General features: G+C 39.9%; 1 protein-coding gene, 1 non-coding gene and 1 pseudogene across 3 annotated transcripts; all 3 read right to left on the bottom strand.

Annotated features, from left to right (window-relative positions):
* Positions 1-21,764: 21,764 nt before the first annotated feature.
* Positions 21,765-21,853, bottom strand: LOC143628197 (small nucleolar RNA SNOR75). Its single transcript, XR_013152711.1, has one exon. It is a non-coding gene; the product is annotated as a small nucleolar RNA SNOR75 (small nucleolar RNA).
* Positions 21,854-29,630: 7,777 nt separating this feature from the next.
* Positions 29,631-33,902, bottom strand: LOC143628181 (cold-regulated 413 plasma membrane protein 2-like). The gene is made up of 5 exons (XM_077097829.1): positions 33,724-33,902; positions 33,100-33,207; positions 32,964-33,034; positions 32,429-32,660; positions 29,631-29,652 (listed from the first exon to the last, which is right to left on the bottom strand). Exons 1-5 carry the CDS (start codon positions 33,900-33,902, stop codon positions 29,631-29,633), a joined length of 612 nt encoding a protein of 203 aa, XP_076953944.1.
* Positions 33,903-56,431: 22,529 nt separating this feature from the next.
* Positions 56,432-58,781, bottom strand: LOC143628163 (BTB/POZ domain-containing protein At5g66560-like; annotated as a pseudogene). Its single transcript, XR_013152710.1, has 4 exons — positions 58,717-58,781; positions 58,615-58,675; positions 57,309-58,543; positions 56,432-57,051 (listed from the first exon to the last, which is right to left on the bottom strand). The product of XR_013152710.1 is annotated as a BTB/POZ domain-containing protein At5g66560-like (transcript).
* Between the last annotated feature and the right edge of the window lie 13,308 nt (positions 58,782-72,089).

The raw sequence follows: 72,089 nt of genomic DNA on the forward strand, positions 1-72,089 counted from the left end.
GGTCACCTAATAGTGTCACGTGTGTTTGAGCAATCTGTACGTCACACTCAGGCGTTTCCGCTTTAATCGGGATGTTACATCTTTATACGAGGGAAGAGGATCACTTGAGAATCTCATGTTGCATGTACCAGGAACTCAATAAACATTCATTCACTCATTTTATTCATGACCATTATCTTGAGAGCATTATCTTGTATCCTCTTAATCACACAACTCCAACAACACAAGATGACAAGATTGTTTAGGGATCAAGGACCAAACTAAACCGGTTATATATCAGAAGACTGACACCGGATACATGTAAAAATAGGTAAAACAAATATTAAGAGGATTTTAGACCCTTTGGTTCTGGCATGCTATGGTTAGTCTCATGAGCTAGGCCGAGAGCCCGAGTAACATATTGAACTGAGTGTTGGAATTAGGTTTTATAATTGTGGGAGATTTCTTATTAAGAGAGATCAATTCTAAGAATAAAACATCCCAAGATTAAAGTACTCGATGGCATGTATCATTTGAACTTAAGTTTAAGTGGTTTGGTTTCTTTTATGGCTAATCCGGTTTCGTACTAAAACAGAATTTGATTAAATTTTATCCCAATGCTACTAGACATTTTAGATCCTACAATTATTAAAATATAAAGCATCAATCAAAAACACACAATTCCATCACAAACAAAGACACGTATTATTAGTCTGCTAAAAAGATGTGGCATCTTATAATAAAATGGAACTCAATTTTAATAATTTCAACTATGACTCGGTAACCTATTATAATTCATACGGTTTGAACAATGATGATCCTAACTATTGCCTTTGTTACCAAAAGCAATATCATGTATTTGACACTCTGTTTACATATGGCTTATTGTACATTTTTCCATTTTGTGCATAATTATCATTAAAAGAGAAATCAAATGAAAATTAAGTATAAATCTATAATAATTATGCTATCGGGATTGTTATTAACTAAAAAAAAGTTAAGTTTAGAATTATTACTGATCATTATGTAAGTAAGGATTATAATTAATAAATAGTTATAGTTAGCATTAATAAAATCCAATTTTTCTAATAAAATAATAAATATAGTTATCAACTTTTGAATGAATATTTAGTGTAAGTGCCATATGGTTATTTACGTGTTGACATTAAATTATTCGATTAAAACTCTTGTCAAGTCTCTTATAAGAATGTAAGTTGAGCAGAGGCCGGGAATACTCAACAATCGAGCATAGACGACCCATATCCTACATAGTGCCCACGGGCGTGTTAAAGTAATGAATGGCAATGCGAGACGCAACTGACCAGAAATTTTTGTTGACACGTGTAGGGCGTATTAGCACCAACTTTAGCTATAAAATCTCGTCATAACTCTCACATTGGTATAGAAGATACTCTCCAAACGTTCAGGCGTCAACCAAGTATGTTTGGATCCAATTTTGGGTAGTAATCTTGCAAAATAATCATAAAAAGGGATTTTTGTTCACGACAATGGTGGTGATCAATAGCCATGTGAGTCATCTAGCATCAAATTATTTCTCATCTATAATAACATTTTTCCCCAAACAAAACAATGTATGCTGCAAATGGTGGAGGGTGTGAGGCGATGGGTACCCACGGGCCAAGGGGTACTACTCTCGCGGGAAACACCGCCGCTACCCCTTAAAAGTTCGCCGATGTGTATAGTTGAGGTATTATTTCCCGTTTGATAGGGGTTGGTTCTAGTCAACAATCAGAACAAAAACCGATGGTATAGTTTATATCTACCAACGATCAGATAGCAAACGTGTTTACAAAACCGTTGTCTTCACAACGATTCATCTTTTTACGATCCTAGGTTAAGGTTGCTTCCCGGCCGACCTTACTTTGTAGGGGAATTTTAGACAATAAAGGTATTACAGTATATTATAGAGGTTAGAGTGTAATCACGATTAGTATATACCATATAATCACATGTTATTGTTTGAAGAGGTAGGTCCCAGCAGAGCCCAGTTGGACCCGCAAGACTCACCTTAAACAGGGACGTCTGCGCAGAGACCAACTGGATCCGCAGGACCAACCATGCTCAGAGACGTGACGTCCTTACGCGCAGTATGCAAGCTGGTCCCGCAGGAAATGCCTCCCATGGTGAAGGACTCCGCCTGTTCCCGCAGCCTCGGATACAAGCCATGAGGGAAGGCCACCCGCGCAGCATGGCTACACGCACTAGGTACTTAGCTCTCGATCAGTGTCACCTGAAGGAATGAGCAAAGCCGGGAGCAATCCCGCACAGAGGCGGGAGGGGGAATACTCCCGCCCAAATAAGCCAGTCTGTATACTGAAGGACCTTTTACTGTACCTGACGAGGTATGGGCGAAAGATCTGATCAGGGATACGACAGCTCACTGATACAGTATGGCGAGCGGCATGCTCCTGTACTGTATCACTATTATGCCGCTGCCTACTCACCAACTACTGTCATACCACGTGCGTAGCCGGCAGTTGGTGGAAAGGGAATAGTATACAGCAGGCCTGGTCACTATCAGCCGCTGCCTACCCACCAACTACCAGCAGGGCACGTGCGTAGGCTACTGTTGATGAACAGGAACACTGTTGCAGCCGGCCATACCTCATAGAACTTTTCTAATCAAACTTGGCTTTAGGCGAAGTTAACCCTTCGGGCGAACTTAGCTTCAGGCGAAGTTAAACCTTAGGCGAACTTGGCTTCAGGCGAAGTTAAACCTTAGGCGAACTTGGCTTCAGGCGAAGTTAAACCTTAGGCGAACTTGGCTTTTAGGCGAAGTTAAACCTTAGGCGAACTTGGCTTTTAGGCGAAGTTAAACCTCAGGCGAACTTGGCTTTTAGGCGAAGTTAAACCTCAGGCGAACTTGGCTTTTAGGCGAAGTTACCATTTAGGCGAACTTAGCTTTTCAGCGAAGTTGCCATCAGGCGAACTTGGCTTCAGGCGAACTTATCATCAGGCGAACTTGGCTTGCAGGCGAAGTTCATCAGGCGAACTTAGCTTGCAGGCGAAGTTCATCGCTTGAAGGCGAAGTTGCCCAGATGAAGGCGAAGTTGTCGCGCTGCAGATCTGTTTGCCCATAACTCCTTCGTTTCTTAGCCAAATAACTCGATTTTGGTACCCACGGAATCGTATGATCGGCGCCTACAAATCCCAACCATCAAATCGGCCTAAAATCGACGTTTTAGGGGTCCGATTTGGGCAGTTGGGTTTCGGGTCCGGTTAACCCATCCAATCCTAACCATTTTCAGTAATATTAGCTTTGTTGGATTAGTTCTTACCTTATCAACTCAGATCTATTCAACAGAATCTCGGGTCTCGGCTTCGAGTCTCGGTCGGTTATGTGTGTGTTTTTGAGGAGTGTAAAAGAGAAAGATGGAAATAAATGATATTTTGGGCTTGGGATGGGTATTTATCTCTCTCAAGCCCACGGACCCAAGGCCCATTCTCATTTAACCCATCTTACGCAATCTAAGTCCAAGACCCACATACATTTCCCAACACTAGCCCGACCCACACCAACTCCTATTCTATTATTTATTTCCTGATAACCCGAGTAATCTTTCCCTCTATTGTTAAGTAATATAATTAATATTATCTCGAAATTTCGGGATGTTACAAGTCTTCCCTCCTTAAAGAGGTTTCGTCCCCGAAACCTAACTTATTCCCTATAAAAGGAAAGCTTCTTATATCTACACGCTTTATTGAATCACCTTCGTTCTCTGAGTTACCCTTCCTACTTCTGACTTTGCAGTCATCGAATGGTGGTCATGTGTTTTAGCTATTTAAGGTAGCCTGTCCATGAAGCCCTCGATGTACCAAGTCTCGTTTTGATCTTCAAGATGCTATGTCTTATATCATACTATTGCTAAAACCTAAGTCAACACTCTATCACAACACAATAATTTATCAAGACTAACATGCATTTAGACAATTCGTATCATAATTAATAAACGCCAGTCTAAACTTCAACATAAAATAACACGCATAGTCATTAATAAGTCAAACATAACATAAAATAAAGTCATGGCTAGTAGCTAGCCTTCTTGAATGATCTTTTCCAAGCATGCGGAGGAATCTGTTAAACCTCAGGCACTCTTTCCTCCTTCCTGTTCTCCCTTTGGCGTCTTGCAATCCCTTGCTAGGTGCCCACGTCCTCCACAGTTGTGACACCTATGGTAATCATTACATTCCCAAGAGGAATGTCCTGCTCTTCCACACCTGTAACAAACACCTAATCCCTTTCTGCACTCTCCCGCCCCTGATTCCTTGCAATCCCTAGCCATGTGGTCAGCTTCCCCGCATTTGAAGCACTTTGGACGATCAGGGCATTCTCGAGAATAATGCCCACTCTTTCCACACCGATAGCACCTGTCTGTCCCAGTCTTGCATTCTCCCTGGTGCACTCGCCCACATGTCTCACATGTATCCTTGTTCCCACCCTTGGCCTTCCTCTCATCAGTTGTTGTCACCATCACGCCAGACCGCTTAGTAGAGGTAGCCCATTTCTTTTCCTTCTCTCCCCCCACCGTTCTTGTTTCCCCACAATCCCTAGCAAAGTGACCCGACTTACCACACTTATAACATTTCTGGTCCTCGGTGCAATCACGAGTTATGTGTCCCTTCTTCCCACATCGGTAGCACTGATTTGGACCAGCCTTGCATTCACCTAGGTGCATCTTCCCGCACACTTTGCACGTTTCCCTTCCCGCGACCCTTGGTATCTTTTTCCCAGCATACTCCACGACATCTACAGATCTTTTGGTTCCTTTCGCTCCTCCCTTTTCATCATCACCACTCTCACTGCCCTTTCCTGCCTTCAAAGTGGCCCTTGCATGGTTTTCAGCAGACCTGTCAGTACGAAATTTCTTCTCTGTAGCAGCTACAGCGTAGGAAATGGCAAATCGAACAGCAGGATCCAGCTGATATCCTTCATCGCTGCTTGGTCCTTGCAAAGTTTCACTTTTCTCCTTTCTCGAGGTAGTAACTAGTTCTTCAGAAGGTTTTCGGACAACGCGTAATCCAAGAGGACGTCCAGTGTGACCTCCCTTTCCAACAAACCTTCTTGCTCCAGCCATTAGTATTCTTAAATGGAAAACACAAACATCATCACTCAAGGAACTATTTAGTACAAGGATAGCAAGGCTAACAGGTAATAACAGTGGCCAGCTGGGACTAGCTGATCACGTTGCTTTCCGTGTCCTATACACTTCCCTTTATGAGTCTATTTGTGCTGGTTCTACTTAAACAGTTAGTCAAATCAATCAATCAATTACTTCTATCCTTATCGTTCACGTATCTTTTTCCTTCTCATTAACATATATCATTTAATCATACACCTTACCTTTACTGATTTTGCTTGAGCGACACATGGCATTCTTGAACTGGCATCTTCTTTCTTTTCTTACTTAAATCCCATTTTCTGTTCGAGTCTAAGCATGTAGGATGCTTAAATCTCTCGAACTTATGCTCTGATACCAACTTGTAAGGCCCCGTTACCGGTAACCCTACTGCCGTGTCGGATTTACTCATAAACACAGTTCTTCAAATCAGAGTTTATTAAAACTTTTCGCGGAATATAAAACGTCAATCATTTGTTACAAAACATTAAATCTTTTCCTTGATACCATAACACCAAAACTTTATATTTAAAACATCTTTACTTCTTTCTTCAAATGCCAGCCGTTCAATCCATGCCATGTGCCATCCTCATGCTAACTCTATAATCAGCTCACCTGCGTGCATACTAAAAGTCAGCTACGCTGAGTGAGTTCTAGTTAATCACATAATCATACAATACATTCTTGCATTTCATACTTTTATTCTTTCATACATCTATACATTCATATATTCATACGTTTTAAAGAGCCTTTCGCCCTATAACCTCACAGATATTATAAGGGTCTGGTCCCTAACATCACAGATATTATAAGGGTCTGGTCCCTAACATCACAGATATTATAAGGGTCTGGTCCCTAACATCACAGATATTATAAGGGTCTGGTCCCTAACATCACAGATATTATAAGGGTCTGGTCCCTAACATCACAGATATTATAAGGGTCTGGTCCCTAACGTCACAGATATTATAAGGGTCTGGTCCCTAATTTTCGAATATTAGAAGGGTTCGATTCCCTCTTCGTCACCATACAACCATACATCATACCTCGAGTATTAGTAGGGCTCGGTACCCTTTTCGTAACCATACATTATCATTTCTTTCTTCTATTATCTCTATCATGTTCATACACATAAACATACATATCATACTTACCTTACACATAGTGTTACAACCTGACAGTACGTGCAATATCCGAAGATCGTTCACGTACCATCAAGCAATCATTCCTATATATCATATCATTCACATAAGGCATACACTTATCTCTTAGGATAAGCGTATTAACAAACATATCGAGTATGCACACAGCCCCGAAAACATAACACATAAATGGGGCTAGAAACTCACCTGGATCCTGTTACGCTCGCCGTTGATCGTAATTCCTTTCTTTAACTGGGCTCGGCTAACTGTACAAGTTACACGTATCAATACTCGCCTGACCTAATCTGGTGGCCTAGTATTAGCTTACTATAACTTATCGCTTTATAATTTATTTTCTAATCAAACTTGGCTTTAGGCGAAGTTAACCCTTCGGGCGAACTTAGCTTCAGGCGAAGTTAAACCTTAGGCGAACTTGGCTTCAGGCGAAGTTAAACCTTAGGCGAACTTGGCTTCAGGCGAAGTTAAACCTTAGGCGAACTTGGCTTTTAGGCGAAGTTAAACCTTAGGCGAACTTGGCTTTTAGGCGAAGTTAAACCTCAGGCGAACTTGGCTTTTAGGCGAAGTTAAACCTCAGGCGAACTTGGCTTTTAGGCGAAGTTACCATTTAGGCGAACTTAGCTTTTCAGCGAAGTTGCCATCAGGCGAACTTGGCTTCAGGCGAACTTATCATCAGGCGAACTTGGCTTGCAGGCGAAGTTCATCAGGCGAACTTAGCTTGCAGGCGAAGTTCATCGCTTGAAGGCGAAGTTGCCCAGATGAAGGCGAAGTTGTCGCGCTGCAGATCTGTTTGCCCATAACTCCTTCGTTTCTTAGCCAAATAACTCGATTTTGGTACCCACGGAATCGTATGATCGGCGCCTACAAATCCCAACCATCAAATCGGCCTAAAATCGACGTTTTAGGGGTCCGATTTGGGCAGTTGGGTTTCGGGTCCGGTTAACCCATCCAATCCTAACCATTTTCAGTAATATTAGCTTTGTTGGATTAGTTCTTACCTTATCAACTCAGATCTATTCAACAGAATCTCGGGTCTCGGCTTCGAGTCTCGGTCGGTTATGTGTGTGTTTTTGAGGAGTGTAAAAGAGAAAGATGGAAATAAATGATATTTTGGGCTTGGGATGGGTATTTATCTCTCTCAAGCCCACGGACCCAAGGCCCATTCTCATTTAACCCATCTTACGCAATCTAAGTCCAAGACCCACATACATTTCCCAACACTAGCCCGACCCACACCAACTCCTATTCTATTATTTATTTCCTGATAACCCGAGTAATCTTTCCCTCTATTGTTAAGTAATATAATTAATATTATCTCGAAATTTCGGGATGTTACAAGTCTTCCCTCCTTAAAGAGGTTTCGTCCCCGAAACCTAACTTATTCCCTATAAAAGGAAAGCTTCTTATATCTACACGCTTTATTGAATCACCTTCGTTCTCTGAGTTACCCTTCCTACTTCTGACTTTGCAGTCATCGAATGGTGGTCATGTGTTTTAGCTATTTAAGGTAGCCTGTCCATGAAGCCCTCGATGTACCAAGTCTCGTTTTGATCTTCAAGATGCTATGTCTTATATCATACTATTGCTAAAACCTAAGTCAACACTCTATCACAACACAATAATTTATCAAGACTAACATGCATTTAGACAATTCGTATCATAATTAATAAACGCCAGTCTAAACTTCAACATAAAATAACACGCATAGTCATTAATAAGTCAAACATAACATAAAATAAAGTCATGGCTAGTAGCTAGCCTTCTTGAATGATCTTTTCCAAGCATGCGGAGGAATCTGTTAAACCTCAGGCACTCTTTCCTCCTTCCTGTTCTCCCTTTGGCGTCTTGCAATCCCTTGCTAGGTGCCCACGTCCTCCACAGTTGTGACACCTATGGTAATCATTACATTCCCAAGAGGAATGTCCTGCTCTTCCACACCTGTAACAAACACCTAATCCCTTTCTGCACTCTCCCGCCCCTGATTCCTTGCAATCCCTAGCCATGTGGTCAGCTTCCCCGCATTTGAAGCACTTTGGACGATCAGGGCATTCTCGAGAATAATGCCCACTCTTTCCACACCGATAGCACCTGTCTGTCCCAGTCTTGCATTCTCCCTGGTGCACTCGCCCACATGTCTCACATGTATCCTTGTTCCCACCCTTGGCCTTCCTCTCATCAGTTGTTGTCACCATCACGCCAGACCGCTTAGTAGAGGTAGCCCATTTCTTTTCCTTCTCTCCCCCCACCGTTCTTGTTTCCCCACAATCCCTAGCAAAGTGACCCGACTTACCACACTTATAACATTTCTGGTCCTCGGTGCAATCACGAGTTATGTGTCCCTTCTTCCCACATCGGTAGCACTGATTTGGACCAGCCTTGCATTCACCTAGGTGCATCTTCCCGCACACTTTGCACGTTTCCCTTCCCGCGACCCTTGGTATCTTTTTCCCAGCATACTCCACGACATCTACAGATCTTTTGGTTCCTTTCGCTCCTCCCTTTTCATCATCACCACTCTCACTGCCCTTTCCTGCCTTCAAAGTGGCCCTTGCATGGTTTTCAGCAGACCTGTCAGTACGAAATTTCTTCTCTGTAGCAGCTACAGCGTAGGAAATGGCAAATCGAACAGCAGGATCCAGCTGATATCCTTCATCGCTGCTTGGTCCTTGCAAAGTTTCACTTTTCTCCTTTCTCGAGGTAGTAACTAGTTCTTCAGAAGGTTTTCGGACAACGCGTAATCCAAGAGGACGTCCAGTGTGACCTCCCTTTCCAACAAACCTTCTTGCTCCAGCCATTAGTATTCTTAAATGGAAAACACAAACATCATCACTCAAGGAACTATTTAGTACAAGGATAGCAAGGCTAACAGGTAATAACAGTGGCCAGCTGGGACTAGCTGATCACGTTGCTTTCCGTGTCCTATACACTTCCCTTTATGAGTCTATTTGTGCTGGTTCTACTTAAACAGTTAGTCAAATCAATCAATCAATTACTTCTATCCTTATCGTTCACGTATCTTTTTCCTTCTCATTAACATATATCATTTAATCATACACCTTACCTTTACTGATTTTGCTTGAGCGACACATGGCATTCTTGAACTGGCATCTTCTTTCTTTTCTTACTTAAATCCCATTTTCTGTTCGAGTCTAAGCATGTAGGATGCTTAAATCTCTCGAACTTATGCTCTGATACCAACTTGTAAGGCCCCGTTACCGGTAACCCTACTGCCGTGTCGGATTTACTCATAAACACAGTTCTTCAAATCAGAGTTTATTAAAACTTTTCGCGGAATATAAAACGTCAATCATTTGTTACAAAACATTAAATCTTTTCCTTGATACCATAACACCAAAACTTTATATTTAAAACATCTTTACTTCTTTCTTCAAATGCCAGCCGTTCAATCCATGCCATGTGCCATCCTCATGCTAACTCTATAATCAGCTCACCTGCGTGCATACTAAAAGTCAGCTACGCTGAGTGAGTTCTAGTTAATCACATAATCATACAATACATTCTTGCATTTCATACTTTTATTCTTTCATACATCTATACATTCATATATTCATACGTTTTAAAGAGCCTTTCGCCCTATAACCTCACAGATATTATAAGGGTCTGGTCCCTAACATCACAGATATTATAAGGGTCTGGTCCCTAACATCACAGATATTATAAGGGTCTGGTCCCTAACATCACAGATATTATAAGGGTCTGGTCCCTAACATCACAGATATTATAAGGGTCTGGTCCCTAACATCACAGATATTATAAGGGTCTGGTCCCTAACGTCACAGATATTATAAGGGTCTGGTCCCTAATTTTCGAATATTAGAAGGGTTCGATTCCCTCTTCGTCACCATACAACCATACATCATACCTCGAGTATTAGTAGGGCTCGGTACCCTTTTCGTAACCATACATTATCATTTCTTTCTTCTATTATCTCTATCATGTTCATACACATAAACATACATATCATACTTACCTTACACATAGTGTTACAACCTGACAGTACGTGCAATATCCGAAGATCGTTCACGTACCATCAAGCAATCATTCCTATATATCATATCATTCACATAAGGCATACACTTATCTCTTAGGATAAGCGTATTAACAAACATATCGAGTATGCACACAGCCCCGAAAACATAACACATAAATGGGGCTAGAAACTCACCTGGATCCTGTTACGCTCGCCGTTGATCGTAATTCCTTTCTTTAACTGGGCTCGGCTAACTGTACAAGTTACACGTATCAATACTCGCCTGACCTAATCTGGTGGCCTAGTATTAGCTTACTATAACTTATCGCTTTATAATTTATTTTCTAATCAAACTTGGCTTTAGGCGAAGTTAACCCTTCGGGCGAACTTAGCTTCAGGCGAAGTTAAACCTTAGGCGAACTTGGCTTCAGGCGAAGTTAAACCTTAGGCGAACTTGGCTTCAGGCGAAGTTAAACCTTAGGCGAACTTGGCTTTTAGGCGAAGTTAAACCTTAGGCGAACTTGGCTTTTAGGCGAAGTTAAACCTCAGGCGAACTTGGCTTTTAGGCGAAGTTAAACCTCAGGCGAACTTGGCTTTTAGGCGAAGTTACCATTTAGGCGAACTTAGCTTTTCAGCGAAGTTGCCATCAGGCGAACTTGGCTTCAGGCGAACTTATCATCAGGCGAACTTGGCTTGCAGGCGAAGTTCATCAGGCGAACTTAGCTTGCAGGCGAAGTTCATCGCTTGAAGGCGAAGTTGCCCAGATGAAGGCGAAGTTGTCGCGCTGCAGATCTGTTTGCCCATAACTCCTTCGTTTCTTAGCCAAATAACTCGATTTTGGTACCCACGGAATCGTATGATCGGCGCCTACAAATCCCAACCATCAAATCGGCCTAAAATCGACGTTTTAGGGGTCCGATTTGGGCAGTTGGGTTTCGGGTCCGGTTAACCCATCCAATCCTAACCATTTTCAGTAATATTAGCTTTGTTGGATTAGTTCTTACCTTATCAACTCAGATCTATTCAACAGAATCTCGGGTCTCGGCTTCGAGTCTCGGTCGGTTATGTGTGTGTTTTTGAGGAGTGTAAAAGAGAAAGATGGAAATAAATGATATTTTGGGCTTGGGATGGGTATTTATCTCTCTCAAGCCCACGGACCCAAGGCCCATTCTCATTTAACCCATCTTACGCAATCTAAGTCCAAGACCCACATACATTTCCCAACACTAGCCCGACCCACACCAACTCCTATTCTATTATTTATTTCCTGATAACCCGAGTAATCTTTCCCTCTATTGTTAAGTAATATAATTAATATTATCTCGAAATTTCGGGATGTTACAAATACCCCAAATGGTATGATCATCTAAACACAACATATCTTACTACATTATCATCATATCATACCTGATATCTGCTCTAGCAATCTCTTAATATACTTTTATATTTAAAGAGCAATCTAGTCTGATTCTCACGCCGGAGGGTGGTCACAAGGAGGAACCCCCCCCCCCCTTCTCAGTGACGAGCTCACGGTGTCTGTTTTGCAGGTTATCAGAAGAACCATCTTCCAAGGGTCTAACCCCTCGTGGGAAACAGCTATCCAACCCCCAGGTTACCAGTAATCTGTCCGGGGTCCGGTTAGTGTTTCTTCATTGGCGCCATCCGTGCATAAAGCTAGAACTTTATTTTTCTCCAGTTTTTTCAAACTTCTACAAAGATGGTTAGAGAAATTCCGGTAACCATAACCCCTGCTACAAGGGGGAATACCGGCAACACAGTTTTTACAAACACTACCCCGGCTACCGAAGCCGGGGCAAGTGAAGTAAATTTTACGAACACTACCCCACTTACCAAAGCTGGGGCAAGTGCAGTAAATGATCGCCTACTGGGATCCACCGATACCCAGTTTGAGAAACGAAGACTCCCCCGCCAGACTCTCGATGAAGTTAAGGCATGGGCGGAGGCACGACAAAAGGAATTCCAGGCTGAGTTGGACGAACGCTTGCGTTCCGTGCAACAGGCCGACGAATTCGAATACAGGGAGGATGACTCGGAGGAATCCGACTCCGACGCGAACCCTCGCCATAGGGCAAAAGGGAAGCATAAGGAAACGGAATCCCAACCGAAAAGGCATTTTGGACAAACCTTCAAACCAAAAAGCACAGGTGGAAGTCCACGAGACTTCTCTAAAACGTTCAGACCAAACGTTGCAAATGCAGGAACGTCCAAATTTGCAAGGGACATTGCTGAAGCAATCGCCCCAAAGAGTGCCAAACAAATGCCCAACATAGGCACATATGACGGTATATCTGATCCAGACGATCATTTGAACAGGTTCATAGCAGGGGCAACCGTCAGCAATTGGACGGAACCCACGTGGTGTTACATGTTCCAAATGACGCTGGTTGGGGCTGCTAGAGCATGGTTCGATCGTCTACCGGTCAACCACATCTACGACTGGGCAGACTTCCAACAGAAGTTTAGCCAACACTTCAGCCAGCAACGGAAGTATACCGAGGAGCAATGGACAATCCTCAAATGCATACGAGAGGAAGACGAATCTCTGCCAAACTTCATCACTCGCTTCAACTCAAAGAAGCTAAGTTTGGGCAATATCAGCGAAGATCTTGTTCGCGCTGCCTTCATCCAGGGCGCACATGACCCAGAGCTCATCCGCACCCTAACGGGTAAAGATGGCATGCCATCCACATGGGATGGCATCATGACAGCAGCAAAACGCTATGCGGAAACAGAGAAGCAACTGGGTAGAGATCTCCCACAGAGCACAAACCTCTACACCCAGAGGACGAGAGAAGACAACGTCCTCACCGCCCGACAAAATAAAAAACGAAAGCTAGGCATTTGGCAGTCAAGGGTAAACTTTGACACCTCATCCGGCTTGCAACACCGGTTGGGCGGAAGGGATAATGTACAGTCGCACCGGAACTCCAGATGGACGCCACTCACCAAAAGCGTCACTGAGATATTCGCCACTGAAGAGCTCCCATGGCCAAAACCTCCAATAATCCGACATCGTCACGATGCAGATCGGAGCAAATACTGTGACTTTCACAAGACAAAGGGCCACAACACTGAAGAATGCATAGATGTAAAAGATATGGTCGAAGCATTTGTCAGAGATGGGACGCTCGCGCACCTCGTGGCGTAATAAAGGCTGAGCAGGCGGGTGCGTATAGAACCCCAGCTGGGGAAAACACGAATCAATTCCAGCTTCAAAATCGAGACTACATGCTGCGTAAAGAACGAGATCCCGGACCAGGTGCGTATCGGCTCGATGGCACTCCCATCCCAACAAGGAAGGGAGCTCATTTACACAGTTTGCATGTAAATCAATTCCAATTTGTAAAGAAAAGGCCAAGAGCCACTTCTAATGGAAATGATTCTCTTTAAGAATATCGAAGCTGATGATTTTACATTTATACTTTTCTGGACACTAATATGCCGGTTTTCACCGCATAATTACGTGAAGTCATTGCATGGGAAGGCGGTCCTACCCGCACGAACCCAATAACGTGACAAACCTTCACGCAGGTCAGTTGAAGGGGAAAAAGTTCAGCACCCAAAAATGAAAGTGCCGGTCTATCCGCATGAATCATTAAGGAAACTGAATAATAACCTATCAACAACCGCGCGTCGAACGGTTAAAACTATCCAACACTGGTGACGGCATTCGCATTACGTGAAGTCGTTGCGTGGGAAGGCGGTCTTACCCGCACGAACCCAATAACGTGGCAAACCTTCACGCAGGTCAGATAAGGGTAAAGTTTTGCCATCCTACTAAGTGCAAGTGACGGTTCTACCCGCACAATCACGAAAGAGGAAGCAAAACTTCACACCTATTATCAACCACGTTCAAAGGTTAACTTATCAAAAGGTAAGAAAAACCTACACGCAGGTCAGATAAAAGTTAAAGTTTAGCCATCTTACCAAGTGCAAGTGACGGTTCTACCCGCACAATCACGAAGGAGGAAGCGAAACTTTAACCCACTATCAACCACGTTCAAAGGTTCTTATTCTAAACACTTGGAAAATTGCTAATTTAAACTAAGTATGCAAGTCATAAGTTTATAAAGCAAGGAACCCAAAGAAGGAAATAACAATCTTATACGCAAAAAGATTAATATTTCAAGAATATATTACAAGAATGGCCGGGTAACTACCCGCCTAAAAGAGAAAAAAAAAAAAAAACTATACAAGTCTTAGCAATGGGAAGGGATCTTCAGGATCAAGCTTCAGGGCCGCTTCCACTTGGACCCGCTCCGTCAGAAGAACGGGGTGGTTCGAGGAACGCTTTGAGGACAGCTAACCCATCATCAGCAGCAGCTACTTCGTCCACCTTCTCCACCACTGGATGCGGGAAGGCGGCGTATTGGTTCAATGCTTGGTCATAAATGGCTTCGGTATCCACATTGAACAAAGGGAAGTTGGAAGGCGGGACGCCTTTCTCAACAAACCCTAGACCAAGCAAGAACCCGGCCTTTTCCCCATCCTCATGAGAAGCGTTGAGGGCTGCGGTCATAGCATCATCGTAAGAGGTCTCTGAAAAGACCCGACGCACAACCTACAAAGGAAACACAAGTATTAGAACCTTTTCTTACAGAAGAAAAGCGGGAAGATAAATCTAAACATACCTGAGGCAACGCTTCTCGAAGAAGCCATTGGAGGGCAGCTTGAGCTTCGTTATGGGCGCGTTCGGCTTCGCTCTTGTTAAGGTTGGCAAGTAAAACTTCCTTTGCGGCAGCCTCTTCGACGCCCTTAAGCTTCCGCTGGGTCTGGTCAAGCACCCCCCTCTGGTCCAGGATTTCCTGGAGTTTCTTGGCATCTTCCATTGCCAAGGCATCATGAGCGCGTTGGAGAGCCTCTAATTTGGCCTTGAGCTCCTCATTCTCCACACGCAAAGGCTCAGCAACGGCTTCAGCCTTGGCAGCCCTCTCGGTTGCGTTTCGCGCAGTCTCCCTGGCCAGCCGAAGCTGTTCATTCACAGCTTGGGCAGCCTTGGAGCGGGCCTCGAGTCGCGCCTGAACTTCAACCTCGAGGGCCTTGAAGGCCTTCTCCTTGTCGGCGGCAGCTGCCGCCAGCTGTTGGTTCTCCTCCCGAAGAGCACGCGCCTCAGATATGTCCTTGGCGTGAGCTGCTTTCAACTTGTCGTTTTCACGACAAAGCAGCTCGACGCGCGGCTGCATCCGGGCCTGGAGAACCCGAAGCTCATTAGTTAGCCTACCCTCCTGGTAGCTAACCATGGCTTCCCCCAACGCACCCGGAGGAGCAGCGTGGCGAGCCCAGTCCACGCACTCCACAGGTGTGCGAAGGGTTGTTCCTCGGCGTATGTTCCATCGAGGAACATACACTTCATTGGAATCTGACACTGCAAAAGAAACAAAGACAGTAAGGAAAAGATGATAAAAAACAAGGGAAAAACAAAGGAACCCTACGCACCTGTAGGGTCAATGACAGGCCGATATCCGCCAAACCCATCACCTGAACCTAAAGGAAATCCATCCAACAGGTCAGGCAGATGGGAAGGTGGCCAAGATCGGCGGGAAGCCCTGCGCGTACCTGATGGTCCGGCTGTCGGTGCCGGTGGCGCAGGCATGGTGGCAGCCGCCGTGGTCGCCGTTGTGGTCTCCGCCGCGGTCGCCGCCTCCTTAAAAGCAGCAGTAACCGCCGGTTCCGTGAAGGATGCTGTAAAAATCGCACTCACGGCCGGCGGTGACGTCATCTCGACCGGAACAGTTGGCTCGAAGGAACGAGCAACTGGACCAGCGGATGCAGGCGCAGGCACCTGGGTCGATGCCTCAGGAAGGCCGACCGAGCCTACCATCATTGGCGGGGAGGTACTCCCCTGCGTCTCACCCCGGAATGCGTCAACATCCGCGCCTGCACGATGAAGAAATTGTTAAGATAAAATTATGAAGTGAAATCTACAAAGACATTATGATTGTACTTACGGGTTTTCTTGACCCTGAACGTACGGACGGGCGGGGAGGAACCCGATGGAGCCGGCCTCTTGGTATCGGTCACCGTCGTCTTCGTTGGTTCTCCGGAGGTAACGGTCGTAGCCTCCGGAGCAGTGGTCTTCTCACCACCGGGCTTCCCCGCCACCTCTTCACTATCTGACTCTGAGTCAGATAGAACCACCGGATCAGCCGTTGAGGCCTTCCCCTTCCCCTTCACACCGGCAACAGCTTTCTTCTTCCGTACAAGGGGAGGACCATCTGCGGATTCCTCAGAAGAAGACAGGATGTAAGGATTTCCAACAGCAGGTACAGCATTGAGGGGTTCAGGATAGAATATCTCCTTACCTGGCCGCCGGTGGCTCAGGATCTCTTGGCCCGGCGGATAGACCTCCACAAACCTATCCGCCGTTTGCTCCAGGATGGGCAGCTCATTGTCGTCCAGAGCACGAGTGCCCACCCGCACGGGACTGTCAGCTTCCCGCGGGAACAGGAGCGACTCCAAATTATTCCCCTCTGAGAAAAGAAACAGTTAGAAAATAAACTAATATCAGCAAGAAAGACAAGACGTACCATAAGGAATAGAGTTCAAACCGTATTCGAGAAGGATAGGAAACCGGGACGCATCCTTCCATACCCGGCTCATCCCCAGCAGCACCATCCCGGACTCCGCAAACCGGTAAACCGGAGATTGGACCCGGGATATCTTCGCGAACCATTCCGCCTCCTGGTAACTGGAAGCATGAAGGCTCGGAAGCGCTTGACCCTTCTTGAACTTCATAGCAATGGGGATGGCGCGGGCAGAGATGTAGAAGAACTCCCGCTTCCACGATCGGAGACTGCGCTCGGTCACGCAGATCTTCAAACCCTTAATACGGGTTGTCAGGGTGTACCACCCCTGGACGCACCTCCAAGTATAGAAGGTCATCAGGCGGTCCACGTAGGGCTCAATACCCAGAATCCGGCACACCCACTCGAAGTGCCGGACCTTGGCAATCGCCATCGGATGCACCTCGGTCAGGTGCACACCGTGCCTCTCCAGGACACGATACATAAACTTTGTCAATGGAAACCTAAGGTTCCCATAAACAAAGAATGCAGCATATACCCCGATCTTGCCACTGGGGGCATCGTACACAGTCTGGTGGGATTCAGGAAACTCAGGCTCGAGAGACTCGAGCATGAACTTCCTATGTACTGGTACTGATCGAGAGGTAGAGCACACTGGCACTCGCCAGCAGTACTCCTATCGTCGGCTACAGCTTCAGCATCATGAGAAGACATTTTTGCAGAAAGAAGTGATTTCGGGAAAATGCTTGCCTGAAAAAGGGGAGTATTTGCCGGAAATCACTAAGAAGAAGAAGAAGAGAGGTGAAAGTGTGGATTACAAAGAGGCCTCTCCCCCTTTATATACTAATCGCAATTAATGCGGTGAATTTAATGCGGAGGAGAGAGAAATCGAAGGTGCAATGAAACTATGACACGTGGCAAAAAGCAGGCTGGCAACAGCTGTTGACAGGACGCGTGCCAGTAATTTCGCGGCCACGCGCCCGAAAAATCGTGCCCACGCGCCAGGAAAAGCGTCTGGAATGACCATGTTCTTTCACGTCACCATAACTTCCTGCACGTCCTGACACAGTCAGAAGAAACCGTCGCACGACGTTTCAGAGGTTTGGACTGTTCTTATCTTTCCACCAACTCTTCGAATTTCAAAATTCAAAATTTAAAAATATTAAAAAGTAAGCGGGAGAATACCCCTTACCCCTTGGCAAACAAGTAACCGTTAGACGGATGCGGGTACAGTGTAAAGGCAAAACCCTTCACATGCCTAGCACCCGCAGGGAATTGAAGCCAAGTAAACCTTGGCGAACAAGTAACCGTTAGACGGATGCGGGTACAGTGTAAAGGCAAAACCCTTCACATACCTAGCACCCGCAGGGAATTGAAGCCAAGTAAACCTTGGCGAACAACCGTTAGACGGATGCGGGTACAGTGTAAAGGCAAAACCCTTCACATACCTAGCACCCGCAGGGAATTGAAGCCAAGTAAACCTTGGCGAACAAGTAACCGTTAGACGGATGCGGGTACAGTGTAAAGGCAAAACCCTTCACATACCTAGCGCCCGCAGGGAATTGAAGCCAAATATTCCTCGGCAACCAAGTAACTATAAGACAGGTGCGGGTACAGTGTAAAGGCAAAACCCTTCACATACCTAGCACCTGCAGGGAATTGACGCTAGGAATACCTTGGAAGTAAAGTAACCGTAAGACGAGCGCTGGTACAGTGTTAAGGCAAAACCCTTCACATACCTAGCGCTCCGCTGGGAATTGAAACCAGGAAGGATCTTCTGGGCAATGCTTGCGGAAACGGAAATAACATCCCCGCATAGCGGGAACGTTGAGAACTACGTTGTTTGAAGCTCCAGGATGGAATTGGTGGTTTTAACATAATTGATCACTATGTTCAAAACTACCAAAACCTCATGGAGAATCCACACAACTGGGACTCAATGCTCCTGACTTGCGAGGAGGTTACAGACCTACCCGCATCATACCCAAAGACCAAGCAGGAAACTCGGGCATTTCTGCAAGTGACAAGGACTTCCCATGGAAAACCTTACAAAACCCTTTTCAAAACCCTTTGCTTAAGTCCAAAAGTTCACCTCACTTTATTAAACACGCATGAGAAGAACATTGGACTGGGGGGACTTGAAGAGGTAGGTCCCAGCAGAGCCCAGTTGGACCCGCAAGACTCACCTTAAACAGGGACGTCTGCGCAGAGACCAACTGGATCCGCAGGACCAACCATGCTCAGAGACGTGACGTCCTTACGCGCAGTATGCAAGCTGGTCCCGCAGGAAATGCCTCCCATGGTGAAGGACTCCGCCTGTTCCCGCAGCCTCGGATACAAGCCATGAGGGAAGGCCACCCGCGCAGCATGGCTACACGCACTAGGTACTTAGCTCTCGATCAGTGTCACCTGAAGGAATGAGCAAAGCCGGGAGCAATCCCGCACAGAGGCGGGAGGGGGAATACTCCCGCCCAAATAAGCCAGTCTGTATACTGAAGGACCTTTTACTGTACCTGACGAGGTATGGGCGAAAGATCTGATCAGGGATACGACAGCTCACTGATACAGTATGGCGAGCGGCATGCTCCTGTACTGTATCACTATTATGCCGCTGCCTACTCACCAACTACTGTCATACCACGTGCGTAGCCGGCAGTTGGTGGAAAGGGAATAGTATACAGCAGGCCTGGTCACTATCAGCCGCTGCCTACCCACCAACTACCAGCAGGGCACGTGCGTAGGCTACTGTTGATGAACAGGAACACTGTTGCAGCCGGCCATACCTCCTTGGAAACCTACCTTCGGCTATAAATACCCCAAATGGTATGATCATCTAAACACAACATATCTTACTACATTATCATCATATCATACCTGATATCTGCTCTAGCAATCTCTTAATATACTTTTATATTTAAAGAGCAATCTAGTCTGATTCTCACGCCGGAGGGTGGTCACAAGGAGGAACCCCCCCCTTCTCAGTGACGAGCTCACGGTGTCTGTTTTGCAGGTTATCAGAAGAACCATCTTCCAAGGGTCTAACCCCTCGTGGGAAACAGCTATCCAACCCCCAGGTTACCAGTAATCTGTCCGGGGTCCGGTTAGTGTTTCTTCATTGTTACAAAAATAGAATATAAACAGTTTACCAACAAACAATTTACCAAGTTCATCTCCATTTGACAAAATATTATGCCAATTAGGGAATATATGGTTAATCCATCATTTTTGCTTATCATAATAGTAGATTACTATCGTATTAATTTTTATTTTTTAACTGTATATGATCATTTGAGAAAGAGTGGGCGTAACGATCTTCATGTGATGCAAAACGATACGAAGGAAATATAAGGGTGGGTTAAAACACGTCAATGCATGGGAGGTTATGAGAAAGCATAAGGGGGTGTTTGGCCTAGCTTTTTTTATAAGGCTTATAGTTTTTTTGGCTTTTTTTTGTATAAAGTAAGCTTAACTTGGTGTTTGGTTTAGCTTTTTAAACTTATAAACTAATTTGAAAATGATTTTTAAGCTTATTTGTGTAAGGGTGTATTTAGCTTACTCATTTGCCTTCAAATAACAATGGATTAATAATTATTATTGAAGCAATTACTCTAACAAACTAAAAAATGATGGATTTAACTTAATATCAACTTATAGAATATTATCAAATACTAGAAAATAAGCTATAAGCTATTTTAAATTATAAGCATAAGCCAAAAAATAAATGCTAGGCCAAACACCCCCATTTGTTGGTGAATCTTCAAAAGGTCACTCGAACAAAAGAAGACGGCCATCGGAAGCTAGAAATTACAACCCAAGCTCCAAACCCGACAAAGAATTTAATGCTCATTTGTCATATCTCAATGATAATCACCGCTCTGAAAAACATAAAAAAAATACAAGGCTTCAAGCAAATACAGTTTCGTTTACACACTTCAAGCAAAAAATACAGGGTGCCTTGTGATTTTTAGTTTATGTAAATTTTAATTTTAATGGATGTTTTTACTTATTTGGATTAATTGATAAATATTAAAATTCTTTAGCATAGATAGTTAGGGTAAAAATAATGATGTAAAATTAATCAGCACTTAGGTATGTTAGGTATCCTTAGGTGACGGTAAGTGTATATAGAATAATATATCACATTTCCTTGGCAACCATATCCGTAAGACTCTAAACTATGACAAACCACAACCACTTTCTAATGACCCTAAACTAACACAAAACTAAACCCACCTGCTTAATCAAATCTATTGTTATTGTTTTCATGTGTTCATACGGGTGGCATATTACCGTATGACTTATGGTCAAACTCACAAAGACCAATCAATTACTTTGTCACATCGGGATTCCATATGATCTTATAATCCCTATTATTTTGGGCGTGTGAATCATGGATGAGGGTGATGTACAAATATCATGTCCCATGTTAAAACTCTTGCAAATGTCTGCTATTAAACAAATACTTCTTAACTAGAACATTTTATAACACAAAAGCTATTTTTATTAACAAAACAGCCCCTTAATTCTGGATCATGAAACACAATTATGCTATTTTCTTAAATATAATAAAAGACTTATTCATGTTTAATCTTTTAGCCAAAGACAAGCATCGAATTTAAACGATGTTCATTTTCTAAAAAAACGACACCTTAGACGACGCAATTGCCAGCTATAGATAGATAGCTAACAGAATCAAAAGCATTATCTCTATTTATTTCTACAAAGAAAATCAAATTGAAAACATTTTAATCTAAAGTTCTACAGAACAAAAGTAGACCAAAATAAAGGCTATGGGACTCAGAATGAGTAGGAGGATAATTCTTCAATCACTTAGCATTATTAACGCTTCAGAAGACATTGTCAAAATAAATTCTTCATCATCCCATCAAAACCAAAAAAATCAAAAAAAAAACATAATCCAAACGTAAAGAAGAAAAGAAAGATCTAGATATTCTCTCGGACAAATGCCTCGTTTTGTCGTCATGATTTTTACAAGAATGGATAATCAGACTCGTCATCATGAATTAATCGTCATCGAGAAACACTAATCGGTAATATGTATTAAATTTATAAAAAAACAAACATAAACAATAAACTTAATCAGTTAATTCTTTACCTGCATTCAACCAGATGACTGCTGCTGGTGTTTGCGTACATATATATAGCGGCGAAGGTGCCTTTTAGGGCATCGTTGAGCAATGGGCTTTATATTTTATATGGGCCTGTAAATAGGCTTACTTTTGTGGGCATTTTTTTTTATATATAGAAACTACACTGGTTATCCATTTTATAACTTAAAAGTTAAATTAAAACTAGTAAATGATTGCATTGCAATAGAAGCATTGATGAACATTAGTCAACGTTAATGCTTGTAATAAGTACATTGATAAAAGACAGAATTACAAATTTTGTCCTTTAAAAAAAGCCAAATTACGGTTCGTGTCCTTTTCTAAGTTTCTTTGCAGGCGGTGTACTTTAAACTTTTTTTTTCTACACGTTATGTCCTTTACGCTAACTGGGTTAGAAAAACTCAGTTAAATGCCCTCACGTGAGGCGCATGTGAGGGCATTTTTGTCTTTTCGTCTACTGGTAGTTATTTATAATTAAAAAATAAATTAATATATTATAACAAAAATAAATAATAGATATTAAATAAATACTCTCTCTCTCTCTCTTCCCGTCTTCTTTCTCTCTCTCTACTCTCTCCCTCCCTCTCACTACACCAACACCACCACTACCTAACCACCAAACCAACCACCGTTCTCAGCCGTGACCACCACAACTACCATCACCAAACCAACTCCCTTTCTTCTTAAGTCACCGCTGCCACTTACCATATTGCCGGAGATCTTGCCCTCTACTGGCTGCCACACCTCATGCCATGACTCAAATCCACCACCACCGTGACTCCTACTCGATTTCACCGATGAAACCCCCCACGCATCATCGTCAACTTTCATCTTGTGCCCTAAGTCATCGCCGCCCCTACCCCAAATCGATGAGGTAGGGTACAATTAGCACTCCGATTTAAGTGATTTCTGCCCAATCGTCCATTGTATGGCCGGAAGTTGAGCGGAGTTAGTGTGGTGCGGGATGATGACACGGGTGGTAGGAGGTATGGTGAGTAGAGAGACGGTGAAGGTATGGTGATGAGAGAGACATATGATTATTGATTTGTTGGTGGGTTTTTATTTTTGGGGGTGGTGGCCGGTGATTATGATGGGTTGTGGTGGTGGTTCACATATGAAGAACTGAAGAAGATGAACACGATCTGGGTGTGGATTGCATTCTTTTTGGAGGCTTCAAATTAAATGAATCCAATCCAGACTTACTCGTAAGCCTCATCTTTGAGGATTTAGATTTGAAAAACCCTAGATTTTGGGGATTTGGGGGAATTGAGAGATGGGTTTGATGATTGGATGGAGATTGAATCTGGGTTTTGATTTGATTTTGGTGTGGTGGATGATGAAGTTTGCAGGTACATACGAAATGACAAAAATGCCCTCACATGCGTCTCACGTGAGGGTATTTAACTGAGTTTTTCTAACCCAGTTAGCGTAAAGGACAAAACTTGTAGGAAAAAAAAGTTTAAAGTACACCGCCTGCAAGGAAACTTAGAAAAGGACACGAACCGTAATTCGTCTTATTTTAAAGGACAAAATTTGTAATTCTGTCTTGATAAAAAATAAAGTTAATAAAGTTTGTCTACATGTTACAGTGACTCAATTTTATTTTTTTTTCTTACATTGAAACATACGTAGAAAAGGTTGCCAATGTAAAAAAAAAAAACTAAGTTGTCGTGGAGAAAACAAAAATATATTAAATTTGACACATGTTTTGACCATGCATTGCATGAGCTTGGTATTGCATCAATTTTATATTGAAGCGTACTAGAAACATTGTTGTTTGTATTCAAATTTAGAGTATCATTAAGTTGCAAAAACAAAGTTAAAAGTATATAAGACCTATATCGGTTTTGAACGAAACTTATATTGACACGTAAATAAAAATAAGTTTCCGCGATGCTATATTTAGAATTGAAATTTATCTATTAACTATAAATATGCATGAGAAAAATAAAATACGTCAAAATCAAAAGTTAGTTATTGAAATAAAAAAAAGTAAGTGACGTGTCAAGAAGTAAGTATTAAATCAATTCTCTTTAATAAAATCTCAGTCTCCCCTACTTTAGGAACGAAATTCCCTAAAGTAGAGGAGAATGTAACATCTCGAATTTTCCATATTCGTATTCGTTTACGTTTAACCCGATTTGGGAACATTATTCGGATCCTTAATATTAATAAAGTCATGCAATTATAAGTATTTAAGATTTATGTTTTCATTTTGTACCCTTTATGTTTTTAAAGTTGTTCCTTTATTGTTTAAACTCTAAATTAATCAAAAAAAAAATTAGCCTTTTTAGAAAGTTCAAGGACTAAAACTGCCAAACAACAAACATTCCCCTCCCTTGCCTCGGAACGCCGCACAACCAAGGGAGAAAGTGGTCGTCGTGTGGCGTCCGGACCCCTCTATGCAGATGCTTTTGATTTTCTTGTTTCCTCATTCGTTTTGACACTAAATCGCTTATTTTAGACCATATCACGTGTTTTAAGCCCCAAGAAATCTCACATAGACTAAATAATTGTCCATATACATTACCCCTTCCTCAAGAATGAATATTGGCTGCACTTTCAGTTGATTTGATCATTAAAACTTGATTTGGTTTCTTAAAGGAGTAAACTAGCTATATTTGGTTCGTTTTTGCATATATTATATAAACAACACATATTATACCTGCCACAAATTTCCCTAAACCCTAATTACATCATTCCCAGGTGGCACCATCTCTGCCCATCATAATCTTCTTCGTTTTGGCCATTTTACTTGAAGATACAAGCTTCAGTGTTTTACTTTGCTATTGTATTGACCTTTGACTTCATCTTTCGATCAATTTATATACTTTCGGTAAGTTGTTCATTGTAAATCATTCATTAATATTCTCTAGTCAATAACCTTCAATCAATTTTTGAGATTGAAGGGTGTTAACTGGTCAATTCGATTAAAACCCGTTCAAGGGCATAATGGTCAACAAGTTTGACTTATCAGTTTCTTACACTTCTGGTCGAAACCGGCGTTCGGTCCAGAAGATTTTTATTTTCGTAACAAGATTTTAAGGCTACTGACCAAAACCTGAGTTCCGACTCGCTGTTTGGATTCTGGTCAGTACCGACTCGTTTAAACGTTTAATTTAATATAACCGGAGTTCTAGACGTCCGTTTGGAACGATTCCAATGGCAAGGAGTTTGGTTTTATTCATATTTATTTATATCAAAGTTTCAGGTTTATTGATTTACTTGGTTCGACGCATTAACGGACGATCCATTTAATTCTTAATCGTTTATTCATATTCTTGTTCACTCGCTTACGCAATAAGTTGAGTTTATCATTCCCCTTTATTTTACTGATTTTTAAAAGTTTTGGGGACATATGCGTACTAGTACTAATATCTAATACATATTTTCATACCACATATCTACATAAAGCTAGCAAACGAATGATTGTGTGTATTTCGATCAAATGTTATTTGTTACTTGTTTATGTGCTTATGTGTTTATTTTCTATCATTTTTTGGAGAGGTCCATCAGAAGTCTAGCAAGTCAGTATGATCATATGCCGTCTTAGTAACCAAAGCCCGATTCACATGGCGATGGTAAACCGACAAATCACATTTAGTCATTGTAGCCAGAGCCCGTGTTCGTGAGGCATGGTTAATTGACACACTATTTGTTTATGGTTTGATTGTTTATTACCGCATTTTTTTCATTTTGATTATTTATTTATATTATTATCATATCATGCAAAACTAGTGATAATCTCATTCAACCTTGTGTTGACAAACTCTATTTATTTTCTACGAATATGCAAGTTATTGTTTGACTTGAAGCTTAAAGTAATGGATATTGAGAAAGACCTTAGGGATTAATGAAGACGATTTCTATTTAAGTTTTGTTTGGTATTATTTTTATTTGTTTGAATTATTTGTCATGTTTGGATAATTTGTGCACCTTGAATTGAAATAATTAATTTAATAGATATTGTCATATTATATTTTATGATAGTACCTTTGAGTTGTGAATAATCGGCTCACGCCCCGGCATTTCCGTGTGACATTCGTCAATTTCGGGTCTTGTTTGTATTCGTTTTTGTATTTGTTTATTATGTAAACCGACCCGATTTGTAAACCGAAGCTTATGTTATAATCAAAATGATGGATTTATGTTACAATATTGTTTCACACTTGTTGGGTCTTGAAAACATCCTATTTTTATTTTTATTTATTTATTATTTATTTATTTATTTATTTATTTTTTTGTTGTTTTGTGTTTTTGTCTTGATCCATTTTGCATGAAAACTCTTGTGTCTCACACCCATATTTGACCACCAATATTAACCTATATATACACCACCTTTCCTCTACATTTTCCCTTGCTACAACTCCAAAAAAAAAAAAAACTCTCTCAAACATCAAAGATTCAAGGTTATCTTCTTAAGTGTTCTTGAAGAATTTTGGTCTTTCATCTTAATTAGTTTATGTAGTGTTATTAATACTTGTTTATGGTTGTGCAACATATATATAATATACACCCCTTGTTTACCTTTGATAGTTACTTCTCCGATTCCGGTCGGTGAGGTTTCGGACCCCATAAGGCAAGGCTTCATGGAGGACTTCGTGTCCTTGATATATATACATCTATATAACTTGTTCATACATATTAATCTTGCTATTTTAGTTTGTTGGTCATGTTTACAAGTTCCATGGTTATGGGTTTTTAAGAGTCTATGCTTCGGTTTAACCGTAAATAGCTCTAAACCGTAAACCGAACTTTGTTACTAGTTTTGTTTGTTTAAACATACTTAGTGTTAGATCTAAGTTTCTAAAATCATTTTTACAAATTCTATGGTTATGGGTTTGTAGAATCTTACCTCGGTCTTAACCCGAAACACGATCCGAACCGAAAACCGAACTTTTGTTTAAAGACTTTATTGTTAACTTTTGGTATTTTTTTTTTATTTGTACATTATTATACAAGTTATTTAGTGTTTGGACATGTGGAACCATCTATGAACTTGTTGTAAGATGGAAACCGAACCAAACCGATTTTTGCTCGCTTAAGACACACAAGTGTGTTTTTTTTAGCCATCAAGACTTGTATATTTCTTTAAAAATAGTTACAAATTGATTTTTAAATATTTTCTTAAGTACTTGGAAATGTTGGATCCAACTTGATCTCATAACAAAGTTTGGACCGACAAAACCGAACACTCGCTTAACGTGCGTTGTTAGTTCTAAAACAATGAAACTACATACTTGGTTAAGTCTTATTAAATTTTATTGAGTTATCTCATAACATTCAATATTTTGGAAAGTTGACTTTGGGTTTGACCAATTATCAAGACCCGAACCGACAACCCAAACACTCGATAAAAAAAACCCGTTTTAGTATCTTTATTCCAAAGGGATTTGCATTCTTGCATTTTACCCACCTTATTACTTAACATAGGTTGAGTAAATATTAAGGTTAGATACTTTAATCCGGTTTCGAGCAAACTTACATTTTTAAAGGGTTATTATTATAAATTCTTAAATAGTCACATTTTAAACCTTGAACTTTAATTATTTACATTTCTCAACATTTATTTTGTTTAAAGACCTTCAAGACAACCTTTCTAAATTCAAGACTTCTTTTCTTTTTAGGCATTGTGCGTTAAACTCGTCGTTCCGACAAATCTCCAAATTATCATCTTTCAAGTTTACTACTTGAAGGTGAGTACTTCATACCCCATTTTCCATCTTTTATTTTGGGGGTGACATTGCATACTTATTCAACAAAATGCTTTATATTTGAATTTTAAACCACAAACGTAGTTGTATACTTTACCTAAATAATTGCTCGATTTGGTGTTCTATGCTTATATGCCTATGTGTTTATCGCTTTTGGTTGGTGGAACTATAAAATCCTAGACTATTTGGCATCCCCTTATAGCAAGGTGTCGTTAATGTAATGCAATTAACGATAACTATAAAATCCTAGACTATTTGGCATCCCCTTGTAGCTAGGTGTCGCTAATGTGTTTAGCGATATCTATTTATCCAAATTGCCACTTTTATTTATCGTTTCGTATGCAAGTTTTGTGGCTATCTTTATTATATACTAATATGATTAAACTTATGAATTGCTCACCGACCTTTGTGTTGACAAACTTTATTTTATGAAATGTTGCAGGTTTGCATCTTGGTTGATTTATGATTGTGAAGAAAACGACATCAAAGACCTTAGGATATTAGTAAAAATGAACAATATCAATTTGCCATATTTTGTGATATCTTGTTTATGGTTATTTTATGGATAATTGTTATGTGACATTTTCGATGTTGTGAAATGAAATGAGTTTATTAAATACTGTCACTTTAAATTAGTGTCATGTGCTTATGGACAATCGTTACACCTCGGCATGTTCCGCCGCCATTGGTCGGGGTGTGACATTCCGCCTTAAGTTGGGGTGTGACATGAATGTTGTTATGTGTTTAGAGTAATGATTTTACGCTAGTTTGATCATTCTTGTAAGTGCTAAACGTTTGAATGTTGTTTTATGCAAAGCCTATTGTTCTTGGTGAAACCATAGGTCCAAAGTTCTATAATATTGAAAATATAACATGATTATGATGTTAATTTATTGTATTTAGTCGATTTAGAACCCTAGAGATATCATAAGCATGTTAGGGTTTGAGTTTTGATGACAATAGTTTGATGACAGATTCGTACTCGTTTATTGATTGGACTGTAACTCAATGATGTAACACCGTGAAAATACCCCATCTATTTTTGGGCTAAAAGTGCAAATTTTAGAAGTTAAAGGACTAAAAATGCCAAATCTGGAAGTAGGAGGACTGAAAATGAAAAACTTGAGTTTTAATACTCATCGCGCTACGCAATGGTCCCTTAATTAACTCCGTCGCGCTACGCGACAGAGAATTTAGCATTTCAAGAAAAAGGGGGGCGCCGCGCTACGCGACGGTCAACCTAACTGGTCCATCGCGCTACGCGATGACCAGGTTAAATAACCTCGGACACGTGGCCAATCACGTGTCAACACGTGGCAGCTTCTGATATATTGAGGCGTCGCGCTACGCGATGGCCTTGGGAAGAAGCCCATCGCGCTACGCGACGGCCTGCAAAACTCGCCTATAAAAGGGCAGCTACGGGTTCAGCCCCATTCATCCCAATTTCACCTTTATTTCACACACATAACCTAGGGAATTGTGTCAAGGGCGTTCTGAGGTGCTGAGGGCTGTTTTCGCAAAGAAACTAGGTGTAGTTACGTTGTTTAACGAGCTGCTGATCTTGTAAACGAAGTACAAGCCGAATCGCTGCTGATTTCTTAAGTTCTTAAGTTCCGCCTAGCCGATTAAGGTAGGATTAAAGTTAAGTTACTTTACTAGTTACTTTAAATACCTAGTTATAACTTGGTTAAGGGTATAGTCGTTAAACTGTTAATATTTTCCAACTAATGTTTTATAAAGAAAAGACGTTGCTTCCACGTGAAGTAATGTTACCAAAACTACTATTTTGACGGGCATGTAGTAACTGGAAGGGGGGTATCATTAGTAGACTCTTCTTGCCTAAAGAAAGCAATTCGTATACATCCCAATCAACCGCGAGACCTGTTTGCTTACCTGGAGAAGTTTGCCAACGTGATATCCTTTATTAGGCTAAAGCGTGCTATTCCAAACGTCATATATAAATCCAAAGTATTTTCATAAAACGACTATAACCATACTAAGGTTAGGTCAGACCTAAGAGTCTGCTGATCAGACTCCGAGTCTGCTGAACTGAATCAGACCTAAGAGTCTGCTGATCAGACCTCAATTCTGCTGAACTGAAACAGACTTAAAAGTCTGCTGAATATTACCAACTAGGTACTTATGCGAACCTATTATGATATATAGGTTGATAGCATACTGAAGCCAAGGAAGTTGATATTTCCAACCGATAATATAAGGTGAACACGTTAACCTTTTACTGTCTGAACTGATTTTACTCTTGTAATAGACTGGTTATTTATTACAAAGAGTCTGATAAATGTTTGCATGAGATATAATCTCTAAAATCGTTAGAATACAAAATAGATAATAAAAAGCAACTCAGACCGAATACACATGTGTCTGGATCCAAACACAACTGATAATTGGCATACAAAACCAAGTCAGTCATAACCAGTTCTCCATAAGGGTTACATAGCCTAGGGGAAGGTTGTGTCCGAACATGGGCTATGTACTCGGGGAACCTTTGACTTGTGTGTGTAGGGCAGTGGTACAAATCCTGGGAATGGACAGGCATTCCTGCTGAGTTTGTGAAACAGAAAACTATGTTTATATTTAATGACTGTTATAAATGTTTTATCGAGTCAACGTTTCAACAGCATATAGCTGATGTGTTTTTCCCACCCTTGCAAGTAATTAGATGGAAATAGATGGTATACAAGGATTGGAGTCGTAGAGGATCGCTCAAAATGGCTCGTTTTTTAATATTATAAAATCCTTGTATTATTAATATCACTGTTTGTAAAACTGAAACTCGGGTGTTTAATTCCCAAGTAATTTTGATAATGTAAATTAATATTTTAACATTTAAAGACTTACGCTAGAAAATGAACCCGCTACTCTGATATATTTACAAAACAGGTACCAACTGTTGGTCACACTCCTAGGCCCTAGATTGGGGTGTGACAAATGATAACATGATGTTTTTGATCGATTATTTATTCTAGAATACATGGGTATAGTTTCTAGAAAGCTATAGTTTGTAATTTTTGGAAGAGTTTTGAATAGTGTTTATGATTTTACAAGATTGTGTATCAAACCTGATTCGGGGAGTCGTTTTCTGGTATGTCTTCTCGACATCATAACTCTTTGACGACATTCCAAATGGGTTGGTTCCACTTCTGGAACTTAAGTTTAAGAGTTAGTAATATAACTCAGTTGGTCTTGGTTGATTTGAATCTATATTGTTAAAGTTCCATGCCAATACTTTTTGTTGTACAATCTGGTGAACTATTTGTACCTAGTTGTTGTAAATGAATTATTGTGATCATTGTATGCATGATAAAAATATTATACAATTTTTTACGAAGCCTAAGTCATTAACGCTACCGTGTCAATAAAATCATCCTTTGCATGCTAAAATCCGTCTCGTCAATTGTATGATCAGAATTTGAGTTCCATGATAAATGATTGCTTGATTGATCATTGCATGATGTAGGATACATGTTAGAACATATTAATACTATTGACATAAAGGCTATCACTAACGAGTCATCGGGTCAAGTTGTATATTCTGTGTGGATGTTTACGTGAGTTGTAAGGTCATGTGTTGTTGAACGCGCTCTCATAGTTAAACACTTGTACTAGGTATCGGTTAACGAGTCATGTGCGTCCTTTTGCTTTTCGTTGGAAAATCATTTTTACACGCGTCAACAAGAGTTGTTGTCAGGATTCCCGAGTGGCCTATGCACTCGTTTATTTTCTCGTGTACTTCGACCCTTTGGTTAGCTCACTTAATTGAAAAGGTGAGTAATCACACCCCTTTTTCATCTTTTATTTTGGGGGTAACATGCGTACCACTATTTCAGTCGTTTATGTTAAACGAGTCCTCAACCGTAATTCTAATAATACGCGTTATGCGTATTTCATAGTTAATTATTTATATGCTACTTATCTATGTGCATATTTGTTTATTGCTTTGGCAGTTGGGCCACATCATCCTCATTAGTATGATCATATGACCGTCCGAGTAACTTGACTTTGTGTCAAAAGAAAAGGCATACTTTTTATATTTGCCCGAGCAACCATTGACTATGTTCGAGAGTGATGGCCAAAATACACGCTATTTGCTTATTTACATGCAATCTGAGAACCATTTACTGTGTTCGAGAGTCAAGGCCAAAAGACACCTCATTTGTTAAATTAATTATTGTTTTACCACATTGGTAATAGAATTGTCTTTTTATATTATTATATTAATTAAACTTGTGTTTGATCACTCAACTTTTTGTTGATCTAATTTATTTTAACACGTGTTACAGGTTGATAAGCGAAGACTCAGAGAATCTAAAAGACGGCTTAGATTGGCTTTAGGTTTTGTAATAATCAAATCATATTGTGTTTGATTTGTTTTATTTTTATCGAATGTGTACTTGAGTAATTATTAATAAATTAAATAGTTATTGTCACTTAATGTTAGTGTTTTTTGAGTTACTAAACAATCAACGTTACGTCCTGGCATATTTCCCCGTAGGTTGGGCTGTAACAAAAGTATGTATAATGCCACGTATGCATAAAAACCACAAGTACAACTACTTAAGATCAATTCATCCTTGCAAGACATTGAATCACAAAAGATTAAAATGCTCTGTCATAACATCAAACTTTAGGTGCAATGTTAACAACATATAAATTAGTAATATGTAAACAATTTGAATGTGCACACATATGTATCATCAGTTTTAAATGATGTAAAAGAGGTGGTGCAAATTCAAACTAAGTGTGTGATGAACCTCCACACTGGGTAGACAAATAACAGGAGAATACCAATTGTGTTAGATATACCATGGCTCTTCATGAAAGAATTCCTGAACCCACCCGATGCTCGAACATGCTCTTGAAGTAGGTAACAACCAATTAAAAGACAAATCGCAACACCAACCCAACTGTCCCTAAACTCATCAGCAAACAAGTTTGGAGCAACTGCCAAAAGAAGAATCAACGATCCAGGCATCTCGAGCCAATCTGTAGCCAAACACGCAAATTAATATATCATATAGGTACATCAAACACATTAGACGATTAATTAGCAGATATCATATTTGTGTCCATTAATACCAATATAGAGGTACTGCTGATGTCATTTAACTATTATTATTATTATTATTATTATTATTATTATTATTATTATTATTATTATTATTATTATTATTATTAGATACAGACTTGAAAATGCTAGACACAATCAATCTAATGGTTCTTTTCATGTCCAGGGCTAGTAAACACCAGCCAAAAAATATGCATGCGTGTTGCGTAATGTGTTTGTACCTGGGAAATGGTGAGGGAAGAAGAGCCTTATTACGACTGCAACAAATGCGACCCACATCCCGAATTGTCCCCTGCATATTGCACATAAGTACGTGCATCACAACTAAAAACTAAGTTGAGAGCATGGGGTAAGAACCTTAAGAAGTGAAAGAGTGAAGGAGGAAGACTAAAGAATATATAAGGTACTAAAAGCGAGGTGAGCATGTTTGATCTCCAATTCGTCCGGTCCAATATCAACAAATAGCTGCATCATGTATTACAATTGTTTCTAACATTAGATTTTTGGCGTCAAAACTTAAGATAAATAATGTAACTATTTAGTTCGTGTCAAAACGGGTAATGTGATTTACCTTTTCCACTTCTTTTAACATTTTATAAATGAAAGTGTTAAATAAATTATAAAAATATTTTATTACAATGATAATATGCATTTTTAATTTAGTCATTTATGATACACTTTGGGTTACTATCTTATAAATAGTACCTTTTCTAATGCAAGGACTCAAATGTAATGTTTTTAATTCATAAAAGCGATATATTTTACTTATATATAAAATAATAATGATTTATCGCACATAGGACCCGACAGCATTAACCAATGAAACGGAATCATCCATGACCCGATAGTCTAGTGGTACAGTGTTGCCCCTTCAACAACGATGTGGAGGGTTCAAATCCTTGGAAGTGCAAGGCTAGAAAGAATTATGTGAAAAAAATTGTTGAATCTAAAATACCAATTAAACGAAATCGAAAAACGCACATGGCAAAGAAGGATGCAACCCAAGAGAGAAAATAAGTCCCAAATTCTAAGCTACCGAGCTTAGTGTATGCATGATCAAACATCGCTTGTGCCACCACTTTCAACTCACTCATATTCGAATTCCACAATTGAGCCGTCATATCATCCGTCATCCACGACAAAAAGTCATTTCTTGCCATGTTTTCACAGTTTTTATCAAACTCAACACCAAAATAACCCACAAATTAACCTTATGAATAGTGTGTATAGAATGTTTGTGTCCAAATAAAAGAATTTTGAAAAGATGGTTGTAAGTTGGAACTAAATGCAAATACATGGTCCTCCATGTTTTTAGCAACGGTCCCGGTAGTACGGTCCACTACAAGCTTCCAACTGTCATTCCATTTAGTCCATGTATTTCGGGTTGTGCCATTAAAAAAAACCCACGTGGAGAGTAATTTGTTTTGTATTATAACTATTATTATAAAAAATAAATGAAGAGGCATATATATGTGAAAAATGCGAAAACGGCGTAATACATTTTTATCAAAATATATTCTGATTAGTTGAAGAGAGAAAGTGAGACGATTTTATAAGCATCTAGTTTATCATATTCAAAGCGTCATTGTATGGTTTTCATAGGTGCTTAAGTGCTTTAATTTTCCCGCAACAATAATATCTTAAGAACTTTGAGTAAAACATCTGTCATATGTGAAAGAACTTTGAGTAAAAACATCTGTCATGTGTGAAAAAAACCAAATAAGTAAAAAAAAAAAAACTAAAAAGTCAGCTGCTAGTTAGTATCACTAAATATGACACTATAAAATGAACACTACTAAGAATTTTACACTACAAGGTATGTTTGATTGGAAGTAATGAAATGAAGGGAGAATGGAATGGACAAGGAAATAAAATTGATCATTCCATTCCTTTGTCTTGTTTGGTTAACCTATGAGAATGAAATAAATTATTACTTTATGTTGTCTGGTATCCTAAAAAATTGTATGATTGAAATAGAAATAATAAAAATACTTCTATCTCAAAATAATTTTTTTTACAACAAAAAAAAAAAATCGCAATAGCGATGGTGGTGGTGTTAGCTCCGGCGACGAAAATGGTGATGGCAGTGGCGACGGTGGAAGTGGGGGTGGCGGTGGTAGCATTACTAGTGATGGCGATGGTAGGGTGATGGTGATGGTCAGACGGCGGCTGTGACAATATTTTCGGTGGTTACAACGACGATGGTGGCGACAGCGGTGGCGGTGGTTGCGCTGGTGGTAAGGTGGTGGTGGCGGAGGCAGTGGTGGCGATGGTGGCGGTAAGGTGTCGATGATGGCGATGTTAGTGGTAGTTGTTGTTGTTGTTAGGTGGTGATGGTGTTGTTGAGAAAGTAGGGTGAAGGAGGAATGGAATGAAAAAAAAAAGAAGGGGGGCAAGAAGGAATGGTTTTGATGGAATGCGATTCCATGGGTAATGGATGATTCCATTCCATTGAGCAACCAAACACCACTTTTTTCATTCCTACGTAATGAATCATTCAATTCCCCCTATCATTCATGTATATCAAACGCTACCTAAGTTAACTTGTAGTGATAACATGTCCTTAATATAGAGGTTTGGTGACATTTAGTTTGTCAAGATCTACAGCGAGTACATGTTTCACTATAGGTAAATTAATTTGCATTTTCATTTTCTTTAAAACAATGATTTTAAATAAGAAACTTGAAAAAAAGAATATTCACTTATAGTGAGGACACGTTGTCGCTATAGGTAAATTATTTTTTATTTTGATTTTCATAAAAATACTAATTTATGATTAAAAAAAACTTAAAAATGATGATTCACGTATAGTGAGGCCACGTTGTCACTAGGTAAATTAATGTTAATTTTAATTGTAATCACAATAGTGATCTATAAATTAGAAAAACTTAAAAGCCACGATTAACTTATCATGAGGAAACATTATCGCTATAGGTTAACTAATTTTTATTTTGATTTACATTAAAACATTGATTTATAAATTAAAAAACATATAATGACAATTCACTTAAAGTGAGGACACACAGTCGCTGTAGGTAAGCTAATTTTTGTTTTAACTCTCTTTAAAAATATGATCCAAAAAAATATATATTCACTTATAGTGAGGACATGTTGTCACTCTAAATTGTACTTAATCTTTTCTTGTATTATAAATATGAATTTATAAATGAAAAATTTACAACGAGAGGAGTCATTATAAGTTAAATTATGTTTTTGGGTCCTTAATTGTAATACAAATACGGATTCATAGCCCATTTTCATACTAACCTTGAGTTAGGGGTTGAGTTGTTTTTCGGCCATAAATGTAACATCTGCCCCGATCCGACCCGACCCAGGTACCCGTTTCTCTGACCCGATCTCTTTCTTTTATGATTTAGTATTTATTTATACTTATATTTTACTTTTAATAATAATAATATATTTTCCTTCCCGCCTCTTTCTCTCTTTTTCTTTCCGCCGTCCCGTCCCTCTTCTCTCTTTCCGCCTTCTTTTCCCTCTTGTCGCCGTCCCGCCCTTACGCCTTGTTTCCCTCTTTTTCTTCTAACTCTTTGCTTGTCCTTTGTTCCTTCCCGCCTAAGGTTGTCTGCGCAGCTCCACGCGCCAGACCCCTTACAAGGAATCCTGCGTGAAGACCACCTGTTTCAGCGATACGCGAGACGAACTCTTCTCGCAGCGCGCTAAGAATTGTAATTCTTCTCGCAGCGCGCTAAGAACGGTAGTTCTTCCCGCGACGCGCTAAGGATTTGTAGCTCTTCTCGCAGCGCGCTAAGAATCGTAGTTCATCCCTCGACGCGCGAAGAATTATAGTTCTTCCCGCGGCGCGCTAGGAACTTTAGTTCCTCCCGCGGCGCGCTAAGAAATGTGATTCTTCCCGCGGCGCGCTTAGAAATATAATTCTTCCCGCGACGCGTTAAGGTTGGTTCTGTCTGCCTTCGCGCTCGCGCACTTTTGCCTTCGCGCTCGATGCCTTCTCGCGCTAAACCCTTTGAGTCTTCCTTCTGCTTAATCTAGCCGTTGCTTTTGAGTTGTCTTATCTTTTGTGCTGTTGACCTAATCTGCTTTATGTCTGAAAAGTTACTTTCGGCGCAGCATGCGCACCAACCCCATTGGTTGGCAGAAAAAGTGACTGACATTATCTTTGGAGATCTGCTTTTCCATGCTTGACCTGTACCTTTATCTGAACCGCCCATGCTTTTTTTACTGTTCCCTGACAGCTTTATCTTGCCTCTGCAGCTGCCATATCTTTCCATATCTTTTGCTTTTGGATTCTTATGCTTTTTGATATCTTTTGCTTGATCCTGTTAAAGATCTTTTCCCCTTTTCTAGGGATTATGTCTCCTAGGGTTTTTCTATAAATAATAATAATGTTTTAACACTACACACACAAAACACTTAATCTCTCCTGTTCTCTTGCTCCTTGCTCTCTCTGCCGTCTTCCTCTCTGCCTCCGTCTTCCTCCCTGTTCTGCCCTGCTTTTCCGGTAATATATATATATTATATATAATAATTTACTTATTAATTATGCTAACTTATAATCAAGACTTAAAACAAATCATTAAAACAATAATCTTATTTATAGGTTAACTTGTGCTTGTTTAAAGTTGGTTCTTGCTTTATCTTACACCGCATCGTTTATCAAGTGAGTAATCTCGTACCTAATCCCTTTTATTTTTAATGTTTTGGGATGTTCATGTGTTCATACAAACTTAGAGTCTTAAACTGTTTATGAACTTTAGTCGCGCAGTATCCCATGTGTTGAGGACGTAGACTTGGCTGTTTATTTGTATGTGTGGATCATTAACCGTCTTGTCGGTCTATTCCGCAGTTCTCATGGTACCATTAGTTGAACACGGGAGAACTATCGTTTATGATTTTCTCTTTTGTTTACACATGCACAGTTTGTCTTGTTTGTGAGCTCAATTGTGAGCACTGGCAGTCTATGAATCTTAGAGTTGGTCCCGATCAGATTACACCCCTGTTGAAAACCAGACATACACATGTTGCGCGCAGATTTATTGTTATCTATGTATTAACTATTAAACTTGATTTCTCACCAACACGCAAGTGTTTGACGTTTTATTTTAACACATGTTCAGGTTTGCTGTAGCTACATTTGGAGCTTGTGGACACGTAGGACGTTTTTACTTTTGGACCTAGATTAAAATGTATCAAGACAAGTTATTGCTGTTCGAATATTTTGATTTATAATATATTGATTTATGATGCTTTATGTTATCTTGTGTTTACTCTGCGCGTGCGCGAATGAATGTATTTATTAAATATTGACACACAATAGTGTCACGAGTAATGAAACAATATGTGGCGCCCCGATGTATAATCCGCCTTTGGTCGGGGTGTTACAGATTGGTATCAGAGCGCGTTGACTTTAGGATAGGTGGTTAGACGTAACGGCCTAGAATACCTAAGAGTCCCTTCTCGCGCATGAGAGAAATCTCATGTTTGCGCGCTTATTGTTAATTACTCGTTATTTATGAATATGCTCGCGCTTGCGCAGTATATGATTTTATGTTTTATTTCGCGATATTTCGATTTTCGTTGAATTTCGATTTTTATTGATTTTTCTTACATATTCGTTTGTTGGGATTTGAAAACCCGAAAAGTCATGGTGATACATGAATAGTTGATTTTCAATTTCCATTTACTATTATGTCCTGGGGTTGGAGACTTGAAAAGTCATGGTGATGCATGAATTGTCAACCTCCAATACTCATTTTCTTGTGTATTTTATATTGAAGATTGAAAAGTCATGGTGATACATGAATCGTCAATCTCCAATACTCGTTTGCTCGTATATTTTAAATTGGGAATTCGGAAAGTCATGGTGATACATGAATTGTCGATTCTTGATTCGAATTTGTTACCTTTATTAAGTCTGCATTTAGGGTCATTTATTTTACTTTAACTTTTGATAGTATCTAACTCTACGAAACCAAGCTTTATAAAGTTATACTTTGCGATAAAACCAAGATATTAACTAAAATTAAAACTTTTATAGAATGCCTCCGCTATCTCGCCGATTTCAGAGAAGAGAAGCCTCGCGCATGCGTAGACAGCAACGTTCCCAGGAAATGGCCGCCGCAATAGCCCAAGCTTTGAGCCAAAACAATACCAACACCTCTGGTTACAACATTAAGTCCTTTAACGCGGGTAACCCTCCAAAGTTCACAGGTCTTGAAGGAGCCACCGTGATGCTCCAGTGGCTTGAGAAAATAGAAAACACTTTCCTCCACACCCAATGCCCCTCAGACAGACGAACCCTATATGCTTCCAGTGTCCTGGAATCTAGAGCGCTTACATGGTGGAATGGAGTAGCTCATGCGCGTGGCGCAGAAGCTGCTTCCAGCATGCTCTGGGAGGAATTTAAGGAAATTCTGACGCGAGAATTCTGCCCTCCCAACGAAGTTAAGCGCCTGGAGGAAGAATTCTGGAACTTGAAGCAATACAGCGGTGAAGCGCGCGAGTACGCGACGCGCTTCCACGAGCTAAGCTTACTGGTCCCTCACCTTGTTACCCCTTCCCGCCGAGCCATCGAGAAATTTCTTGGGGGACTCCCCATGGAAATTCAAGATTCGGTATGGGCCAGAAACCCAGCAACCCTCTCTGACGCCATCGAGTTGGCCGCTGTGCTCAGCGACAACCATGTCAGAGCAGGAACCCTGTTCCTGCGGGGAACTGAGAAGACCAAACCCACCAAAACTGTCCATGAACCCGCAGAAACCAAACCTGAACCCTCAAACCATAACCAGAAACGTAGGCGCAGACAAGCTTACGCGCTTACCAACCCGCCCATTGTCCAGCAACCCATTTATCAACCTCCAGTTTACGCGCCTAACCCTCTGTCAGCTTACCCAACACCTCCTGTAGCCCACAACTAAGCCTTAACCAATCCAGCACTCCCTGCCCCGCCAACTAAGAAACCTTACACAGGAAACCATCCCTTTTGCCCAACCTGTAGACTCCACCACCCACCTCAAGTCCCATGTCGACTTTGTACCCGATGTGGCCGCGCTGGTCACCTTGCAGAAAACTGTAGAGTCCTTCTCGCCAATCCAATTGCGCCAACACCACCAGTCTACCCGCAGAACCCACAACCAACCTACCAAAACCCACGACCCAGATCGTGCTTTAACTGCGGTGATCCCAGTCATTTCCGGAACGCGTGCCCAAGACTACAAGTGCAAATCACACAAGCGAATCCGGTGAACCAGATTTCGAACCAAGTGACACGCGGGCGAGCTTTTAACATAACCGCGCACCAAGCGCAAGCGAATAATGAAGTAGTTAATGGTACATTTTTGCTTAACGGATTTTATGCTTCTATACTTTTTGATACTGGCGCCGATCGAAGTTTTATCTCTCGCGCCTTCGAGCAGAAGCTTGCGCGACCGCGCAGCGATTTAAAAGAAAATTTTTCAGTTGAATTGGCTAATGGCGAAACTGTTTTAATTAACTCTGTGATTAAAGATTGCACGCTTAACCTTAACGAAAACGATTTTCTAATCGATCTCATCCCCATGCCTCTTGGAAGCTTTGATGTTATCATTGGTATGGACTGGCTCTCGAAGAATCGCGCCGAAGTTATTTGTGCCAAGAAGATGATTCGCATACCTCGAGAAAATGGTGATCTTCACATCTACGGCGAAAAACCCTCCCGCGGTCTTAAACTTATGTCTTGCGCCGAAGCCCGAAGGCTCATGCGGAAAAGGTGTATTGCATTCTTAGCCCATGTGGTTAAACCTGCTGAAGAAAAGAAGCTTCGCGATATCCCTGTTGTGCGTGATTTCCCTGAAGTTTTTCCTGATGATCTTCCTGGTATCCCTCCCGCTCGTGAAGTCGAGTTTCGTGTTGATCTTGTCCCTGGTGCTTCCCCCGTAGCTAAATCTCCTTATCGTCTTGCACCCGCTGAGATGCAAGAATTGGCCAGCCAACTTCAAGAGTTGACTGCTAAAGGATTCATTCGCCCTAGCTCTTCGCCCTGGGGTGCTCCGGTGTTGTTCGTTAAAAAGAAAGATGGTTCGTTTCGCATGTGTATTGATTACCGCGAGTTGAACAAACTCACCATTAAGAACCGGTATCCCTTACCACGTATTGACGACCTCTTTGATCAACTCCAAGGTGCCTCTTGTTTCTCGAAGATTGATCTCCGCTCTGGCTATCACCAGTTGCGCATCCGCGATGAAGATGTTCCGAAGACTGCTTTTCGAACTCGTTATGGCCATTTTGAATTCTTGGTCATGTCCTTCGGTTTAACCAACGCACCCGCCGTTTTCATGGATCTAATGAATCGGGTGTGTAGGCCTTTCTTGGATAAATTCGTGATCGTGTTTATCGATGATGTTCTGGTGTATTCTAAGACCAAGGCCGAGCATGAGCAACATCTTCGGTTGGTGTTGCAAAAGCTTCGAACCGAGCAGCTCTATGCTAAGCTTTCCAAGTGTGAATTTTGGTCGGATGAAGTACAGTTTCTTGGCCATGTTGTTAACAAGATGGGTATTCATGTCGACCCATCCAAAACTGAAGCAATCAAGAACTGGATTACGCCATCCACTCCTTCTGAGATCCGTTCCTTTCTGGGCTTAGCTGGTTATTACCGGCGCTTCATTTCGAACTTCTCAAAGATCGCATTGCCTTTAACAGCTCTAACGCACAAAGGTAAACCATATATTTGGGGCTCGAAGCAAGAAGAAGCCTTTCTATCGCTCAAGCGATTGTTGTGTGAAGCTCCTGTCCTTGCGTTACCTGAGGGTAATGATGATTTTGTCGTGAACTGCGATGCCTCCAACCAAGGTCTCGGTTGTGTTCTTATGCAACGAGGCAAGGTTATCGCTTACGCATCAAGGCAACTCAAGGTTCATGAAAAGAATTATACAACTCACGACCTCGAACTTGGTGCAGTTGTATTTGCCTTGAAGATCTGGAGACACTACCTTTATGGTACTAAGTGTATCCTCTACACTGACCATAAAAGCCTTCAGCATATCTTTGATCAAAAGGAACTCAACATGAGGCAACGCCGATGGAACGAACTCATCAGCGATTACGATTGTGAGATCCGGTATCATCCTGGTAAGGCTAATGTGGTAGCCGATGCGCTCAGCCGAAAACCCTGCCAGCTTAACTGTATCTTGCCGCGCACGCATCTTCACTTTGCGCCGATCCAAAGCAACCTTGAATCGCGTATTCGTGACGCGCAGCGCGCATCCATCAGTAATGGTAACCTTCGCGCCGAGTTAGCGTGTGGCGCGGAAGCGCACTTTGTCCCTAATCTGAGTGGAATTCTCTGTTATCTTAATCGCATCTGGATTCCCTTTGATGAGAATCTTCGCGCTGATATCCTGAGTGAAGCGCATAAATCTCGATATTCTATTCATCCCGGCGCTGATAAGATGTACAAGGATTTGCGCATAACTTATTGGTGGCCCGGTATGAAGAAGGATATTGTTGTGTTCGTAGCTAAATGTCTGACTTGTTCTAAAGTAAAAGCTGAACACCAACGCCCATCTGGTTTGCTCGAACAACCAGAAATTCCTACGTGGAAATGGGAATGTGTAGCAATGGACTTTATTACCAAGTTACCTTTGACAGCAAGCAAACATGATAGCATTTGGGTAATAGTGGATCGTTTGACTAAGTCTGCTCACTTCCTGCCCATTCGTGAAAACTACCGTGTTGAGCAACTCGCGCAGCTTTATGTCAAGGAAATTGTCTGCCGTCATGGTACTCCTTTGAGCATCATATCCGATCGCGATGGCCGTTTTATATCTCGCTTTTGGAAATCTCTCCAATCTGCGCTAGGAACTCGCTTGGACATGAGTACTGCATATCATCCTCAGACTGACGGACAGTCTGAGCGAACTATTCAAACTCTTGAGGATATGCTCCGATCTTGTGTTCTTGATTTTGGAGGTAATTGGGATTCGCACCTGCCTTTGATAGAGTTCTCTTATAATAACAGCTATCATTCCAGTATCGGTATGGCCCCATTTGAAGCACTTTACGGTCGTAAATGCCGCTCCCCGATTTGTTGGAGCGAAGTGGGAGAAACTCAAATCACAGGACCCGAACTTGTTCAAGAGACAACCGATAAAATCGCCAAGATCCGTGATCATCTGCTGACTGCCAGAAGCCGACAGAAGAGTTACGCAGATCGTAGGCGGAAGCCTCTCGAATTTCAAGTTGGTGATCTTGTTCTCCTCAAAGTGTCGCCTTGGAAAGGTGTTGTCCGCTTTGGGAAGAAAGGTAAGCTTGCTCCTCGATATGTTGGACCATTCAAGATTCTCGCGCGTGTGGGAAAAGTTGCCTACAGACTTGACCTGCCGCCCGCGCTCAGTAATGTGCATCCAACGTTCCATGTATCCAATCTCAAGAAGTGTTTAGCCGACGAGAACCTTCACATTCCACTTGATGAAGTTCAAGTTGATGAAACTATGCATTTCGTTGAGAAGCCTGTTGAGATTATAGATCGCGAGGTAAAGCAAACCAAGCGCAGTCGTATCCCTATCGTGAAAGTTCGATGGGAGTCCAAGCGCGGAGCCGAGTTTACATGGGAAAGGGAAGATCAAATGAAGATCAAGTACCCGCACCTGTTCTCTGCGCAACCTACTTCGAGATAAATTTCGGGACGAAATTTCTTAAAGTAGGGGAGACTGTAACATCTGCCCCGATCCGACCCGACCCAGGTACCCGTTTCTCTGACCCGATCTCTTTCTTTTATGATTTAGTATTTATTTATACTTATATTTTACTTTTAATAATAATAATATATTTTCCTTCCCGCCTCTTTCTCTCTTTTTCTTTCCGCCGTCCCGTCCCTCTTCTCTCTTTCCGCCTTCTTTTCCCTCTTGTCGCCGTCCCGCCCTTACGCCTTGTTTCCCTCTTTTTCTTCTAACTCTTTGCTTGTCCTTTGTTCCTTCCCGCCTAAGGTTGTCTGCGCAGCTCCACGCGCCAGACCCCTTACAAGGAATCCTGCGTGAAGACCACCTGTTTCAGCGATACGCGAGACGAACTCTTCTCGCAGCGCGCTAAGAATTGTAATTCTTCTCGCAGCGCGCTAAGAACGGTAGTTCTTCCCGCGACGCGCTAAGGATTTGTAGCTCTTCTCGCAGCGCGCTAAGAATCGTAGTTCATCCCTCGACGCGCGAAGAATTATAGTTCTTCCCGCGGCGCGCTAGGAACTTTAGTTCCTCCCGCGGCGCGCTAAGAAATGTGATTCTTCCCGCGGCGCGCTTAGAAATATAATTCTTCCCGCGACGCGTTAAGGTTGGTTCTGTCTGCCTTCGCGCTCGCGCACTTTTGCCTTCGCGCTCGATGCCTTCTCGCGCTAAACCCTTTGAGTCTTCCTTCTGCTTAATCTAGCCGTTGCTTTTGAGTTGTCTTATCTTTTGTGCTGTTGACCTAATCTGCTTTATGTCTGAAAAGTTACTTTCGGCGCAGCATGCGCACCAACCCCATTGGTTGGCAGAAAAAGTGACTGACATTATCTTTGGAGATCTGCTTTTCCATGCTTGACCTGTACCTTTATCTGAACCGCCCATGCTTTTTTTACTGTTCCCTGACAGATTTATCTTGCCTCTGCAGCTGCCATATCTTTCCATATCTTTTGCTTTTGGATTCTTATGCTTTTTGATATCTTTTGCTTGATCCTGTTAAAGATCTTTTCCCCTTTTCTAGGGATTATGTCTCCTAGGGTTTTCCTATAAATAATAATAATGTTTTAACACTACACACACAAAACACTTAATCTCTCCTGTTCTCTTGCTCCTTGCTCTCTCTGCCGTCTTCCTCTCTGCCTCCGTCTTCCTCCCTGTTCTGCCCTGCTTTTCCGGTAATATATATATATTATATATAATAATTTACTTATTAATTATGCTAACTTATAATCAAGACTTAAAACAAATCATTAAAACAATAATCTTATTTATAGGTTAACTTGTGCTTGTTTAAAGTTGGTTCTTGCTTTATCTTACACCGCATCGTTTATCAAGTGAGTAATCTCGTACCTAATCCCTTTTATTTTTAATGTTTTGGGATGTTCATGTGTTCATACAAACTTAGAGTCTTAAACTGTTTATGAACTTTAGTCGCGCAGTATCCCATGTGTTGAGGACGTAGACTTGGCTGTTTATTTGTATGTGTGGATCATTAACCGTCTTGTCGGTCTATTCCGCAGTTCTCATGGTACCATTAGATGAACACGGGAGAACTATCGTTTATGATTTTCTCTTTTGTTTACACATGCACAGTTTGTCTTGTTTGTGAGCTCAATTGTGAGCACTGGCAGTCTATGAATCTTAGAGTTGGTCCCGATCAGATTACACCCCTGTTGAAAACCAGACATACACATGTTGCGCGCAGATTTATTGTTATCTATGTATTAACTATTAAACTTGATTTCTCACCAACACGCAAGTGTTTGACGTTTTATTTTAACACATGTTCAGGTTTGCTGTAGCTACATTTGGAGCTTGTGGACACGTAGGACGTTTTTACTTTTGGACCTAGATTAAAATGTATCAAGACAAGTTATTGCTGTTCGAATATTTTGATTTATAATATATTGATTTATGATGCTTTATGTTATCTTGTGTTTACTCTGCGCGTGCGCGAATGAATGTATTTATTAAATATTGACACCCAATAGTGTCACGAGTAATGAAACAATATGTGGCGCCCCGATGTATAATCCGCCTTTGGTCGGGGTGTTACAATAAATGGTAAAGTAAGGTTGAGAAACAAGACATCAATGGTGACACGACATTGAGCCTAAAATGCTTTGAGCCATATCTGCATCGTGATTGGAGGCGGAAGCATAGATAGCCATAGGGCACTCGTGGCATGGTGTCATTCAGTTCGACACAACTGTCAATCAGGTCAGCGAGGACCAATCTAGGAAGAAGAGTTGGTTGGCGTATGAATGGATTTAAAAATGTGTTTGTGACTTTCAACCTAAGTGAGAAGACCAAGAAAGGCATGGACTAGTTTCGTCGGCCGAACAATAGTGGAAAAGGTTTTGAACGACGAGTTGAGCCCGCACAAAAACAAATGAAAATTGTCAATGACGAGTATGGAATAACCAATGGCCGCCAGTTGATAACATATACCTTTAAACACTTTGGTAATTTATCAAAAACTATCACGAAGAAGACTCATACGTTTCAAACATGACTGTATATGGATTCGAGGGCTCATCATATTTGTTTATCAGTGACCAACCCCAAGAGTTCAACCACAACATACTCTATTAATGACAAGTAGGTGCGAGTCGAATCGCTCGCGAGCTACTAGAGATCTACTCGTGAAAAATCTCGTTCGAGCTTAACTAAAACGAGATTGAGCCTAAAAGTAAGATGGATGAACCCGAATCCGAGTTTCACTTATTGAGCTCGAGGGAGCCTGCCATTAAAAGAATTTTTATATGATATATTTGCACATATATTTAATAAGGCATAATGCAATAATTCATATCGTACATTAACGTATAACCTCTGATCTAAAGAAAACCCTAAATCACAAGCACGCCCAACGATCTCCACCTCCACCTCACCGCCACCGATCCACCACTCCGCCACCGCCACAAGTCAACCAATCGTCGACATCAAACACTCCTCCGTCACCATCACCGGTGTCGAAAACACACTCTTTTTTTTGTTCTTAGGTTTGTTTTTAAGCAATTGTTTTAGCAATTATCAATTAAACTTCGAAATTGATCAAATTAATAATCAATTCATTCAAACAAACATATCTGGATCTTTAATTGAATCAATTTTTGACCTGAACGTAACTAGTTTTTCCTTTGCGTATTAGGGTTTGGAATTCAACTGAGCGTTTTTTGTGTTTTGGCTTTGAGTGTTTTTGTTTTTGGCTTTGCGCCTAATTCACGTACGTTTTTGTACGTCAAGGATTATTCTATGATAACGATGACGTTAATAAATATAATTTTATGAAAAAATAACTAAATAATATATATTATGTTATATATAAAATTAAAATTAAAAACCTTTTAAAAATAAATATAACTTTATAAAAACTAATTAAGAAATAGTAATAAGTGAGTCAAGTTCGAGCTGTATATAAGTTAGATGATTCGAGCTCGGCTCACTATATTTATTATGTCTTTCTAGTTTCTTTAATGAAACAATTAAAAATAAAAAAAAACGTCCCCCTTTAGCGAGGACTTGTCTTCAGTGTAGCATGAATTAAATGGTCGCTACAAATGGTGGCGGGATGGAGGGAAATTTAGCCGCACATATTAAATTTTCATGTTTGTATTATGAATTTTTAATATTGAAAATAGGTTGACCGGTCAAGTTTCATCTCTGCAGTGACCATATGTCCTCGCAGCAGGGCTTTACCAACAAACAACCCCCCCCCCCCTTCGCTTTTTGATGTGCTAAAAGTAGTTTAGTAATTATAAACTAAATTAACTAAAAATAAACACTCTAGACTCTCTAAAACTCGACTAAACTACTAACCGGCAAGTGAACCGATCGACTCTAGTAAAGCTAAGTAAGTTCGGATATCGAACCCACGATACTCTTTAAATTACGTTTATTAGCTAATTAGACTTGACTACAAAACACGACTTACTAATTTATATTTGTTTGGGGGTTTTTTATTTAAAATACTAATTTAATACTATAATTAAAAACTAATTAAGAAAATAAGTAATTTCAACAAAAGCAAAAGTTTGATTTAAATAAGATGGTGATGAGAAAACTACCTAGACTAGAATTCCTAAATTTCAGTAATGAATTAACCCGGGAAAGTATTTAGTTATGGAATGGGATTGTAAAATAGACACTTAAAAGAAAACCCGAACAGGACCTCTGACCCTTCTCAAGAGACACCTATGGATTTCTAACAAGTTTTAACGCACACCAGTATTGAAAATCAAGTTTCCTTACGGTCACCTAGTTATTTATAATTTAGTTCCTTTATACGAAATCCTACCTTACAGCACGGAAATAAAAGGCAATTTACTATATTTAATTGATTCAATAGACAATAATAAATAATCAACCCTAGACGGACTCTTTACGAAGAACTAAATCTAGCAAGATTAAATAATAAAGATCTATTAATAACCTAACACTTTACATATTTTAGGTTAGCAGCACACTTATGTTTATTTGACAATATTATTCCTATGATCTTATCGCGAAATCAAATCATAAAATAATCAAGAATACAAAGTAATTGACCTAATAGCAACCTATCATATGACAAACAATAATCAAGGAAAGCTATGGAATAAAACTCATCAAACAACCCTAAGTATCCATATGCATCAATTTAATATACTTAAATCTTTTACTAAATCATAAAAACCATAACGATAAATAATCCCAAGTCAAATCAAAACATCAAAGTAGGTTCATCATAACCTAGGCGGTCTAAGGGTCTAGCCAACAACCATGCTCAAGAACAAAAGAAAATAAATAGGTTCAAACAATAAATTCATGACGAAAATAATAAATTCAAACCGAATAATAATGATTCTTGGATGAGACGGTGTTGAACCCGGAAGCTATTTGGTTGAACCAAGGACTTTCTCTCTTTTTTTTCTTGTGGCTGCTTGCTCCAAAATCTCTCTCTTCCGTAACCTGCTTTCTGTTTGTGATTGGCCACCCAACTCTCTGGTCGATGTAGGTTTTTATTCTTCCAAATCACCTACTTCCTTTTTTTTGGGGGCCACAATCATTGTTTTAGTTTATTAAACCCAAAAGAATGCTAACCATATTTTCATTTAAAGTCCATTTGAACTAATTTTTCGCGGGCCCATCTGCAAACTCCTTACACCATATTCTCTTTAATTAATTCTTTTAAATTATACCAACTTATTTCATCAAGAATTATGTTATGAACTTTGAAATAAATCAATGTCACATCTTTTGTTACCTATAAAGCATAACAAAATAATAAGTATACCTCATAATAGTATTAAAGCATTTAATAAATATTAAACTGAATATAACATAAAACAATAAGATACTATGTTAAATCATTTTAGCTCGTTTTCTTTTGAAAGCTTTAAAATCTTACATATGAACCATATAATAATATTCAATAAAAATTTGGCTCAAAGTATCTAAAAGTATAGGCAATATTTATATAATAATATATATATTTTAGACCATATTTCAATCTGCAAACCTTATACTTTGGGTATGTTTGGTAAGAAGCTTTTAGGAGCTTTTAGGGGCTTCAAGCTTTTATGAAAAAACTCCTACCCAACAAAAAACCTTATTTGGTTCAATGGGCTTGAAGCTTTTATATTAGAAGAAAAAACTGCTCTTTTTAAAACGCTCATACTACTAGCGTTTAGAAAAAGATACAGGCTTTTAGGGTTTATATTACCTAAATAACCTTTTCATCTCCACAACAACAACAACGACGTCTTCAGCCTCAACAAGAAGGTTAATCCTATCAACAACCACTGTAATCATCCATCAAATTCTCCATTAATAGGTAATTTTTAACATGCTTGCTTTTTCTCCTCCCTTGTGCTTTTATCTTCCATACCCTACTATTTTACCCTATAGATGTTGACTCGTGAAGATTAATAGCCGTATTATAAATATGTGGTTTTTGTTAATTTTAGTGCTGCTAACCAAACCGTAAGTCTAGCTTGTTTATTTATTTATTCTTTTGAAGTGAAACCGCCAGTAAGGATGGTGATTGCTTTATGGATGTTTTAATGTGTTAGAAAAAGTAAAAATTGTGCGCAGTTTGGGGAAAATTTTCGATACATTTGATTTAAATAGAGATTTGGGATGAGCAAAATTGGGATTGGTACCGATTGGTACCGGTACCGAACCGGTACCGGTATCGAAATCGGTACCGATTTGGTACCAAAGTTTTGAGTTTTCGGGACCGGTACCGGTCCGGTACGGTACTGGTACCGAACCGATACCTAACCGAACATTTCGATACCGGTACCAAAATTTTACGATTTTCGGGATCGGGATTTTCGGTACCGGTACGGTACCGAGCTCTTTCCTAATAGAGATGGCAGTCTTAGTAGAAAAGAAGTAGCCGATTTCTTGTTTGTTACAAAACCTGGTGAAGAGCAACTTAACATTTGTGTTGACAGAGATTTTCAATTTGTACCACATATATGTTGATGATAGAACGGGTCTTAGTTACCATGGATTTTAATTACATAAGTTTAGAGCTACCGGTACCAAGATTTTGTGATTTTAGGATCGGTATTTTTGGTACCGGTATTTTCGGGATGTGTTTCTCTTTTCTACAACATATTATAGGTCGTTATTAAAGTGACTTTTGACTTTGGACTTTTAGGATTATGGTTTCTTTTTCAGGATTGTAAGTTTAGTTGTTGAGCAGATTATTAGTCATACTATCCCTTTGTTATGCTTGATGTGTTTTAGGCTTTTAGCTTTTGGGATTGGGGGCTTGAATCTTTGCTTTTAATTATATTGAAATTTGAGTTTCCAACTAATAATTCTTATTTGTTTTACCAACTTTTGACAATACAAATATAAAGTATCACCAACTCGGTCAAATGATATCATAATTTTCATGTCTGTTACTCAAGATTGTATAGCATTTTTATATCTCACTTAATCTTCATATTAATTTCCTGATTCAAAATCCAGTCATGAAACTACAAAATTTACCCACACCCACCACACCCACTTGAAGGTAACATTTAGAATTGCTTAAGCATATATTTGGAACTGTCTCATGTTCCTTTTAATAAATTCAAACGCCTTTTGTTTTTCAACTCATTTATCAGGTAGATATTATTTGGTTGATAAAGGATATCCAGGCAGAAAAGGATACCTTGTTCCATATTCCAAGACAAGATGCCATTTTTTTTTCAAGTGGAAAGAGATATGAATTGAATAATTTTAATGTCTTTTGGATTACATCGAAACAGAAGGCAAGCGGGCAACAAGCTGCGCCGCTACCCCTTTTTGAATCGCAAAAAAAACCCAATCTTTTAAAAACTATATTTGCTGATCTTGGAGTCATAACATTACTATGCATGACCCGCTGAACACGGGTAAGTAGCTCCACAGCTTCAGGCGTGAGGAAACCAAAAGTGTCAAACGCAAAAGGAATAAATACATGTTGGTTGTCAAGACACGCCTTTTCATGTTTTGTCACCAGGAATAAATACCATCAATCTCAATTTCAAAGAGAGCCCCCGAATAATATGCAAGAAGCTTTCAACCGTTCACATTCATCTTTACGAAGTTATATTAAGAGGTCATTTGGAATATTAAAGAAACGATTTAAGATACTTGGTATAATGCCCAAGTATAGTGTGCAAACACAAAGTGATGTTATCATTGCTACATTTGCATTACATAACTATATACGTAATTCTCAAGAAGCTATCATGTTTATTACAATGGAGCAACATCCAAATTACATACCACGAGATGAACTTCATGATGTTAGTAACCATAGCACAATCACTATCGGTCTATTTTAAGGAACAACAAATGAGATGAAACACGTTCGCAACAATATTGCTACTTTGATATGGAATGCACGACAATAATAATTTAATGGTATTATATTTTGTTCTCGACTGTCTGTCAATAATTATGTTTTATTTAATTGAAAATAACCATGTTTTATTTATTTGAGAATATATATATATATATATATATATATATATGCTTGTGTGTGTGTGTGAGTGATAACGTTTAGCATTATGTTTTTTAGTTATGTCCATTTTGGTCATTTTATACATTTTATTAAAAGCTCCAGCTACTCTGCCAAACACCTAAATATATCTAAAAAGCTACAGCTACCAGCTTCCAGCCACCGGCTATTTTTGCCAAACATACCCTTTATCTCCAAGTTTGCAGCCCCTTCCTCACCGCCTCTCAGCTTCACCCTCCCTAACCACCTTGCCGTCGTGTTGCTGCACCGGTGAGTTAGTGCTCCTCCCTCTTTCACGAGCACCACCGCTGTCAACCGCCTCTCAGTTTCACCCTCCCTCTTTCCCGGGTCTCACTTTTAATCCTTTCGGTTGATGATTACAAACCACTAGACCATATATGCTTGATGTGTTGTGGATTTATTTGGCTCAGGATTTGTTTTCTTCGTTTCGACCACTAGACCGAACTAAGTTGATTTGGGTTTCTTGGATTTGTGTTGTTTTTATGGTGAAAGACATTTCTTGTTTAGTATTTGGTTCAACTAGGCCATGTATCTAGAATGCTTTTTGGGTTTCGTTCTTTAGATCAGATGCAATTTTTTGGGTTGTTATTTTGGAAATTTTAGTGTGGCTGTTAAATGAGTCATATCTAATGTAATGGTTTGTGTGATTCTTAATTTTAACAAATGGGCATATTTTATTCATGTTGTTTTTAAAGAATCTGGTTAGCACTAGAGGATTGTTTTGACAAATCTGTTGATTAAATATGTTCTAACTTAAGAGTAGCACTTTGTATCGTGCTGTTTGAGAGTTTGAGACATATATTTGTATGTATATTCATTTAGGATGACTAAATAGTATCACTTTATAATGAAACGTTGCTTCAAAGCATATTACCCATGTAGACGTTGCTTCAATGTGTATCGAAATGATTTAAAAATGATTTGTTAAAACCGTCAATTTATTAGTCATGTTTACTGTATATTTTCTTGTAATTGATATTTGTTTTTGTTGAAGGAATTGCCGATGTTGCACGATCACATGGGGGAGATGGTGGGAACGAGCCTACCAATAGGAACCAGAATAGGATTCAAATGGGCTGCAAGTCTTGTAAGTTAGTTAAACCAGTTAAACATAATAGGATTCAACACGTGTAACTGAACACGATACATGTGTTCGCGGGTTGACCAAAACATGACACACGTGTTTGCAAGTTGACTCGAACAAGACGTGGTTGACTCAGACTTTTTTTTTCCTCAGACTAAAGCTTTATATTTATATATGATACTAACCAGTTTAGTGTACTATTGTAAAATATGTCTTGTAAGTTAGTTGTTACAATTATATATATCTTTTCATACTGTATATCTTTTCAGTTTACTAACTTTCAATTTCATGCCTCGGATTTTGTACGGTTGATCTCGAATGATATTGGAAGGGAAACTCCTTTATATTATCCTAGTTGGTAAGATGTTCCTGATGGTTACTTAAGGTAATAATGATCGAAACATGTATTATTTCCCATATTAAAATCGTATTTATAGTATTTTTGATGGTTACAATTGTCAGGTTCTCGAATCATCTTGAAGGCTTTAGATCATTGCATTACAAAGAAATCATGGGTTGGCAAACGAAGCAGCAATAACGGACTATGTAAGTGAAAAAAATTTTCTGAAAAATGATTTGGTAGATTTAAAAAAAAAACAAAAAAACGGGTTAAACGTGTTAAAACGTGACACCAAACAAGACACATGTTCGCGGGTTGACCCGAACATGACGCACGTGTTTGCAGGTTGACCAAAACACGACTCGTTTGACTTGAAGTGTTTTGTTTTTCAAATATTAAAACTTTAAATTTGCGTAAGATATTGACAAATATAATTTATTATTTAGAACATATTTTTTAAAAATAGAAAAAACAAATGGGCTAAACGGGCCAACATGTGAACCTGAGGTCCTGAGCATACCATGACCTGTTTAGCATAATGTTTGGGAATTATTATGTCGTGGCGAAAAGCTTATATTATGTATTAGCAACAATTTAGGTAAAAAAATTAACATACACTTATTATATGGTTCAATGTAGGAAAAAATTCAATAAGAGGCTCAACAAATGAAAAACGAGTCTGGTGATTCATCCTTCGATGATATTGAGTGTATGAAGAGTGCTGTAGGAGAAAGCGGTGGGCATATACGGGGTGTGGGCCATGTTGAGAGAAAGCCAGCCCCTGATATGTCTCGTGTAAATGTACTCCCTCCCAAAAACAATATTAGAAACAAAGTGTTACGGATGAGGTGTGAGATGACCTTGTAAAACAACTCGAACCACATGTTCAATTGCAAATGAATGCACAATGGGAAATATTGGAACATCAAATGGTACAGCGGATGCAACAAGATTTTGACTGACAAACGGAACAAATTCGCAACGATCTTGAGAAAAAATATCGACATCGACGTGGTGGTCGTAGTCGTGATAGTAGCAGTGAGGATGAAGATGATTAGCTAGATTGTTTAATTTCTAGTGGTTTGTAGTTCGTACTCTTGATACTTTGGTTTGAATTCATTTAATTTGGATATTTTGGTTTGTATGGATGGTTTAATTTAAATTGATTTGGTTTGTAGTTTTGTTTATAATCTTCAACAGGTTCAGTTTTGTTTTATTGCTGGGTTTTTGTGGTTCAAAACCAGGATTATTAAAAATCAAATAAATTAAATTAAATAATTTAAACACTATAGCCAGGACAAGTTGTTGTTATAGGTCTCTCACACGTCGTCGCTATATAATTTCCTTATTTATTTAAAATCGTCATTATTATATTTTTTGCCTTATATTTATGTTTGCTTATAGTGAGGACATGTCCTTGCTATAGGTAAAACATAAATATTTTATTTTTGGATTAATTTGAATATATTAAAAAATTATTTTAATTATTTATTAGTTACTTTTTTAGCACAAGCGTTTCATGACGACATGTCCTCACTGTATGTCTATCTATAACGAGGACCATTGTAGTGAGGACTCTATGGTCCTATTGCGACGAGCCTATAGTGACAACTTTGGTAATGACGAAATGTCCTTGCTATAGGTGAGAAACGGCCTATAGTGAGGACTATCCTCAGTACAAACCTGAATTTTGTTCTTGCTATTAAGCATTTATTCTTGTAGTGGAATAGCTATAAAACTAGAATCTTACAAGTATTTCCCAATCAAATTCCCGGACTTTGAGCATATGTACAAGCTCAATAGAAAGTCAATTACAAGCAGAAATTGCTCATCCAATTGCACAAAAAAAATGTAAATTTTATCATTATCATATGTGCCAAGTTTCGTATTCAAACCCCTTTTTACAAATACGAAAGTTTGACCAAAAGTGAGATGGAAATAGGACGAGTACGAAGGCGTTGGCCATTGTAATAGCAAATTCCGCGATCGTTATGTCATGGATAAGTACAGCAAAATAATATAGTTACCTGCACAACAACAAACATAAGTACATTGTTAATCCATCCGAGTTGAAAGAATGTAGGACCTAGTTACAAAACACTAAGAGGTGGAGTACGACACAACATGCAGCATACCCACCACTAATTGTTGGAAACACACCACGTAGGAAACTTGTGTTCGCAGAAAAGAACTAGTACATATTAGCTAAGGATTGGGGACTTGTCGGGGATCCTATAATAAAAAACATAAAAGTACAATATTCTACTACAAGGTTGATGGTGTACAAATTAAATATGCCCCTTTCTTTGTTTTTATATGACACGTATACAAAATAAAGGTTAAATTGTAGTTTGGGTAAGGAAATGAAAACCAAATTTTATACTACATAGCTTTAAGCTAGTTTTCACTTATTAGTCATCTCAAGTATATATTAAAAAAAATAAAATGACATATTAGGAATTTTTGCGAGTTGGACTTGAGTCAACTTAGACTTGAGTATGAAATTATATGAGCCAGCTTAACTTGAAATAGTTTGTCAAGTTGAGAACTCAACTTTGCAAATCGTGGTTGCTTGTGACTTAAGTTGCCAGCTTGAAATCGATAAAAGTTTGATGATGCAAGTTCCCACTCATGTGCCTGACCACTGCAGCTCCATCTAACACCATTGTTGTTGCAAATATGATTCATGCAAAAGATCAATCGTAAAGATAGAGACCATTGATTTTGCATAGATTATCTTGCAAGGGTATTGAATATGAGAGAGGATGATCAGGGAAGTAGTTTTCGATGCCAGGTTAAGAGTTTAACAAAAGTATGTGGTAGTGGATGTAAATTTCCCAACTTAACATGAATTCGAATATCAATATTTCGTTAATCTTAGCGTTGTTTTCACATTACTTGGTTTGTTGCGAGTTTATGACATAATAGAATGCAAACCTAATACATAGTACTTATATAAATTTCACCTAATTATTATTTTTGTGTTTAAATTAGTGACAAAGCACATTTATCACGTAATAAAAAACTTATCTTTTGCTATTTTCCCAGCATATTATTCTTTCTATAGCTTGGCTAGGCTCCAAAGTTACATGAGCATATTTTTCAAGTTAAAAAATTTAGGCAAACTTCAAATATGGAGAGTTTTCTGAAAAGCCTTATGCCATATTTATAGCTTGAAAATCGAGAAGGACAGCTATAGTATTAAAATGCTCTCATAATTTTTAACTTTCACGTACAAAACAATTCTATAAAAGTAAATGACATGAGTAATGTTTTAAAAAAAAATATACGTCCATCCACATAAAGTAAAGAGTATTCAATATTCATAAAACTTACATTATTTAAATACCATCATGTATACACCAAATAAAAAATACATATTCGTCCAAATCAAATAAAGCTCTTTATAAGACAGATTTGATTTGGTCACAACCAAACAAAGGATCCTAGCACTGCTTCATACAGACCTCAGTTTCCACTATCCCTCAAAAGTTGTGATCACATTGAACTCTGAAATTATACATATACATAAAATAATTAAAAAATTATTTATTTAATAACACGTTAGATGCGTTAACATTGGGAATAAAAGAATTACCCACTACGTTACTTTTCTTATTATATTATTGTAGACCAAGCGATGAACCACTCGGTTCGGCTAGTGTTGTTTAAGGTGCCGATGGGCTCGACCCTTTCGAGCCACAACAAGCGTGGGTTCGTGCGAATCGCACACCTGGGTCTTAAACTTACACCCAAAGCTCTTCCAGATCGAGCCTCTCGAGCTAGGTGGCTCGACTTTATCAATTTTCTCAATGGCCTTTCTCATTGTTGAACACTCACGTTCCAGTTGGTGCACCCGAGTCCTCATGCTATCCATATCTAAACGTAGCACCTGATTCTCCCTCCCCGCGGCTGTCCACGTTGTTCTAACGCCTCTAACCGCCTCGCCTTCAACAACTGAATCGTCTTGCTCCGCCATCTCTAGTGGTCTCTGCGGTTCTGAGTGCCCGACATCGACTGACATCAGCGTGCCAGCGATTGCTTGTCGAAGCTGCAACTGCTCGAAAAATAATACTTGAACCACGGCTCGCTGTGGAAGCCTTTCGTTTTGCGCTGCGTGAGTGCACGCTTCTAGCGTCAGTTTTCGGCAATCCATTACTCCACATATTTTCTCCCGATCGGCTTCGTTTAGCCATGGATGCGCCTAATAAAAATGTTTAATTATATTACATTAGACAGTAGTGTTTACAACGATACAAAAGACGGCCACGCAACAAGCTGCGTCACTAGTCCTTTGTGATAGCAAAACTAAGTCATTTAAAATAATATTCATAGATCATAGAGTCATGAATTACTATTCATTACCAATGAGTTGGACATGACTAAATAGCTCTGCAGCCTCATTCGATAAAAAACAAAAGTATCAAAAGCGAAGAGTATAAGACATAATTTGACACATACCTTGAGATAAACGTCTACAGATCTGTAAAGTCCGTCATCGTATAACCGCGCCTGTTCCGGTAACGCAAACGCAAGCTCTAAGAACTTCTCTGGTTTCAGATTAGTATCCGATGCAATTTCTGACAAGTATCCGTCGATTAACTTTCCTACAAGCATTAACGTAACGGATCTGTTACGATTAGCCTCATCGCCAGCATTTTCATCTTCGATCACATCAGCTACTGATATATGTTCAACGGTATGGAGAAAATGAGCTAGAATCCGTTGGACGCATTCGACGTCGTATAACGTCTCCTTGAGGTACGAATAGCTAGGTATTAGAAGATCATCCAGTGTCGCTTGTTGGAGCTGCAGCCCGATTTTCTTCTCTAATTTTGATCGGCAAGCATCAGACGCGTTTAATATATTCGCAGCTCTCAGCATTCCGAAAAATATTGTAATAGTCTGAGAAGACCTCACGCCAATTTCTTCTGGGAGGTTGTTCACAATTGTTTCCAACAGCTCCTTCTGTTCAGTTTCCGAAGGTAAAGACGAAGACGAAGATCTTCTAGCGCGGTTAACACCCGGAATGCGTGATTTTGCATAATTAACAAGACAATTTACGACGATTTCTGGACTCAGATCTCGAGCTTTGATAGCGGCTATTAACCGCTTGAACAACGAGGGACTAAGGTGTACAAGCTCATCCAACCACCTATCTCCGCCGCCTGCGACTCTGGAGGCGGCGGAATTGGTAACTTCAATAACCGGCCAACCGAATAAAGACAGATCCGCAGAAGACACTTTGGAAGCGATGGAATCCATGCATCTCTGAACAATGCCAAGCGACTCCGCCAAAGGTAACAAATCCTCACACGACTTCAACGTTTTGATTGAATCTCTTAAACTTCGAAGCACGGTTTGTGATAAAAACCGTTCGGTTTTGGAAATGAGGTTATCCTCGCAGTAGTCAGTCTTCAGTCATCTCTAGCACTTCACCAGCACACCGGAGCTTAGCTACGTTCGAAGGCGATAGCTCGATTTTCACGGAGTAGGAAAACTTAGCAGCCGTCTCAAACGTATCTGATCCTCCGGGAAAATCCGGAAGCGAGACGTAAATAGCGTCATTCGTTTCGGTTGCCGGCTTGTTTTTCCTCTCGTATCTCTTCGTTTTCAGAAGCATTTTCGGTTGTAAGATGCCTTTCTTGCTCGGTAATCATCTCGTGTAGCTTTTTACTTATCGCCATTAACGGAAACTGAAAATTAATAAGCATTTCAATGTTTAAAGATTGATCAAACTAACAATAATAAAAATCAACAATCTAACCTTGTGGAGGTGGAAGGTGACGTCAATAACGACGTCACTCGGTAGTCCGGTGGTACAAAACCTGCAACAAATTGACACAAAATTGAGCTAATGAAGTCGAACAGCAGAAGCAGAATGAAAACATGTAAGTTACCAGGTTTGGAGGTTTCTGGCATATCGGAGGCCATAACCGGTGATTGAGGGAGAAAGATTTAGATTTAGATTTAGATTAGATTGAGATGAGATCCATGTTTCTTCGACGAGTGAATAAGTAATTAGTGGAGAGATTGAGGAGAAAAAGAAGAAGGCAAATGTTTGGAGTTACAAATTATGGGGACTTTGTAAGTGGATCAATGATCAAGATCATGATGAGGAGGATTCTTTTTCCTAAATTGTTTGCTTGTGGACAAGAATTATAAAAAACTTTCTACTTTCGGTGTTTTAATAAATATACTATTTGAAAGTGTTTTAAATATTTTATAATAGAAAAATGTTGGGGAAACTGACACCTATTATTATGCTTGCTAATTTTTAATTAATAATTAATCTTTTATTTAGTGTTGTGTATCAATATTAACAAGTCGGAAGCTTGTGCTTTGCGGTGACTCAACTTGATTTACGAATGAATCTTAACGGCCACGCTGATTACCTCGAATGAAAACCCTGAAGAAACTAAACCCTCTCTCATTAGATGCTTTAAACTGGCGCATTACGACTGGATTACAATGGTAACTCTATTGGTATTGGCTCGGTCATTGTTGTACCGTCAAACAAAATACTTTGTAAGTTTTGTGCTATTTGTAATATATGTCTAATGCTATAATCTCTCTTAAATTAGTTTCATATCATATCCTCTAAAAGGTCACCTACCAAACAAATGCGGCGACCTAATGGATCTCATTGGTTATCACTTAGCAGTGTATTAGCGAGTCTCGCTAGTTTTCTAGTAACGAAGTTCTTATAGTTAGAAAGGATGTATTTTATTTAATCGAATTAGTTAGCTAAGTGTTCACGAGGTCACACGAGCTTCCGGTAATAGGTTCTAAACTATAAGAAAAAATAATAATGAATTAGTTAATTAATAGTTCAATTTGAAGATAATAGATTTTTTTTAAACAATATAAAGATTTTAATATAGAAATAGCAGTTTGTTAACAACTATAAAGTATTAAACCAAGCTAATAAAATTGATATTTAATTGTTTATCATGTTTATTATGTGAGCTTATACTTTAAAATAGTTTACAATTTAGTAATATGAAAACAAGCAATATAGTTAGAAAACTATTTTGGGATGGTATCCCACAACATTATTATGATTGATACTTTTGGAGGCACCCATATTGCTTTTTCATTGACAACTGGTTTTTTTTTTCTTGCCTTCCAAAGTTGTTCTTTTTAGGGGGTACCATTTGGTATAATGACATTGACCTTCCATTGAACACATAATTTCACAAATGGAATGTCCCTCTTCTTTGCAACCCAATTTCCTTTTCTTTCCACATTCTCCAAGCATAATAATTAGAGATTGTGCAAACAAATAATCTGTTTCTAACATGGAAAACATTGTAGAAAGAATAAAAAAATTATAATTGACTAGGTCGGTTCCAGTTGACATTGATTGGATTAGTGTTATGAAAATCGGAATAGCGGCCAAGTAGTCGCAATTCCCCAGACTTTTGCAACCATCATTGGGTTTAAGGTGTAGAAAATTATATTTTTAATTATTTTAACATGCTGTAAGTATTTGAACTATGATAAATGAAAGAGAAACTGTTAAAATCATCCATGAGGTTTGGTCAGTTTTGCTACTTTCGTCCAATTTTTTTCATTTTTGCAATTGAATAATTCAGGTTTCCCACTTGTTACTAACATTAGACTTGTTTGGGAGTATTTGTAGTCCACATTTTATAATTATAAAAGTCATAGATTTAAATTTTAAATCATCCAAGAAAATACAATATCTTCAAAATACTATAGTTAAAAGGGTGCATATAATGAGTCAAGTACGAAGTTATGTAAAATATTGTATATGAGCGCGTCAGAACATCCATCCAATTTTGCAACCCAACGTGACAACTATGTGGCCATACAAGACGATCTTTCACCCAATGTGTACAACAAAAGCGTTAGTGAAACAAGATATACACACTCATAAGCACGGGTGGACTTACTTGAGAGGGAGGGGTAGTATCCTCTACCCCTTAACTTTTCCTACGAAGTGAATTTTTTTTTTTGTACATTTTATGTATTTCGTTACACATGAAATTATATTATGTAACCCCTTAAAAATCTAAAACCTTTTAAAGTTTAAAAAAACCTTGCAATTAACTTGGGAATCCATGAAGTATGAATATCTCGGAAGAGAGAGAAAAAGAGGAATGAGAGAGATAGGACCGTGGGTTTAATAAAAAAAAAAAAGTAAATTGTAAGCAAATTTATTATTAGCCCCTTCTAGCTAAACACAATTATAAATAATACCCTTTAGTTTGATTTGAATTTTAAATCACCTTATAGTTAAACATTTCATATTATTTGCTAATCAAATATTCTAGTTAAATAAATTGAAAAGATAAATATAATATGTTTATAGATATGCTTTGTTGTTAGATTAGTTAACTTATTTATAATTTTATTTACTTTTTAGTTTTGGTTTACAATTGTCTTTTATTTTCTTATTTAATTAAATATTGTGATTATAAATATTTTTGTTGAGTGAACTCAAAAATTACTCGTTAGCAATATGTGTTTAATATGATCAAAGATATCAATAAATTATGTATTAGTAAGTTAATAAGTTTGAATAATTTTATAGTATCATTAATTAAACAAGTTTGAGTTATTTTGGGGAGATCCATTATAAATCAACTTGTTTTGATCCGCCATTGCAAACAGGTTAATCAGGTGCCAGCTTGCTTGTAACACGAAGCTAGGCCTAAGACAGCCAAAAACGTAACCAGACACTTGTCGAGCAAAACGCTATACTGGGCTCCTCTACATGCGAAATGCGTAATTAGAACCTGGTAAACGCGAAACCGGTAAAAAAAAAATTTTCTTAATGTACGATGAAAATTTTTTTTACGCTACCCCTGAAATTATTCTCTGGATCCGCCACTGCTCATAAGTGGGTGGATTTAGCCTACGATGATTTATCCAAATATGTATTATGTCATAACCTAAACTAATATATATATTTTTTTCACTATTTTTATTTAAAGTATAATAGAGTGTCATCTTTTAATAGTTTAAACTTAAACGTTTTATGCGCACATATATATATATTTTTAAAAACTTCTAGTTATAAAGTAGCAATATGAAAATAGCATAACATTTTTATAAATGGTTCGTGTCTGTGCCAAATGACATGTCGTTCTCGTGGTTGTGTCTATATTTAAGGATTGACTAATTTGGGTTCATGTGTTGATATCATAAGGTTATAATAGTGAGGTACCGTAACCTCATGATGCTTCTAAGTTGCTTTTTTTTTCTATCCTGATCACAGACATGCTACAGTATGCTTATGGTTTCTCCATAAGCTTATAGTTATAGTTCCACATATGGTTCTTGCACTATTCTTCATTCGAGTGTTTATACATAAGGAGGAGATGTATGTTGCACGTTACAAGGTTGTAATGTTGTTTATATGTGTTGTTTTGTGTTTTCTTGTTTCAGTGCATGATGATTCTTGTTGGGGAACTATAAAGACGTGTAAACTTGTTGTACCAGTTATTTACAAAATCGAAGATTATTTAAAATACAGTTATACCAAAAACTGCATCAGTTATACCAAAAAACTGCATTAGAGTCATTCATGGACGATTAGAGAAGCATAATTTGTATACAACAGAGCCTTGATAGTTGAGTTGTGAACAACCATACCCCTGCATACTTAACAATCTAGGAATTTCTACACTTTTTAATTTAAAAACTTTGTTTAAAATGTCTGAAGTTAATTATCACAGCCAATTTTTGTACTTTTTAATATCCATTACCCATCTAAATGGTTTGTGGTAAATTTCCAAACTTCAATAAATGGCCAAAACTTTAATAACGTCAAGTGTTGCCAAGACACGCGCAATCATGTCGTTGAGTATTTATCGTATTTTTAAGTTGATTTTTCTTTCATTTAAACAAAATCTTCTCCCAATTGAACCTAACTTATTGCACACTAAAAACCTAGACATCCAAATCAACTTTAAGCGGATCTTATATTTATATTTCTTTAAGCACTTTGGCATATTGGAAAAGAGATCACATATTAACTTCAACTATAGATAATATTTTTCATGCCCTAATTAGTATTCATTCAAACACTTGTCACTTGTGTTATAAGTTTGTGCGTGGTAACCCTTACTAAAATTAGAGGCTATTAGTGATCTCTGCTTTCACCTGCTTTCACCTCCAATGTTTTGGGATCTCATTCATTTGTACTATATCTTCATCGGTACGATTACTTTTATGTTTATGTTCCTCAACATACACTTCATCAGTATGATTAGTTTTATGTTTATATTCCTCAACATATCCTTTAACTACTTATTCACTTTGCGTACAGTATCTCTTGCTCCACTTTCTTACATAAAATAATGGAATACTTGTTTTCATTAATCATCCAACCTTTTTTGGTTTCGGGTTACATGGTCTTTGTATCATGGATCTAAGTCTTTGCCAATGTAACTTCTTCTTGTTTTTTCCATGATGTTGCCCTCTTCCTACTCGACTCTGGAATGAGATCGGGTTGTTCCATGCTCTTGGTTAATATTGTGTTTGTAGAGAGGAATGTGTGAGATGTGTAACAAATGATTTAAAATGTTTGTACTTATAGTATTTAAAATATTCGATTTATTCTTTAAACTAGTTATTGGGAAATGGCATGCATGTCGAGACACACCCGAAATTACCCCTTTTGTTCTCGGGCGGCTTGTTGGCTTGTTTATCACCTCCCGAACCGATCATACATCCACACCACCCTCCCTTATCCATAGACTATTTAAGATTTCAATCTACAGCTTCTTATAATAATAATAATAATAATAATAATAATAATAATAAAGTAAATGATTAAAAATAACTCATTCACCTCGTCAAAAGTCATTACACAATTTGTTGTAATTCTCTATGGAAATGTAGAATTCCATTTTTTTTTGGCAAACTTAGATTGCATCGTGAGGCATGACTAGACGTTAGACCATGGTCTACCATGAACATCAAAGCATTTACGGAATAAAATTTCATGCTTGATATATAGTCAATCGCACCCTCCATGCATTAACTTTTTTTACTCGTATATTTACTTAGCATCTTTAATAACACATTAGTGATATTTATATAGGGATGGCAATGGGTCGGGTTTAGGTATTCCCAAACCCATACCCGGTTATAAAAGTCCATCCCAAACCCGTCGGGTTTTAATCGGATAATTACCCGTCGGGTTTCGGGTTTTCCCATCGGGTTTTCCCATCGGGTTTCGGGTTTCCTATCGGATTTTGACAAAATACTCGTCGAGTATACCCGGCTCAAAACCCGTCGGGTTTCTACCGGGGTTTTGACCAAATATAACTAATCGATTACAAAGATGGTTACCATAAAAGTAACATATCTCAAATAATTGACATAAACAAGTTTCGACAAATAATATATTTGGAATATAGTATATGTATAATATAATAAGCTGTATCGGGTACATCGGGTAAATGGGTCTATGTTATCGGGTAATCAGGTATATTAGAAATCCCAAACCCGTCTCAAACCCGCGAAAAATTTCAAAACTATTCCCAAACCCGTCCCAAACCCTAACGGGTCGGGGATTACCCGTCCCATTTATGTCGGGTTTGGGGTTCATTGCCATCCCTAATTTATATGAAAGCCTGAAATTTCATATTAAATTTTAATATAAAATTTCATCTTTAATAACACATTATTAAATTTTATATTTAATAACACATTAGTTAATATAAAATTTCATGCTTGATATTTAATAACACATTAGCATCTTTCATATGATATTTATATTTATATGAAAGCCTTCTATATAGTATTTGAAGAGGTATGTACCCGCCTCAACACCGAGCGAGGCGGGTCAACCCACAAGATATAGACAAGAGGCTTGAAATCAAGACATTATGAAGGCACAAAGCCAAAACCTATGCGCATGGCGCATAACACATATGCTCACGCATATCACATATGCTCATGCATCACATGCTCAGGCATCACATGCTCAGGCATCACAGATGCTCACGCATATCACATATGCGCGTGGCGCATCCGCGCGTGCGCATATCACATGCTTGTGCATATCACATCTGCGCATGAAACATCTGCGCGTGAGAATAAAGAGAAGACCTCGCGCATCCTCAGGATAAGCGCATATCACACATGCACATAATCAACCTCGTCCTTATCCAAATCAGGATTAGGGTAACCTTGATTGTGCACGTCAGACAACCTTCCAGAAGGTATCTTTTTAAGGAATAAGAATATGCTGATGTTGACAGCTGCCAATGAAAGGTGGACAACTCAGCAAAACCCATGTGCTACCACGTGATTATAACCAATGAAAAAGCACCAGGTGTCCCAAGGACACGTGGCGCGAAGCAATTGGAGGAGGCCAACAAGGCCCTAATTGGGTCTGAGCCCAATCATTGGAAACCCTAGCACTATAAATACCACATCAACTCCACAAGGAGGGACACATCCAATTACACAGTATTCAGCTATATTAAGCAATACACTCCAATTTCCTTACTCTCATATTATTATCTTCTCCTATAAATTCTTATTCTCACACCGGAGGGTTACCCCAAAGAGGACCCCTCTGTCCCTTTTTGAGGGGTAAGTTTACGGTGCTGTTCATTTTGTAGGTGGAAGAATCCAGATCCCAGAGAACCATCGGTGGAATAGCATAATCACACCCGAGGAAGTAGATCGTCTACCAGTGAGTCGATCCACGTTTCTTCATTGGCGCCATCACCTATTACGACGGCAACAAGATCTCATCAGATCTATAAAAAAAAAACCAATTTTCACCATGGTTTCTGGCGTTCGTAACGTTGATCAAGTTCTGGAGGATATTGAACGTGAGGATGTTAATGAGGGACAGCAGTTTCTGAGGGTGCCGCGTGATTCTACGCGCACCACCAGTAACCGTCCCTTCATCACAACTCCTCATGGCCAGACTGAAACTCCTCCAGACGATCTCACGTTCCAAAATCTCGCCGGCGCGAAACAAAAAGGACCAATGGGTCCAGAAGATGAAACCAATGACCCCAAAGAATGGCTCATAAACGAGCAACGACGTCTAATGGACAAGTACAATGAGCTGGTCAAACACAAAAAGTCAGCCGACTTAACACAAAGGCTAGCGTTTGACAAGCAAAACGTTCATGGAACAAAAAGGGCGCGCGCGCTGGAAGATGCTCATTCTGTTCACACTGCACACGCTGAGTTTAGTGATGAAGAAGTGCACAGCATGAGGAGGACACGAGATACTCATGCAGGAGGCTCACAGCTCCGTGCGCACGTGAACATGGCGCCTGGAGCCAAAGCCGATCTGGATCTGCACATACCGTACAGCCCACCAGTTAGAGGGCAAGTGGACGTAACCACACCGTACAGGCCAGCCATCTTGGTGAAACATTCAAAATTCACTGAGCGCATTGCGAAGGCCCCCATTCAGCACAAAACCAAGATGCCAAGTGGTTTGGGCAAATATGACGGCACAACAGATCCAGACGATTTCTTACAAGGTTTTTACAACACTGGAAACCTAGAAAGCTGGACGATGCCAACATGGTGTCACATGTTTGCTCGCTGCCTCACGGGCGCGGCGCGTGTCTGGTTCGAGAGCTTGCCGACTGGGCAAATCGATGGGTTCGAGGAACTATTGGAAAATTTCCAAGCCCACTTCGTACAGCAGCGCAGACACACGCGCGACCCTGACGACATCATGCACTGCGTGCGCAGGAATGATGAAACGATTGAAGACTACATAACTCGTTTCAATCAGGAGTCTCTGGCAATCGGAGGTATCACTGAGCAACTCTTGCGCGTGGCCTTTATACAAGGCGCGCGCAGTGATCAACTCCGCCGAGCTCTCGTAAGCAGAGATGGCATGCCAACCACTTGGGCCAAGCTAATGGAAGCATCGCGAGTCTTCGCGAGAAATGAAAAACAAATTGCCCAAGATAGAGCGAGAGAAAGAGGGCATCAAGCTGAGACACCGCGCAGCAACGAAAGAAGGGGCAAACAGAACTCTGTATGGTCCAGGTTGCAACCAACCAGTTTTTCTTCCGCAGAAAAGCAGGCGCAACCAAGCTCACCCCAGCCCCAAAAAGACGTTCGTAATCGCGGGGAGGGTGACAAGAGGGAAGGCGGCAGAGATCCTAACAGACCTCTGCCAAGAATATGGACTCCCCTCACTAAAACGCCTTCACAGGTGTTAAGCACTAAGAATGTCCAGTTCAAAAGCCCTAAGCCACTACACTACAAGGGACCATCAAACAGTGGCAAGTACTGTGAGTTTCACAAGTCCACAGGACACAACACTGATGCATGCCACCACTTGAAGGATGCAACTGAAAAAGATGTGAAATCAGGCAAGCTGGCTCACCTGGTGAAAAACTCAAGACCAGAAAATGAACAACCAGAAGGAGCCTCAGCCAGCAAAAAGTACAAAAGAATCTTTGTAGCCGAGGGAGGAAGGCAAGGGCAAATATCAAGAAAGAGAAGCGCGCAAATCCAAGGAGATTGGCGCGAGCAACAAGTAATCTTCCCAACAATCAGGGGAGGCCCTTCCATCAGCAGTCCTCTTGTCATCACTACACACATTGCTCATTATGAAGTGTCAAAAGTCCTGGTGGACACTGGCAGCGAATCAGACATCATGTATGAGCAATGTTTCAGAAAACTGGATCCGGCAGACCAAGCAAGGCTTGAAATTGTGAATGCACCAATCTCTGGTGTTTCGAATGAAATCATTCATCCCCTAGGTCAAATACAATTTGAACTAACCATGGGGGATGAAAAACACAAGCGAGCCGAAGTTGTCAACTTCTTGGTCTTGCCCACCACTTCTTGCCACAATATGATCTTGGGTAGGGGAACGATTGCCCAATTCAACGCCATACCGTCGCCAGCGCACGGCGCGTTAGGGTTCCCAACACCAACAGGTGTAACTTTTGTATACCGAGATCATTTGTGTGCAGTGACAAGTACTCCGCGGGAAGGGAGAATGAAACTTCCAATGGCAAACAACGCGCCAGAGGAATAGATTCTCAACCCAAAATTCCCGGAGCAAACAATCACAATTGGCGCTACGATATCAGACGACACGAGGTTGAGAATGAAAAGATTGCTCACAGCATATATGTCGGTCTTCGCGTGGCAACACTCTGATATGACTGGGGTTCCGCGAGACCTGGCGCAACATTCTCTCAACACGTACAAGTCTGTAGAGCCAATTGCTCAAAAGAAGAGAGTCGTGGGGGATGAGAAGGCGAGGGCCATGAATGAGCAAGTTGAGGATCTATTGCGCGCAAACATCATCCGCCCGATACGATACCAGACATGGGTAGCCAATCCTATGATGTTAAAGAAAAGTAACGGGTCGTGGAGGATGTGCATTGACTTCAAGGACCTCAACAGAGCATGCCCAAAAGATTGTTACCCCCTCCCAAACATCGACGCAAAGGTGGACTCCATGGCGCCATTCAAGCTCAAATGTTTCCTGGATGCCTACAAGGGCTATCACCAGATTCAAATGGCACCACAAGACGAGGACAAGACTGCCTTCAGAACCGACAAGGGTGTTTTTTGTTACACAAAAATGCCATTTGGTTTGAAAAATGCGGGAGCCACATACCAAAGACTTATGGATGCCGTTTTCAGCGAGCAGATTGGAAGAAACCTAGAAGTCTACGTGGATGATTTGGTGATCAAAAGCAGGGAGGAAAAACAAATGCTCAAAGACATCGAAGAAACCCTTGGGCGCCTAAAGGAAGTTAACATGAAGCTCAATCTGAGCAAATGCACTTTCGGCGTACAAGAGGGAAAATTTCTAGGTGTAATGGTCACCAAGGATGGTTTCAAGGTGAACCCAGAAAAGGTGGAGGCCATCCTTGACATGCCCTCGCCATCCACCATTAAAGAAGTTCAGAAGCTGAATGGTAGATTGGTTTCAATCAACAGGTTCCTAGCGAACCATGCAAGCAAATCTACCCCATTTGTCAACACATTGAGAAATTGCTTAAAGAAAAGCCAATTCAAATGGACTCCTGAGGCCGAGCAAGCTTTCAGTGAGATAAAGGAATGTTTGATAAATCTGCCCGCGCTCACAGCTCCACTTCCTGGTGAAATTTTGACATTGTACCTATCAGCAGGAGAGCGCGCCATCGGCGCAGTATTGTTGGTGGATCGCAAGGGAATCCAAACGCCAATATACTATGTGAGTCGGGTGCTGACAGATCCTGAGACGCGCTACTCCATCATGGAAAAGTTAGTTTTGTCACTAACACACGCGTCGCGCAAGCTTCATAGATATTTCAATGGTCATCCCATTGAAGTACTGACTGGTTACAACATCCAGCAAGTCTTGCGGCGCCCCGCGCTCTCGGGAAGGCTGACAAAATGGGCGCTGGAATTAGGAGAGCACACGATCGCCTATAAGCCCCGTCCAGCAATAAAGGGACAAGTCTTGGCTGATTTCATTGCAGAAATCCCCGAAGGAAAAATTGAAGAGGCTCAGCGCGAGGCAGTTCCTCCGCGAGCCAATGATGAAGAAAATGTTTGGAGATTGTTCACTGACGGAGCTTCAAACAACGAAGGGTCCGGCGCAGGCCTAAAACTGGTGGATCCAGAGAATCATGAATATACTTACGCCATCAGGTTGGACTTCAACAGCACCAACAATGAAGCTGAGTATGAAGCCCTGCTGGCTGGCCTGCGCATCGCGCACAAATTCGGAGTTAAAAAGCTAGAGGCCCATGTTGATTCATACTTGGTAGCAGCACAGGTCAATGGCCTTTATGATGCCAAGGAGAACACCATGCCTCTGTATCTAGAGCAGGCGAAAAAGCTCATCGAGCAATTTGACTGCTTCAGAATCATTCATATTCCGCGCAGTAAAAACAAATCTTCCGACGCGCTGAGCAAGATGGCATCAACCAGCTTCGATCACTTTGGCAAAGATGTCAGAGTAGAAGTAATGAGCAACCCGTCGGTGGGAGCGAAGTCTGTCCTTGTAACTCATACAACCCCTTCATCATGGATAACTCCAATAATGGAATTCTTGAAGGAGGGAAAAGTACCAGACGATCGCGCACAGGCGAGGAAGATAAGACACAAGTCGCAAAACTATGAACTGCTTGATGGTACACTATATCGACGCTCTTATCTTGGACCGCTCATGAAATGCCTTGATGCTGAGGAAGCAAGCTATGTGATCAGAGAGATACACGAAGGAATCTGTGGAATACATGCTGGCCCGCGCATGGTTGTTACCAAGGCAATGAGCGCAGGTTACTATTGGCCAGGCATGTACTTGGACGCTTTAAAAGAGATCCAAAAATGCAAAGCATGTCAGAGCTATGCGCCAAACACCATGCGGCCAAAGAACAACTTGATTCCGGTGACCTCCGCATGGCCTTTCCACAAATGGGCAATCGATATTGTGGGTCCCCTACCGCAAGCGCAAGGGCGAGTAAAATTTTTGGTAGTGGCAATAGACTATTTTACAAAATGGGTTGAAGCCAAGCCACTAGCAAAAATCACAGCCGAAGCGATGAAGCAGTTTATCTGGAGCCACATCATATGCCGTTTTGGCTTGCCCATGGAAATTGTGAGCGATAATGGCAAACAATTCACTGACAGGAAGATATCCAACTGGCTCAAGGATTTGCGCATCAACCAAATCTTCACTTCGGTATACCACCCTCAGGGGAATGGCCAAGTGGAGCGCGCGAACCAAAGCTTGCTAAATGGGCTGAAGAAAAGGTTGGAGGGAGAATCCCATTCTTGGGTTGACGAGCTACCTAATGTCCTGTGGGCGCACAGGACATTAAGCAAAACCAGCAATGGCGAATCCCCGTTCAGCCTAACCTATGGAACGGAGGCAATGATTCCAGTAGAAATTGGATGCCCATCCCATAGAGTGCTCATGATGAGCAAGATTGATAACGAGCGCGAAAGAAGGTTGGATCTCAACTTACTTGAAGGGCGTAGAGAGGCGGCTATCATCAGTGAAGCCAAATACAAGAAAAAACTGGAAAAATATTACAACCAGCGCGTGAAAGAATGCCACTTCAAGAAAAATGATTTTGTCTTTCGAAACAATGAAGCTAGCCGCGCGATACCCCCGGGAAAAATGTCCCCCAATTGGGAAGGACCTTATCAAGTCTCGGAAGAATTGGGAAAAGGCGCATATGCTTTAAAAGATTTGAATGGAAAGAAGATCCCGCGCGCATGGAACGTGGCACAGCTTAGAAAATGTTTCATGTAAAAAATGTCAAGTTTGTAATCAAGGCTTTTTAAGCCATTATGAATAATGATACGCGCTATCTTCTCTTAATGTGGATTCTATTACCTTTTGCATACATGTTTCACACTTCCTTTTATTAATTTTGAGCAATATGACAACATTGTATTGACATCAAAACGAAATAGAACGAAGTAAAACATACATGCGCGAGCTTCAAGCTCAAACGCGTTAACGAGTCTTAACTCTAAAACGTCAGGGCCTTAGCCCAATAATATGAGCCTTAGCTCAGGGCCTTAGCCCAATAATGTGAGCCTTAGCTCAAATCACTCACAACATCCATCCTACATGCTGCGCAGCCTGACCATAAAAATACCTAAGCACAACTAAGGCAAAGCAAATGCCAAAACACAGTTGTTAAGGTCTCAGGTCGAGGTCGCGCATGAAATTGTAATGGATATCTGAGTAACACATATTGACACGTAAAGGCTAAAAAACTCATAATTCCATATAATAAATGCGCGATAACGTCGCGCAAAAGAAGAATAATGAAAACGCCAAGGCACGTGTCAACATAATCAAGATATGGCAAAATCACTTACAATATGACAAGGATTAAGTATAATAATTTCCTTACAACCTTGTTCTTATTTCAACGTGCAAGCATATCTTATATTCAACAAGCAAACATGCAATATAAAGAGATGAATGGGGAATGCGCAAGATGCGAAGAAGGGAAAAACAAAATTTCATTCCAAAGCATTGAAATTTACAAGTTTACAAGATGATGAGATACAAACTACAAATAAAAATAAAAAACATGAAGGGCTTCTCAAGTCTCCACGTCGACGTCAGCCTCTTCATAGTCCTCATCACCGCCCCCAGCATCTGGCGCAGCCCGCTCCTCGTCATCTCCAAACTGACCATAGTCAAGTTGTTCGTCCTGAATGGAGTCTTCTATCACAACAGTGTCAGGAGCGGATCCTTTGGCCACGCCAGAGCCGCTAGCAGGGGCAGCATTCCCC

The sequence above is a fragment of the Bidens hawaiensis genome, unplaced genomic scaffold (assembly GCF_021521415.1).
Source record: "Bidens hawaiensis isolate Kalapana, Puna unplaced genomic scaffold, B.hawaiensis_p1.1 tig00004838_1, whole genome shotgun sequence".
Lineage (NCBI taxonomy): Eukaryota > Viridiplantae > Streptophyta > Magnoliopsida > Asterales > Asteraceae > Bidens > Bidens hawaiensis.

Coding starts and splice junctions, on each gene's coding strand:
- LOC143628181 (XM_077097829.1), bottom strand. CDS start 33,902: ATGGCAAGAAATGACTTTTTGTCGTGGATGACGGATGATATGACGGCT. Junction 33,208..33,723: donor GTTGCATCCTTCTTTGCCAT/GTGCGTTTTTCG, acceptor TACATGATGCAG/CTATTTGTTGATATTGGACC. Junction 33,035..33,099: donor TCACTCTTTCACTTCTTAAG/GTTCTTACCCCA, acceptor TGCAATATGCAG/GGGACAATTCGGGATGTGGG.